Source organism: Carex rostrata, chromosome 6 (assembly GCF_964058835.1).
Source record: "Carex rostrata chromosome 6, lpCarRost1.2, whole genome shotgun sequence".
NCBI classification, from domain to species: domain Eukaryota; kingdom Viridiplantae; phylum Streptophyta; class Magnoliopsida; order Poales; family Cyperaceae; genus Carex; species Carex rostrata.
Window position 1 is genome coordinate 769,020 of NC_135923.1, and position 70,796 is coordinate 839,815.

The 70,796-nt window shown below is 33.8% G+C and overlaps 8 protein-coding genes and 2 non-coding genes across 11 annotated transcripts; 8 read left to right on the forward strand and 2 right to left on the reverse strand.

The window, feature by feature from the left end:
- The first annotated feature begins 13,900 nt into the window (after positions 1-13,900).
- LOC144555580 (myb-related protein 306-like) lies at positions 13,901-15,626 on the forward strand. The gene is made up of 3 exons (XM_078303968.1): positions 13,901-14,191; positions 14,630-14,759; positions 14,858-15,626. The coding sequence occupies exons 1-3, from the start codon at positions 14,059-14,061 to the stop codon at positions 15,441-15,443; spliced, it is 849 nt and encodes a 282-aa protein (XP_078160094.1). The 5' UTR covers positions 13,901-14,058; the 3' UTR covers positions 15,444-15,626.
- Positions 15,627-21,275: 5,649 nt separating this feature from the next.
- LOC144555074 (cytochrome P450 71A26-like) lies at positions 21,276-23,271 on the forward strand. The gene is made up of 2 exons (XM_078303285.1): positions 21,276-22,242; positions 22,423-23,271. Exons 1-2 carry the CDS (start codon positions 21,322-21,324, stop codon positions 23,023-23,025), a joined length of 1,524 nt encoding a protein of 507 aa, XP_078159411.1. The 5' UTR covers positions 21,276-21,321; the 3' UTR covers positions 23,026-23,271.
- Positions 23,272-23,795: 524 nt separating this feature from the next.
- Positions 23,796-27,733, forward strand: LOC144555677 (putative methyltransferase PMT2). Its single transcript, XM_078304080.1, has 7 exons — positions 23,796-23,949; positions 24,342-24,975; positions 25,290-25,500; positions 25,729-26,023; positions 26,285-26,656; positions 26,977-27,054; positions 27,346-27,733. The coding sequence occupies exons 2-7, from the start codon at positions 24,349-24,351 to the stop codon at positions 27,572-27,574; spliced, it is 1,812 nt and encodes a 603-aa protein (XP_078160206.1). The 5' UTR covers positions 23,796-23,949; positions 24,342-24,348; the 3' UTR covers positions 27,575-27,733.
- Positions 27,734-29,829: 2,096 nt separating this feature from the next.
- Positions 29,830-33,467, forward strand: ORC6 (origin recognition complex protein 6). The gene is made up of 10 exons (XM_078304206.1): positions 29,830-30,014; positions 30,220-30,266; positions 30,450-30,554; positions 30,763-30,843; positions 31,071-31,182; positions 31,402-31,464; positions 31,554-31,641; positions 31,792-31,886; positions 32,392-32,485; positions 33,144-33,467. The coding sequence occupies exons 1-10, from the start codon at positions 29,895-29,897 to the stop codon at positions 33,218-33,220; spliced, it is 882 nt and encodes a 293-aa protein (XP_078160332.1). The 5' UTR covers positions 29,830-29,894; the 3' UTR covers positions 33,221-33,467.
- Positions 33,468-35,203: 1,736 nt separating this feature from the next.
- Positions 35,204-37,274, forward strand: PYE (basic helix-loop-helix (bHLH) DNA-binding superfamily protein). The gene is made up of 4 exons (XM_078304285.1): positions 35,204-35,634; positions 35,845-35,963; positions 36,293-36,420; positions 36,667-37,274. Exons 1-4 carry the CDS (start codon positions 35,567-35,569, stop codon positions 37,141-37,143), a joined length of 792 nt encoding a protein of 263 aa, XP_078160411.1. The 5' UTR covers positions 35,204-35,566; the 3' UTR covers positions 37,144-37,274.
- A 3,243-nt stretch (positions 37,275-40,517) lies between these two features.
- On the reverse strand, positions 40,518-44,061 carry LOC144556017 (mucin-like protein). 2 transcript variants are annotated; one of them, XM_078304488.1, is made up of 4 exons: positions 43,657-44,061; positions 42,883-43,107; positions 42,069-42,258; positions 40,518-41,099 (listed from the first exon to the last, which is right to left on the reverse strand). In XM_078304488.1, the coding sequence occupies exons 1-4, from the start codon at positions 43,977-43,979 to the stop codon at positions 40,893-40,895; spliced, it is 945 nt and encodes a 314-aa protein (XP_078160614.1). In that variant the 5' UTR covers positions 43,980-44,061; the 3' UTR covers positions 40,518-40,892. The 2 variants fall into 2 exon arrangements, with proteins under 2 accessions (XP_078160614.1, XP_078160615.1); XM_078304489.1 differs by having other exon boundaries at positions 42,883-43,117; positions 43,657-43,995.
- A 241-nt stretch (positions 44,062-44,302) lies between these two features.
- On the forward strand, positions 44,303-46,599 carry LOC144555795 (small ribosomal subunit protein uS4y-like). The gene is made up of 3 exons (XM_078304224.1): positions 44,303-44,481; positions 44,567-44,948; positions 46,197-46,599. The coding sequence occupies exons 1-3, from the start codon at positions 44,454-44,456 to the stop codon at positions 46,381-46,383; spliced, it is 597 nt and encodes a 198-aa protein (XP_078160350.1). The 5' UTR covers positions 44,303-44,453; the 3' UTR covers positions 46,384-46,599.
- On the forward strand, positions 45,259-45,354 carry LOC144556206 (small nucleolar RNA Z161/Z228). Its single transcript, XR_013512230.1, has one exon. It is a non-coding gene; the product is annotated as a small nucleolar RNA Z161/Z228 (small nucleolar RNA).
- Positions 45,759-45,850, forward strand: LOC144556207 (small nucleolar RNA Z162). The gene has a single exon (XR_013512231.1). It is a non-coding gene; the product is annotated as a small nucleolar RNA Z162 (small nucleolar RNA).
- Positions 46,600-55,444: 8,845 nt separating the features above from the next.
- Positions 55,445-57,995, reverse strand: LOC144555214 (uncharacterized). Its single transcript, XM_078303461.1, has 2 exons — positions 57,054-57,995; positions 55,445-56,635 (listed from the first exon to the last, which is right to left on the reverse strand). Exons 1-2 carry the CDS (start codon positions 57,993-57,995, stop codon positions 55,445-55,447), a joined length of 2,133 nt encoding a protein of 710 aa, XP_078159587.1.
- Between the last annotated feature and the right edge of the window lie 12,801 nt (positions 57,996-70,796).

The following is a 70,796-nucleotide window of genomic DNA, read 5'->3' on the forward strand; positions in this document are numbered from 1 at the left end:
GCAATGATGATCAAATTTGCGTCCACATGATATATATACACCCCTATGCATTTTTAGTTTTAATTAGCTGTATATTTTTACAGGCACTTGTTGTCTAAATTTATATAGCAACTACTTTGTAATTTTTTCTATAAATGTAATTGTCTACGGATTTTCAACAAAAAAAAAAAAAAAAAAAAAGCTAAAAACTCCTATCGATATTAGCAAACTCATATAATTTTGTGCTTCAAAACATAAGATAAAAGTGAATAATTTTTTTTTTTAACTAATAATGGCAGAGAGAACGTGTGAGAATGGTATAGGTTGCATGGTTCCTACAAAAAAAAAGAGAAAATTAATTGGATAGCAATGTCTCTTTCACTTTCCTTTGTTTTTGGGTGAACGAACGATTTCTTTCCACTTGTGCGGTGAGGGATAAAGCATGGTTTAATAAAATTTAAATGCTCCTTTATTACAGAAATGATCAGCAAAATTTGCACGCAACTTAAGATTTGAAACATTTATTGTTTGACGTGTTGCCTATACGTATGTGTGTGTATTCTTTTTAAATTTCTGTTTGACTTTTTTTTTTTAGATTTCTATACATAGAGGTGCTACTTTTATTCTATTACCCGGATCCGATCCGATCCAGAACCGACTCGGAACTGATCCGGATCCGATTAATTTGGATTATGGTTTAAAAAATATAACCGGTTAAATTATGAGTACGGTTACAAAATTAATAATTTAATATCCGATCTGGATCCGAACCAGAACCGATACTCTAATGAGGATATGGATTTCATTTAATTATCTGACCCATAACCGAATCCGATCCGATACTCGTATAAATACCCGATGTAACATATATTAATTACTATTAATATATAAAAATACAACTTTGCATATTAATTTTTGCATAAGCCGTGGTGAGCCCAGTACTTTTTTGAATATGAGAAAATATATTACAATCACATATTCGCTATATTTATATACACAGATAAATGTCAAATTTATTCCTTCCATAATAGCCACATTAATTTTTTAAATAAATTTTATTGCTATGAATACATCCTTCAATATATGCCTTGATATCATCTGCATAATAATGAAAATTTATTGCTCTTATTGATATGTCATTTCTACAAATTATTAATATTCTATTCATAGATTTTTTAAACCATAGAAAAGAAAATCGTCATCTCCAATATTTTACTTTCAAAAAATTATATCTCTTCTTCAATATTTTTATTTTCAAAAGTTATTTTATCTCCATCCTCCTAATTTTTTTTTTGTGACATATACCCGCTCCCAATCCAGAACCGCCCCGTATTAGAACCGGACTCAATAATCTACAAATAAGTTATGGGTATCTATATACTCGGAATCGAAACACTGGACCCGAAATATCTACGGGTAGATAGGTATCTGGATCCGAACCCGACCCGATTTGAAACAAATAAATATATGGATCGAAATTCAGACCCGAACACTTTTAGGGTACCGGTCCAAATATAATAATATCCGGACCAACCCGACCCGACCCGATAGCACCTATATCTATACATAGTCGGCAACATGCATGAAGAAAATAAGTCTATTATTTTCATATAAATGGACAAAAAGAGAATCATAAATAGGCTGGAAAAAATAACTTCGTCACTTTGTAGTTATTTATGTCTTTATTTATCAACTCTTTATGATAAAAATTTAGAATTCAAATAACAAATATAACTACTGAATTTGAATATGTGATATATATCATCCTCTATGTATATGTATATGTGTGATATTACAATAATTCGGTTTTATTTTGGTTTGATTTTACAAGCAATAAGAATCAATGCTCAAATTGTTCACGTTCATTCAATATTTATAAATATGTTAATGTCCATTGAGATAAAGTTAAGATGTTCATAAAACAATTCACATCTAATTTTAACTTTATTACTTAAGTTATAAAATATATTATAATATTTGAAAGTAAATAATATAATGGAAGGATGAGAAATAAAAAAAATAAAATAAACAACTTTTTGAATAGCAAAATAAATATGAAGCCTCTCAATAAATGTACAGAGCATTGCTATGCAAATCATTAAGCAATGGTTTTCTTTTGCATATGGTAACCTGATGAAGTTGACAGTTAATTGCTAGATACTAAGAACCAAATCCAAGCAAATGATATTAAATAGTGACTAGTATGACTAATGTCATTTCAGTTCATACACCACAAACTTTAAGATATAGCTAATCAGTTTCAAATAACGAATCTAAACTTTTCAAATTGATTTCATTCATTAGTTGTGCGTTTCCATGTAAAATTTATAATTTTTCGAATTTATTTTGCATCAAGTCAAATGGTTAAATATGAGAGTTTTTTAAGTTAATTTTAAGAGTAGAACTAGGGTATTCCTAAATTCACTAAGCCTCTTTGTGAACTCAACTCTAAAATCTATTGAATTGACTTCAAATAATGAATCCGAACCGTTGAAACTCATCTACCTTACGAGTGATAGATCTACATGCAAAAAAGTTAAACTTTCAAATTAATTTAGTATAAAATCAAGCGGCCAAAATCAATTTTTTGAACTTTCAAATTATTTTTGAACTTTTTTTTTACCACCTGATTATTATACAAAATCAATTTGAAAATTTAAAAAATTTGGATGCAGACACATCACTTGTAAGGTAGGTGAGTTTCAACCGTTCGGATTTATCATTTGAAGTGAATTCAATAGATTTTAGAGTTATGTTCATAGAGAGACTTGGTGAACATAGGAACACCCTAGTTCTACTCTAATTTTAGTACATTCATTTTCATCATTTATTTTACCGTTTGACTTGGTACTAAAATAAATCCAAAAATTATAAATTTTTGCATGTGTTTGCATCACTGATAAAGTAAATCGATTTGAACAGTTTGAATTTGTCGTTTGAAGTTTATTCAATAAATTTTGAAGTTGGTAGCATATGACACCGATATCATACTAGTCGGATTTAATATTAAATACTAAAGTGAAGAGGGTCCAATTTGGCAAAATTCCATGTTGAGTTACGACGAAGCCGGGAGTAACATGGCCCACGTAAGAAATGCCACGTGGATGGCCCAGTTTTTGTGGGGCCGCTGGATTATCAGTTGACTATGGTTGAATTAATGGGTGGAGTCCAAGTGCAAGCAAACCAACTACTGAATACACTCGGTCGGCTAGATTGCCCCAAATTACCCCTAATTTGGCATATTTGGATTATTTTTTTTAAATAGATCTAATTCAAAATTATTTAATGGAACAAGCACCACACGAGAAAATTACAAAAATAGACTCTGTCTTTGATGGAGAGAAGAATTGTGTGCGCTTTTACATATAATTTTTTTACACTGTTCAATCCTCCACCGAGGCAGTGCCTCAGTGGAGTCTATTTTTTGTAACTTTCAATGGTACTTGTTTTATAAAATGATTTTGTATCATGTCTATTTTAAAAAAAAAATCTTATATTTGCCCTCCAAAAAAATTAACAGTGAATATCTTACAATTTCTTCAAAATATGCCTAAAATACCCCTCTTAGGTTTTGCACTTTTGCTACATCATAACTTGGGTTCAACTAGGAACAATAAGAAAAACTTAGCAATAGTTTGGATATATTTTGAAAAAACAAGAAGAGTAAGAAACACACTTTTCTCAATTGAGCAATCCTCATTACTTACCTAAAAAATGATAAAAAAAAATTAACCAGAATTAAAAAAAAAGTTTTATATAATATCAAGTATTAACTAAAAAAATCAACACAAGTTATTTAAGCATGGATCCATAAACAAATTTTATATTAAAATATGCAAATTCTTAATCTGTAAAGTGTAAATTATATATCATGCATCCACAACCAACGATCAAACTTGTACAAAATACAAACATGTAAAATATTCGAAAATTTTGCTCATCTAGTTTCAATTGAGCCATATATTGAAATAAGAAAAATATTTTGAAATTAAAAGTATAATAATAAAGAGTAAAGCTAGGGTGTGATGCGCTCACCAAGAGTATTTGGTGAGCACAACTCCAAAAATATGTTGGATCGACTTCAAATGTCAAATCCAAACCGTTGAAATCCATGTACTTCATGGGTGATGCATGTGCAAGCAAAATTTTCAATGTTTCAAGTTTATTTGCTACATGGTCAAGTGATCAAAAAAATGATAAAAATTAAATTTATAAAACAACTTATAAATTAACTTATAAAAAAATTAATTTCTTTGACCACTTAATCTTGTAGCAAATAAACTCGAAAATTTCAAAATTTTGCATGTACATGCATCACTAATATTAATGAAGTACATGGATTTTAATGGTTTGAATTCGGCGTTTGAAGTCGATCCAATATACTTTTGAAGTTGTGCTCATCAAACCCTCTCAGTGAATACATCAGAGCATAGCTTTGATATATTTTATTGGGTATTTTTGTTCCCTCGTGGAAAGGGACTTGGTATAAAGAAAACAAAAACAAAGAAAAGGACTTGTACGTAACTTGCTTATTTAGTCAACAAAGAATGATTAATGGACTCGTTGATATTTTTGCCACGCAACAAGTTATCAATATCAGTGTTTCCTCTGAGCAATGACCAATGATACATCAAATAATTATATGTATTTTTTATATATTTATTTTTCTAACTCTATTATTTGTCTCATTACTCTTTCTTTTGTTCAAAGCGTGAACAATAAGTTTTGGACTATATATTTTTAAAAATTAATCGATCTAAAAACAAATTAAGCAAGTTTAGATTTAGAAGAGAATGAAAACAACTAATTTAATATTTTTGACATATATTTCTTATATAATACTTAGTTCTCTTTTTTTGTTAAATATATATGTAAAAAGTTTTGTTAATTCATACACTTTTCTGTTAAATGTCTCTCGTAGAAATTAAATATGTGCTTATTTGTAAAGAAACGGAATTTATATTTACCACCAACTGTGCTAAATCTATAATTCAGTACAACTAATTCCATGTATCTCTGAAAATCTCTATATATGTTTACACTGAATTTGATTCGGAATCATTAGCTACAGAGACGGAGTGAGGAAGGAGAAAAATAGCACGGTACTGCATAAATAATTCTCATTCTCTGCAGAATTTTTTTTTTGTATAATTAATTCTTATATGTATTTGATCCTCATAATTCGAAAGTTTGACTCCGCCCCTAATTAATTAACTATGTGAGTTATCTCAATTGCAACTCCTTGTTTTTTGGATTAGATATCTTTAATAAGATGTTTCAATGCTTTTTTTCTCTTTTGTGCTCTTCTTTTACCATTTTTGACAATTTTAAAATTAGTAGATATTATTTGCAACTGGCCTTGTAGCTCACATGTATTATTTGTGCAATTTGAAGTTGGTAGATGAAAAAGTTAAACATTTGGTTTTCCCAAAACCAACAAGTAGGTTATAATATAAAGAGAAATGAATGAATGATGCATCTAGAAGGTGGGCTGAAGAGGCCCAAAATAGAGAAACAGTGATTAGGAAAAAGAAGTGGGCCCATGTTGTCTTAAGAGCAATTAAGGAACCCATCACTGAATCCACATGGGCAGCCAGCTCTTTGCTAGCCCCACAATGTCCCCACCTTTGACACATTACTTACAACTATGAGGTATTTTGCACCAATACGCAATAACATCATGTCTACCTCTATCACTTTTTTGTACATGAAAAAATTTCAGGATAATTTGGTACATTTATTTATATATTTTAAATAGCAGATGGTGGGTAACTTTCATTTCTCTATGCAGTGACGTTATAGGTTTAATTTCTTGCAAAAGATATTTAAAGAAATATAAATCAAGTTGGGGGACTTTATTTGTGAAAAAAAGGATGTATATATTCTACAACTGCAAAATAATTAATGAGATTGAAAAGCCCTTCCATTTTAAGATTTTTTTTTATTTAGATTATTATTACCACGAACGTTTATAATCCATCTAAATTTTATTTAAAATTAAAATTATATTTACAATATTTTTTTATTAAATTATATTATCAATATTTTGTTTTATAATCTAAAATGACTAGCACGTTATTATTTTTTCTAGTAAACCACAATCAAAATTCAGGAATGAATATAATTTGCAAATATTGACATACTTAAGGACTTATTTAATTTTATACCTCGATAAATACAATAACTATTATTTTTTTCATCAATTCTGATTTTATTATGTATATAATAATTTGAATTTATAATTGAACTTAATTATCTTTTTATCATAATTTTTTTTTCAATATTGCTTATATATATATTATTGCATATTGAAAGCTAAGATATAAAATATTGTTAATATGCTTCTTCTTCTATATGAATTTGTCGATCTAATATATATAATATAATTAAGCTGAAGTTTAAAAGCATACTTTAACCAAAATCTCCCTTGCGCATAAGAATAAGAGCACTATTGATAGAATACAGTACATAATAATTTTAATTATATATAAAATGAATGTTGGATTAATGATCCAACATTCCAAGTGTGTACACCTGGAAGACGGCCTAGCATGCATGAGAAATGAGAATGCTTATTCCATGAAAAATTAAAATAATTTGTTTTAATTGAAAAATCCCCAGCGCAAGAAGGGGTTGATAACGATATTTCTATATTTCTATTTCTAGTGATTGTGATTATGGCTAATTAATTAGCGCTAACCACTCTCTTGTCTGTAGTCTGTAGGAGAACGCATGATTCAATGCATCATGCACAATCAATCAATAATAAACTAGCTAGCTCTATACATGGATATATCGTTTATAAATTAAAACACATAACATAAGGAATTTAAAAATATTGCCTAATTATTTACAAGTAACGCATATTAATTTAATATGACATTTTTTTATTATTATTATTTTTTTTTTTGATGAAAGATGCCGGAGCTTTCATTTTCCTGTCAAATCCACTTCTGACAAGTCAGTTGGACTTGGACCAGATAAAATTCAACGTGAAGATCTTTTCCATTTGATTCGTTCAAAAGATTGTATAATTAAATAACTAAGTTGGTAAAAACCAAACTAAATGAACAACTTTTTTTAAACTAAACTTCACAGACCTACTACACAAAAAACTTCGATTTTTTTAGGTCATTTTACTTAATTTTTGTATTATATATGTAAATTATTTGTTATTATAACAAAGATATTAAATAGTATGATAACTTGATCAGTTGACCTCCAGCTTTACTCAAAAATAAATATATTATATATTAATTTGGCAGAAAAAAATATTTTAATGATGGTATTAAAATTAATTTGCTTCTCACACTACATTTTCAAAGTCCAAATAGTTGATCCAAACCATTCAACATGATGGATATATTAAAATGTAATTGCAGATCAAATTTTATATTTTTTTGAATTTTTTTACTATTTATTAAGATGAATATAAAAATTCAAAATGGGGTCATCATTTACTATATTTATAAGATGAGTTTGTTAAATGAAATTATAGAAAATAAGATGTGAAGAGAAAATTACAGTGTGAAGTGGTTGAGTTCCAATGCAAAAGTTGACTTAGTGAGGTGAATATATATAATTATGGAGCAAGATTTTGACTTGGAGCAGTGTGGGCATTAAAAGGTATAACTGTTGTGGCTGACTTGTTCAACATGCATATCTATTTCAGTATACTGTTCTCTTTATTACGCCTCTTTTCTAGTTTCTAGGAAAGGAAAATAATTTTAGAATACAATATTAATCATCATTGCATTTCTCGAATTCTATGCCTAGCTACACAATTATATTATTATGAGCAAATTAAATTCTAGCTAGTAAATGAAAACTTCGCATTTTTTTTTTTTTAATTTCAAATGCAGATTTGATGGTTTCCTTCAAAGTTTCGGTTTAAATATGGAGTGATTCAAACTTTGGTTTCTCTCTCCACACAGCAATATATATATATTTAGAACACCAAAAATCTCACTCTGGGGACTGAATCAAAGAACAAAGTTAGGGTGTGATGTGCTTATCAAGAGAGTTTGGTTTGGTGAGCACAATTTCAAAAGCATATCATATCGATTTCAAACGTCGAATTCAAACTGTTCAAATCCATGTGCTTCATGAGTGATACATGTACATGCAAAATTATAAAAGTTTCGAGTTTATTTGCTACAAAGTCAATTAAACAGTAAAAAAAAATGAACATTTTATAAGTTAATTTATAAATTGTTTTATATATTCAATTTTTATCATTCTTTAACCGCTTGACCTTGTAGTAAATAAACTCGAAATTTTTAAAATTTTGCATGTGTATGCATCACTCATGAAGCGCATGGATTTGAACGGTTTGGATTCGACGTTTGAAGTCGATCTGATATGCTTTTGAAATTGTGCTCACCAAACCAAACTCTCTTGATAAGCACATCACACCCTAACTTTGTTCCTGAATCAAATATTTGGTCCAAATTAATCCCAGCTGAGCCAAACTCAATCTTGTGCCTATGGAAACCATGGGGGCATTTTGAGATTCGTGCAAGATTAAAAGAACGGTCCAAATCTAATTTTTATCAGTCATGTATGTACCATTGTACCTAGGGTGATCCGAATCCGGAGGAGGGGGAGGGAGGCGAATATTTGTTAGGGTCATGGTGGGTGCATATTTTTTCTGCACGGCTCATAAAAGGGGATCAAATCAAAGTTTGGGTTGATTGAACCAATTTTTTTTTTATTCAACTATATATATAGATAGAGAGAGATGGGCTATGGTGCATTGCAATGCATGAACCCTCTTATGCATTGCACTATTAATTATGGATTTAAAGACCAAACGACCAATCTGAACCGTTCATCTTGTTCTTCATATTAAGATGTGCTTGGGGACCAAATTTTACATTTTTTGAAATTTTTTTACTATTTATTAAGCAATTTTGAATGTCGCTGATCTGATGGTCCAGAAAATTTTACTGTTTTTTACTGTTCACAGCAAAACAGCAATTTTCAAAAATGCTTAATAAATAGTAAAAAAATTCCAAAAAATGTAAAATTTGGTCTCCAAGCACATTTCAATATGGATTAAACATTTAACGGTTCGGATCGGTTGTTTGGACTTTAAATCCGTGATTATAGTGCAATGCATAAGGGGGTTCATGCATTGCAATGCACCATAGCCCATCTCTCTCTCTCTCTCTCTCTATATATATATATATATATATATATGAGCTAGGCTACGGTGAGTTGCGAAGTAAAGCGACTATTTTACTTCACGCTTATATTTTGCGATTTTAAAGTTCAAAACGTCGATCCGAACCGTTCATCTTGTTCTTCATATTGAAATGTGCTTGGAGACCAAATTTTACATTTTTTTTAAAATTTTTACTATTTATTAAGCAATTTTGAAAGTCGCTGATCTGATGGTCCAGAAAATTTTACTGTTTTTTACTGTTTACAGCAAAACAACAATTTTAAAAAATGTTTAATAAATAGTAAAAAAATTCCAAAAAATATAAAATTTGGTCTCCAAGCACATTTCAATATGGATTAAATATCTAACAGTTCGGATCGGTAATTTGGACTTTCAAAATAAAAATACGGCGTGAAGTAGAAACGCGTTTTACTTCGCAACTCACCGTAGCCCATCTCTCTCTCTCTCTCTCTCTCTCTATATATATATATATATATATATATATATATATATATTATTTAACTATTTAGTATCCACGAGGAATTACTCGATCTGAGTTTCAAACTTGTGTCCTTTTACATAAATATCATTGTCTTTGCCACTAAATTAAAGACTGATTCTCGTCCAAACCAAGATTTTTATTTCAATTCTTGCTATTTGTAGAGGGAAAAAATAATCAACATGTTTACAAATCGATTTTTAATTTTTCTAAAAAAAAATTGTCTCATTTGTGCTCTCTGGAAAAAAAAAATAGTAATGTTCTTGCATTTGGAAACAACCATTTCACTGCTTGATGCATGATTCAAATACAAAACCATATTCAATATATAGGAATCTAACATAAATTCAGCAAACTATATATATTTTTTTCAATCTAAATGCATTATTTTTACTGTTGATCTGAAGAACAAATCTCCTCACGTTGTCACCAGCTACTAGACTCCAAAATTTTCCTTTTATCAACAGGAAATACTGCAATTTTGCACATGCCATGCTTCTTTTTTTTTTTTTTAAATTTGAATTGTCATCAAGTTATCTTCAATTTTACTGTGATATTGACAGGGATACGTTCAAAAAATTGCAATAAATGTGCAAACTTTATCGTTCCATGTGCTTCTTCGTTCCCATCTACCTCAAATAACACCTATTCGATCGATCGGTGTATATATATGAACCCACAGCAAATTTTATTTTAATATATTTATATAAAGAAAAAGAAAGAATAGAGAAAATCCACAGAAAATTAGCACCCATTGGTATATAACTATATATGGGATTGGTATTGACCTCTTACGATGTGGTGACACCTTATGTGTAGTGTAGACATGTAGTGTAGTGTGTGCACCTGCCAGGCTGCCACGGGAAATCTCTATATTGCAATTAAGTCACCTTCATTTTACAAATTGCATCAGTACATGGTACAATTCCATCAGTACATGTTATGTTTTCAACTTCATTTTACAAGTTGCATCAGTACATGGTACAATTCCAGAGAAAAAGAATTGTAGAATAGTGGGAACCAAATAAAAGTGAGCAGGACTTACGTAGAAGAGCATGCAGCTGCACTTTCCACAGAACATCACGGGTGCAATAAATAAAGCAATTGCATCTTGTGATTTGTGAAGTAGGCTGTGAAGAATTAACTGTACTGTGCTGTGTTTGCAACTTGATGGATTTTTTTATTTCTTGTACTTTACATGTGCAATTCAAAGATAATGTCTTGTTCCTGTCAGTTATAAAAAAAAAAAAAAAAAAGTCTCTGTGGTTCAGACCAAATATTCTATAACAAAATTTTATTGAAAAAACAAACATGCTCAATTAGCTATATAGCTTCTAGCTAGAGAGATATTTTTGACTAGTAGACTTATGCAAGTCAATGCACCCTTTTAATTTGGCTCATAGTTTATCAATTTTTAGCTTTTTAGTATAGTTATCACTATGACCGACTATATATATATACACTTTTGTTCAAACTAGTCAATAACATTTGGATAAAGTATGTTTGATTCGTGTCAAAATTCAAACAAACGAGTTAGATTCAGAACACTGTTTAAATTATTAAATTTTAAACTTGTTCGCGTGAATATCAATACAATGAGGCGATTAGACGTGACTTTGAATACATATAATTGGTACAAATTTTTTGAACAAAACCTAATTCATATATTTGTAAAAATACTGCCAGAAACACCTTTTCTTAATTAGCTCTACAAAAAAAAAAAAAAAAAAAACAGTTGTAGCTATTTTTTTTTTTTTCAAATTGAGCATGCTATATATCGGTACAAATGAAAAAAATTGAAAAGAAAAAACAATGTATATATATTAAATCATTTTTTAAAGTAATAATATATACTAGAACAAAAATACTCAAATATATATAGCATATTAGCATTTTCATATATATATAGAGGAGGGTTCAAATGCCTCCATTTTTGGTGCCTCCATTTTTTAAAATGCAAATAACTCAAAATTTAAAACTTAAAAATCAAAATAAAACCGTTGGATATGATCTACATCATTTTATCTATGCACTTGTAAAATATTATGACACAACTTTGTTTTGGTTGTCATCAAGAGCTTGTAAAAACGTACTAATGTGGATAATTTCTAGACGTTGATTTTTCAACTAATTGATTCACATAAAAAGAATACCAAAATGTGATAAAAAAATTTGAGCACATAGATATAATAATATAGATCACATCTAACAGTTTTATTTTGAAGTTTATGATTTAAGTTTTGAGTTATTAACGTTTTAAAAAATGGAGGCATTTGAACCCTCCTCATATATATATATATAGAGTTAGGCTGGGGTGCTATGGATAGCATAGTGGCCTCTATGCTACGGCTCAATATTCGAGTTTTCAAAATCCAAACGGTCGATCCGAACCGTTCATCTTATTCTCCATATTAATATCTGCTTGGAGACCAAATTTTATAATTTTCTGAATTTTTTTACTATTTATTAAGCCACTTTGAAAATCGCTAATCCAACAGTTTTACTGTTTTGTGCAGCCACCGTTGGATCAACAATTTTGTAAAATACTTAATAAATAGTAAAAAAATTCAGAAAAATATAAAATTTGGTCTCCAAGCAGATATTAATATGGAGAATAAGATGAACGGTTCGGATCGACCGTTTGGATTTTGAAAACTCGAATATTGAGCCATAGCATAGAGGCCACTATGCTATCCATAGCACCCCAGCCTAACTCTATATATATATATGAGGTTGGCTACTTTACTTCCATAAGCATATGTGGACATATTCTTATAAGTCATTTTTTCGTTTTCAAAATCCAAAAAGTAGATCTGAACCGTTAGATGTGATCTCTATATTGAAATGTGCTTGGAGACCAAATTTTATATTTTTCTGATTTTTTTTTACTATTTATTAAGCCACTTTGAAAATCGCTGATCCAATGATGGCTTTTGATTTTACTGTTTTGTTAAGCCACCGTTGAATCAGCGATTTTCAAAGTGGCTTAATAAATAGTAAAAAAAATAAAAAAAATGTAAAATTTGGTCTCCAAGCACATTTCAATGTAGAGATCACATCTAACGATTCATATCGACTTTTTGGATTTTGAAAATGAAAAAATGACTTATAAGCATATACCCTCATATATTTATGTAAGTAGAGTAGCCAACCTCTATATATATATATATAGGGTAAGGCTACGGTGCTATGGGTTGCATAGAGGGCTACGGTGCTACGGCTCAATATTTGAGTTTTTAAAATTCTAACGGTCGATCCGAACCGTTCATCTTGTTCTCCATATTAATATGTGTTTGGAGACCAAATTTTACATTTTTTGGAAATTTATTACTATTTTTTTAGATAAGTAGAAAATCACTTGATCTAAAAAATTCTGCACCATTCAGATATTTGATTTTCTAGCTATCTAAAAAAATAGTAAAATATTTTCAAAAAATGTAAAATTTGATCTCCAAACACATATTAATATGGAGAACAAGATGAACGGTTCGGATCGATCGTTAGAATTTTGAAAACTCGAATATTGAGGCGTAGCACCGTAGCCCTCTATGTAACCATAGCATCGTAGCCTTACTCATATATATATATATATATATATATATATATATATGAGTAAGGCTACGCTACTTCGCGAATTAAACGGGTTGTTTTAATTCGCACTCATATCTCTAGTTTCGAAGTCTATATAGCCGATCCAAACCGTTAGATATTTAATCTATATTAAAATGTGCTTGGAGACCAAATTTTACATTTTTTGGAATTTTTTACTATTTATTAAGATGGTTTGAAAATCGTTGTTTTTATTAAAATTCTGCACCATTAAAAAATAACAATTTTCAAACCATCTTAATAAATAGTAAAAAAATTTCAAAAAAATGTAAAATTTGGTCTCCAAGCACATTTTAATATATATTAAACATTTAACGGTTTGGATCGGCTATTTGGACTTCGAAAATAGAAATATGAGTACGATTAAAATAGACCGTTTAATTTACGAAGTAGCGTAGCTTTATATATATATATACAACTGTGGTTACCGGTGTACCTTAATTGAATGCACGCGCATTTGTAAGCAGAGAAAAGAGAAAGAGAGAGAGAGAGAACACCACACCATTACTGGTCTGACTTTTTTGAGAGAGAGAGAGAAGAGAGAGAAGAGAGAGAAGAGAGAGAAGAGAGGGAATTAAATGAGCCTTGCTGTCTCGCTTTGACTCTTCTCGCGTTGTCAGTATACCCTTTAGGCTTTGGAGGTCAAATGGGTCTTTAATCCCTCTCCTCTATTTATACACCTCACTATTGAGTCTCTTTTGATCAAACAAGGTTCAACATATCTTTGTCTTTGTTTGCTTGTTTGTTAGAGTCTTAGATAGAAGAGATATATATATAGATAAAAATAGAAGAGAAGAGAAGAGAAATGGTGAGGCCACCATGCTGTGACAAAGAAGGGGTGAAGAAAGGGCCATGGACACCTGAAGAAGATATCACTTTGGTCTCTTACATACAAGAGCATGGTCCTGGCAACTGGAGAGCTGTTCCTGCTCTAACTGGTACCTTCCTACTCTTCATTTCTCTCTCTCTCTCTCTCTATATATATATATATAGTTCCTCTGGTTGTTGGTTTTTTAGGATAGTGTTGAACTTTATTAAAAAAAAGGGGGGAAATATTGTTTTTGCTGGTCATGCAAGTGTTAATTAATTATATACAATGCATGTTTGACATTGTTGATTTCATCATTTCAAGATATATACTATGATGGTGTTTATTTTGTTGAATTACAAGAGAAAAATGGATTGTTTAAATGATTGAGATCATGATTGGTTTTTTTGTTTTGTTTTACTGTGTCTATTCTTAATTAATCATTAGGTCTTCACCCAATCTATGAATAGGTATAACTAGTCATCTCTTATTCTCATTTTTTCTACTTTTTGATTTGACCCCTTGATGAAAAATATTTACAATTTTTTTTTATTTTTTTATTACTCAGGACTACAGAGATGCAGTAAGAGTTGTAGGCTTAGATGGACAAATTACCTGAGGCCTGGTATAAAAAGGGGAAATTTTACTCATCAAGAGGAGAAACTCATAATTCATCTCCAAGAACTTCTTGGTAATAGGTGCGTTAATTAAATATACAATTTCCTAACTACATAATGCATTAATTAAATTTATATTGTGCTAATTAATTAAGCAATGGGTTGTTATAAAATTTCAGATGGGCAGCCATTGCTTCTTACCTCCCAGAGAGAACCGACAACGACATAAAGAACTACTGGAACACACACCTCAAGAAGAAGCTCAGGAAAGATGGACCATTAGACTGCCAAGTGGGGCCCACTGGACAGAGATCTGCTTGCAAGGGCCAATGGGAGAAGAGGCTTCAAACAGATATTAACCTTGCCAAGCAAGCACTCAGTGAAGCTTTGTCTTTTGATCCCAAACCAAACAACAAACTGGTACCAACTAGTAATGGAGAGAATGGCAGCACAACTCAATCCTCTCCATTCTATGCTTTAACCACAGACAACATATCCAAGCTTCTAGAACAATGGAACAACAAGGGTTCAACTAGTAATTCCGGTTCGGGTTCGGGTTCGAGTTCAACTGAGACCGAGACCGAGACGTCAGCGTCGGGTTCGAATGGTGTCATGTCTCCACAACCTATTGATTCGGTCGACGGGTTAGGGTTAAATTTCTGTGGACCCGAGTTGTCAATGTTTGAATCATGGTTACTTGATGAGAGCACAGATCAGGAGCAAGGACAATTGTTGTATGACATGTCTTTAGATTTTGATCTGTAGTAGTTTTGATTGGTATGTTTTTAATTTTTTGGGTCTTGACTTAAAATTAGGGTTTCCACTTTCCAAGTGATGACTAAAGAAAGAAAGGTCTGATCTGTAGTTTATTTTCCTGGATGGATTAAGACATGTAAATTATTGCTTGAGTAATACTTCAAGGACTGTATTCACATATCCATTTCAATATTTCTAATCACTGTTTTTTTAATATCTAGTTTAGGATCCTCGTACAACATTGCCACCTTATTTTTCATATATAATTATATATGCATGCATGTGCTTGAAAATTGCAATAATTGTTATATAAGTATGGCAAAAAGTTTGTCATTTTTATTTGTGTAATATGCTTCTATATATGTTGTAACTTGTATGTTATAATTATTGTAACTTCTATATATTTTGTACCAAATTATTTTTGGTGTTTGTATATATTAATATATTTTACTGAATGTAGTTGTTTGTGATTTCCCAGATAATTAATTGCCAGTTAATTTGGTAGCTTCTCATTTTTCGGTGCAACTTGAATTAATTACATCATCTAATCACATTGTGCCGCGCGTGCATTGAAAAATGATAATACATTTAAGTGCTTCTCAAGTATAGTTAATTAATTGTTTAATTCTTAAGCGTCTTCTCCAATAAATTCTAGTTGGTGCATTAATTTTCTGGACATTAATTAAATAAAGATATAAAAATAAATCTAACTACTGCATGCAATTTAGATTTTTCTATTTTAAATTACTTATCAAAATTCAAACGGCTCATTAATTTTAGGTGTAAAAGTTGACGTATTCATTTATTTGTAATACACAGCTAGCAATCCTTAGGTTGTCTTTTTCTGTTTGTTTTTTTGTTTCCAATTCTTGCCTTGATCAACAAGTGTACGTATAGAATAGATTGCTACAAATCCTTAATTAATTAACCTCGCTTCGCTATTAGCTTTTTCCTTCCCAATTATTTGCATGCCAATTCATTATGAGCTGGCAAATATATATCTCTATCAATCTATATATGTATGAAATTTTACTCATTAATATTACAACATCAAAAGTCAACAACTTATCCAGTTAAGGTCCCAAAATAAGGGAAGAATTAAATAATTAAGTTTGAATCCTCTAATTAAATAGATTGAGTGACTAGTGCGGCGGGTCGTTACCATATATCGTGACCCGGCACACGGTGTGCCATTCCATACTAGATGCAGGAAGTGGCTTTAGATAAGATCAGGGATTCAGGGGTACATACTGATATATGTTGGAAACCAGTTTCCACATGTGAAGAATTTTTGAGCAATTGGATGTAGAATATCTTCTTCTTCTTCATCAAAGATTTTATTCTCAAACAACTTGGGGTAGGCTAGAAATGAAATTCAATCGAAATTAGCAACACGTGAACTTTTCAAGAGATCACCCATCTTAGTACTACTACTACTCCAATTCGCGAGGGTTTCATTTCCATAAAGAGAATTCTACCGCTAGCTAGTCAAGTCTGTCACAAACCCTTCTTTTTTCTAACTTGAGACAAGCTGTGTAGAAACTACACAGGCGGAGATGTAGAATATAAAAAACTTAAAAAAAAAAATTCATTAGGTTGATTAAGTGTGATTAACTTAAATTATCTATTTGATCTACGGTGATATATATATGTTTGTGTTTGGATAGAAATAGTTGACCTAGCTAATGGCCAGATTGTTCCCAACACAGATGAGTTGACATGACAAATTTAGTGTTAGCTGTAAAAGAAAAGGACTGAAAGAAGAGTCATGCATGGCCATGGGTACTTAATTTGCCTTTGCCCTCTTGGCAAAGCTTATTTCATTTAATTTCATATTTTCACGTGGTTGGTTTTAAATATGCCCCTTCTCAAATTTCTTATACCTTTGTAAATATGCAATAATTGTCCACAACATTAATTTAATTAGGCACAATTACTTACTGATATTAATCTCACTTATACTAATGTTATACTAGCCAGACTCAGTATGAATGCTAAGAACAACCTGATCTGGTTTTAGATCTATGTAAACCATCCAATTAAAAATCTTAGATCAAACCTGTGTAAAAATAAATAAAGTAATACTAATAAATGCATATGTCCTGAAGCACATGTGGTGAGTCTCTATGGTACTTATAACAAGACATGCTATAATTCATGGGTCTGTTTTCCTTTGAATTGAAAAGGCATCAGAAAGGAAGCATATGGGTATATATGCATGTTGCCTCCTCCATAGAGATAATAATGAGGTTCACTTGTAAATGGTAGGCCATGCATGGATACAAAGTGAATGCTGTGTCTAGGCTGTCTCATATGATTTATTAATGTTTCATTATTTACATTAAATTACTACCCCCCCCCCCCCCCCCCCCCCCCCCGCTCTTTTTATATTATTGACTCTTTTTTTTTTTTTTAGAAAAATATGTTAATTTTGATTGTGCAAGCAAAAGAAGATAAATAAAGTTACATTGTAATTGTAGAGTGATTGAGTAATGAGTTGATATTTCTAAAGAGCTCAGAAATTATATATAGTAAGCTACTTGGAGTAAATTTTAATAATAAGTTCCAAAAAAGGAGATAACAAAAATATAGCTAATAAATTATGTCAGCAGTGATGTCAAGAATTAAGTCAAAGTTGATAGTAAAGATGGATTTATGTCATTAAATGCAGAGAGCAATTGCCCAATGTCGATACATAACATGACTAATTGAATATTGACAGATATTTTTATTTTAAAAATTTATATAAAAATAATATAATGTATGGGCAGTGGCAGTGCTGCAAAAAAGCCTATAACAAAAGAAACTGAATCTGGTGTGGTTTACAGTATGATTCTGAGTTTTGTTGTGGCAGCTATTGGGCCCCAATATAGTCCATTATATTTCTATGACTGGAAGAGTCCATGCAAAAACAAATTATTAGTGGGCCGGGCCTTTCTAATACAGGCTTGTTAACGGTTATCTGATCCGAATGGACAAGCAGCTTGATGAAGGCACACACCATATAGCTGCCATTGATTAAGCTATTAGTAGGTAACTTAGTTATAATTTTAAAACTACAATTGATTAAGCTAACAAGTCTATAATTGATAATAGACAAGGCATCATCTTTCTTAGGAATAAGACATACCCAAGCTAAATTTAATTTGGCTACATATAGCTGTCCATTTCTAAAGGCATTAAAAATTAGAACTAAATCATCCTTTACTACCTCCCAAAAATTAGCTTCATGATTATGCATAAATCTTTATCTTAAGATAAAAGTTCAATCTTCAACTTTTCTTGAAAATAAATATTTTTCATAACTTATACTATTGATGGGAGAAACCAAGCAAAAGACGACCTAAGAGCTAATTTCAGGCAACACGGAAGACAGCCATAAAGGATTACGAAAACAGCTAAGATCTCATTAATGGAAAGTAGGAGCGGAACTAGAAATTTTTTATAAGGAGAGCTAAAATAAAAATATACAATATGGTGAGTGAAATTTGAACTCATGTATTCTCAACTACACAAAATAGAGTTTTAACCACTAAACTACAAGGTAGTTATTTTGAGCAACTATACTTTGTTCTAGTGTAAATTAAAAGATTAGCAAATTCATTAGGAATAGTATAATATTTACGATTTTGACATTATATACTTTGTTCCAGGGTAGATTAAGATTCCATCTAATGTTCTTGCCCTTATTACATTTCATTAGCCATCTTCTCTGACTACTTTACAAGTCTTGATGAAAAGAGAGAATGGAGAAGGAAGGGGAGGAAAATGAGAGCCTCATATTAAAACTATATGGACCACACGTGAAAAATGTATGAAGCATGTAATTATATGATGTGACAAGCAAATTTTCTTGCGTTGCTCCCATATTATTTTTCGAATCATATAATTCACTACTACAAAATAATATTTTTATATCGGTTAGAATCGCGTACCGCCATCGAAATCCGATCCGATGCATATAATGGAAAAATATAGATCTTAATAATATTTTAAATATGAGTTAATAACTCTATGGATAAATAGAAAGAGTTAAGGGATATATTAAAGATAACAAAGAGTGTACGAGTAAATAAGAAATTGAAAAAGTCTTGAGAAATAAATAGAAAATTAACCCTTTTACCTTAATACCATAGAGAAAAAAAATAGAAAGAGTTAAGAAATATATTAAAGATAACAAAGAGTGTAGGTCTTGAGAAATAAATAAAAAATTAACCCTTTTACCTTAATTACATTATTATATACCTACTAGAAATTGAAATTGAAAAGACATTATTTCTGCCGTGGACAGCAACTATTTTGGAATGTTGGACTTTCTTCCCTTCCTCCTCTGTTGCTTGCGCAAAAGAAAAAGAGAAAGAAAACAGAGAAATTGAAAAAAGAAGTGTCGTGCACGAAAATAAATCTCCTTGTACGTGATGCATCTATCTGTCGCTCTCTCGCTGGGAAGCAAAATAAGGGGATTTTTGGTGATCTAGGGTCTCACACAGCTGCCACACCTCAATTCTCTTCTCTCCTTCTTTTTATTCAACTTCACCACTTCGTGTAGTTTTCATTCTTGACACAAATCTCTCCTTTCTCTCAGTTCTACCTTCTCGAACGGAGAGGAGAATGAGAGAGGGGAGGAACCGGAGTCGAGCGGAGCCGATCGGAGCCAGGAGTGCAGTATCATCGGAACTCGGAGCGTAGAGTTCATATCTTCATAAGAATGCGGCAGTGAGTAGATTCAATTGTCATCGGAGCGCGGCAGTGGTCGAAGAAGCGGATCCGGTTGTGGAGCGAGATAGCATTAGGGTGATCAACATCTCGATTGGAGCGCGACGGTAAGTAAATCCGATCGTTGTCGGAATGTGACGGCGGTTGAAGAAGCGGATCTGGTCGTAGAGCGAGATGACGATTAAAGTATTATGGTGATCAACATCTCGGTTGGAGCGCGATGGTAAGTAGATCCAGTTGCCGTCGGAGTGCAGCGACGGTCAAAGAAGCGGATCCGATCGCGGAGCGAGATGAGGATTAGAATACTATATTATATTTTATGAGAATAAAGAAGCAAATTTAGAAATTGCGGTCATTTAACCCATTGTAAATATATTTTTTATCAATAAAATTGTTCGTTGGTATAAAAATCACTTATCCACCTTAAAAAAAAAAAACTATTTTGGAATGTTTGGATGCATTCAAAACATAATGATTGTTGGAAAAACGTGGCTCTATGCATAGCCTAACTTCTCTCTATTTCTCACTAAGCTCTCTTTCACACAAGAAAAATAGTTGATTTTCTGAACTGCTCAAAATCAGAAATTTTCTTATTCACTTTCTATATTTCCTGCTCTTACAATCTCCATCTACTGCATACAAATTTATATAGCTAATACAAAAATCTATCTTTAGATCTCCACTACCTCCACAGCATCCTAAATTTAACACATATTCCTTAATTACCTATGCTAAATAGAGACTTTCAATTACAGCTTCTAACTACTAATCTAAATAGAGAAATATGCTAAATATAGCTTCAGACAAGTGTAATAATTGGATTTTGAAGTTATTGGTAGCATCTACCAAGGATTTAAAAAAACAAAAGTGAAGTTGTATACTCATAGTGAGCAGGTATTGTAATAGATATATATTGTGGTAAGGGATATATTACACAGAGCAAGCAGGTATTGTAACAGGTATTGTGGTAAGGGATACATTACACAGAGTAAGCAGGTACATCATACATAACGCAAGCAAAACTGTTCCAAGCAGTTGAGAGGAAAAGATCAATTTCTTCACTTCAAGTGTTGTCATCCCCTCAATTTGTCCTATAAATGCAACACACTCGTAAAAATAAAACACTTTCGAGGAAAAAAAAAAAAAAGAAGACACTTTCAAATAAAGAAAAATGTTGCCTCTTCAAGAGGTGATCTTTACTTTAAAGCAGAATATGTCACTACTCTGTATCTTTCTGTTGTCTATCTTCATACTTTGCTTCAGTGTGAAGAGAAGAAACTTCTCGAAACGCCCTGAAAAGTTGCCACCTTCGCCTCCAAAGCTTCCATTCATAGGAAACATCCACCAACTAAGCTCTCGTTTGCATCAATCTCTCTATTCACTCTCTCTGAAATATGGGCCCCTCATGCTACTTCATTTTGGTGAAGTACCATGCCTTATTGTTTCGTCGTCCGATATGGCATGTGCTGTATTGCGGACCCACGGCCTCAACTTTGCCAGTCGGCCTTCTTCTGTTGTCACGGACATCATTCGTTTTCGTGACATGGCCTTTGAACCCTACGGTGAGGATTGGAGGCAACTGAAAAAGATCTTCACAATCCATTTAATGAGTACCAAAAAGGTTGCCTCCTATAAAACAATTCGAGAGGAGCAAGTTGGTAATTTGATTGCAAAGATTAGCAACCATACCTCCAAGTCAAGAGGTGAACCTATAGAATTAAGAAAGTTTTTGTTCTCATTCATGATTGATGTAATTTCTGGGGTTGTTTCTGGAAATTTCATTATGGAAGAACAAAGGTATGTCAAGTTTAAAGAGGTGATAGAAGAGAGTTTTAGTTTAATGGGACAATTTAGTGTTGGCGATTTGTTTCCTTCTTTGTCATTGTTAGAAGGCCTTATAGGATTGAGCCGGAGGGCTCGTAGAATTAGAAATAAGGTGGATATGTTGTTTGAAGAGATAATTCAAGCACATATTCAAAGCGGAGAGAGCAACGAGGGACAAGATAATTTAGTTGATATTTTACTTTGTTTAAAGAATGATCCAGGCATCAACTTTGAGATCACCATGGATAATATCAAGGGGCTACTTATGGTAAGTTAATTTTATTTTTTTAAAAATTCAAATTAGTCAACTTACATATCAAACGAAAGTCTGGTATCTTGAATTGCAAACATGATCTTAATTATATGTGATAACTGTATCACAATATTCTCAGGGATATGAAGAAATATATATACACACATATGACAATCAAATTAATTATTCATTCAGGACGCATTTGCTGCTGGAGTTGATTCAACATACATCACCCTAGATTGGGCAATGTCAGAGCTGATTAAAAATCCTAAACATATGAAGATGCTGCAAGAAGAGGTTAGAGGAATAGTAAAGCATGGTGACATGGTGAGATCAGAAGATTTAGACCAAATGAGTTACTTAAAAGCAGTGATCAAAGAAACCCTACGGCTACATCCTCCTGGCCCTTTGTTGCTTCCAAGGGAATCGATGGAAGAATGCGAAATAAATGGTTTCACAATTCCTAAAGGAACCAAAGTCCTAATCAATGGGTGGGCCATTGGGAGGGAGGCAAAATCATGGGAGGTGCCAGAGAAGTTCATGCCAGAAAGATTCATTGGTAGCCAAGTAGACTACAAGGGCAATGACTTTCAGTTCATCCCGTTTGGATCAGGACGCCGGATTTGCCCTAGTATATTGTTTGCTACAGCCGTGGCAGAGCTTGCATTAGCAAATCTGGTACATCACTTCAATTGGGAGTTGCCAGATGGAATGACAAGGGACGACTTCAACATGACTGAATCACCGGGATTTGCCGTTCATAGGAAGGATGATCTTCGGCTTCTTGTTAAGAAATAATAATGTTTACACTGTTCAAAATATAAACTTAATTATGTTGTTAAAGTTAATTAGGATCCCCTTGAATTCTGCAGTGTGATTGAGTTATGAGTTCATATTTCTAAAGAGCTCACTAATTATATATAGTAAGCTACTTGGAGTCAATTTTAATAGTAAGTTCTAAAAAAGGAGACAAAAAATATAGCTAATTAATTATGTCAGCAGTGATGTCAAGAATTAAGTCAAAGTTAATAGTAAAGACTAAAGATGGATTTATGTCATTAAATGCAGAGAGCAATTGCCCAATGTCGATACATAACATGACTAATTGAATATTGACAGATTTTTTTATTTTCAGTATTTATATAAAAATAATATAAGGTATGGGCAGTGCTGCAAAAAAAGCCTATAACAAAAGAAACTGAATCTGGTGTGGTATACAGTATGATTCTGAGTTTTGTTATGGCAGCTATTAGCCCAATATAGTCCATTATATTTCTATGCAAAAACAAATTATTAGTGGGCCGGGCCTTTCTAATACAGGCTTGTTAACGGTTATCCGATCCGAAATTATTAGTGGACAAGCAAGCCTCCCTTTATTCTTCTTGAATAAATAAAATAATGAGAAATAAGGACAAAGTAACCGGTCAACCGAAAAACCAAACCGTGCTTGGCGCGGCACAATGGAGTGGGTGGATAAAACGATCATGACCATTGATTGGGATGATCGGACGGTTCGTACACTGGTCCTGATATTTGTACTACCACTTTATGAGTTATGACGTTTAGAAAGAAAGAGACAACGAGATATCGAAGAATTTACCTGTTCTAGTATTTTCTTTCCAAGATATCAACACCTATTTTCTTATTTCTTTCAAGACTACATGAGATGAGGATATGATCTTTCAAGAATCGATCAACGTCCCTAATCCCTATACCAGATTAGTAAGTTCCTGTGGTTCAATTTTTCTTTATTTCCCTCTTTCAGTTCAGACTATTCATTTTCACCAAAGATTTTCATTTTTCCCAAATTTGTTCTTCATCTAGTTTTGATTTCTAGTTAATAGAAAGATTCCAATTTCACGAATTTCTGTCAATTTTAAAGAACAAAACGCAAAAAAGAAACTTCCTTTAAATTTTCTTGGCATCAAGTTTGTTATCTTTAGCAAGGTACCCATGTAGTAGTAGCTGATACTTCACTTCCAAATATTTTTTGGAAACAATATTTCCATAATTTTTGGAAATGTTACCTCTTTTGAATGATTTTGTGGTTCCATGTTATTATGGTTACTTTACCAGAATTTATATTAAGATATAGTTTACACATTTTAATGTAGGTATTAAATGGCCCAGAGTCTTACCAGAAGCGCCGTATACCTACTTGTGGCAATTGGCTTGAGCATCTTTTGCTACATCCTCGGTTCATGGCAGAGAAGGCCTATTGGCCGAGGCGATTTGATAGCCCAAGAAATTACCAAGCAAACTGAAGATGCCTTCCCCACAACCCTAACTTTCGAAACCCACCATACAAAACCCATCTCCTCAAACAAATTTATAAACTCAACGTCTAGATTTTTTAAACCATGCGATGAGAATTATACCGACTATACCCCTTGTCATGACCAGAAACGGGCTATGTCCTTTCCGAGAGAAAACATGGTTTATAGAGAGCGGCACTGCCCAAGTGAAAAGGAAAATATGTATTGCCTCGTACCAGCACCGAAGGGGTACGTACCACTGTTTCACTGGCCGTATAGTCGGGTTTATGTCCCATTTGCAAATGTTCCTTATAAGTCTCTGACAGTTGAGAAGGCAATGCAAAATGGGATCCAGTTTGAGGGTAAGGTGTTTAGGTTTACTGGAGGTGGGACCCAATTCCCACAAGGAGCTGATCGGTACATTGACCAGCTTGCTTCGGTTGTACCAATTGAAAACGGTACTGTCAGGACTGTGCTTGACACTGGCTGTGGGGTACGTAGTTGCTTTTCTTTAGGTTGATTATTTCATTTTGTTTTTGTCTATATATAGTGCTATGTGCAAATTGCCATGTGCTTGTTATATATTGCAAATAAAATCTGACCATTATGGGGGTTGAATTAAGTGAAAATGTTCTCATTAGATAGAACTATATGATGTCTTTGTCAGGATTTTACATTTTGCACTAATAATTAAATATTCTGCTTGGATAACTTTTTTTACATTGGCAACACCTAGTAAGGGCTAAATGGTAAATTCTGCAGGCTTATATTTTTGGGGACTTCTAATTTTGTTGTAAAAAAACATAGGTTGCAAGTTTTGGCGCGTATTTGTTAAGCAGGAATGTATTGACCATGTCATTTGCACCTCGAAATTCACATCAGCCACAGGTACAGTTTGCGCTGGAGAGAGGCGTACCAGCTGTGATTGGTGTGCTTGGTTCAATAAAGCTACCGTATCCTTCTAATAGCTTTGACATGGCGCATTGTTCTTGGTGCCTCATACCATGGACCTCTAATGGTGAGACATCTTGTATTGTTGTATTTTTCCCAAGCCTAAATTAAGTCCACAACTATATATGTAAGCAAATCTGCTTCAATTTAGTCTCAATTGTGCAATCACTGCATCAATTATGTAATTATGTGCCTTGCTGTGTTAACTTGTTCTCAATTTTGTGCAATTGTATCAGAATTAAGAACCCAATTAACTGTAATACACTTTTCATTTTAATCTCGCTATCCTCTTTAGATGGAATGTACATGATGGAGATAGATAGAGTACTCCGGCCAGGGGGGTACTGGGTGTTGTCGGGCCCACCAGTAAATTGGGAAAACAACTACATGTCGTGGAAGCGTACCAAGGAAGATCTTGAGGCAGAACAGCGAAAAATTGAAGAGTTTGCCGAGCTGCTCTGCTGGGAGAAAATCTCTGACATGACCGACATGGCCATCTGGCAGAAGCCGATTGATCTACGGTCATGCTCTACTAGAAAAGGCGGCTCTCATGTGAAGATCTGTGATTCGGCAAACCCGGATGATGTGTGGTAAGAAATCTTGCTACCAATTTGTTTGTACACACTTTTTTTACTATTTTATGTGTGTTTTTACTGAAAATAAAGTATATTGCATGCAAGGAATATAGGTAAAGCATAGAACTTAAAGTTCACAGATCAACCCGGCACACAACTAGTTCTAACAGACAATACATTAATGCGTTGGCTTGACAGCTTGATATCAAAAGTATTTGAAATCCCTGGTTGTTTTTGGGATAAGTTCTACTGAATTTAATTCTTCTTTTTTTCCAGGTACAAAAAAATGGAAGTTTGCATAACCCAATACCCGACAATGAAGCCTGTACAATTGGAGCTGTTTCCAAAGAGACTCTATGCCATACCACCCAGGATATCTACTAGGGAAGTACCTAAATTATTGTCAGATGTGTACCGCCAAGATAGTAAACTATGGAGAAGGCGTGTTGAGGCTTATAAGAGAGTGAACAAATTTCTTGGTACCAACCAGTATCGTAATGTGATGGACATGAATGCGGGTCTAGGTGGTTTTGGTGCTGCCATGGAGTCAAATAAATTATGGGTCATGAATGTCGTGCCTACTATTACCGATTTGGGCACTCTGGGGGTTATTTATGAGAGGGGCATGATTGGCATTTACCATGACTGGTAAATACTTGGGTTTTTTTTTTTTTTTTTTTCAAATTATGTTACTTAGTGATGAATGGTAACTATAGGTATCTACCATTAGTTTTACAAAATTTATAATAATTTACCGTGAACTTATTTTTGTCTCCATAACTCATTTTTAGTATGCTGGTAAATTATTTCTTGTAGAATGTTTTATTCTGAGAAAAGTTTAGTTAGCCTCGGAAAAAAGTTATATTGATTTTCAATTTTCAATTTTTTTGGGTACAGTCCAATTTTATGCTTTATGTATTGGCCTGTTATAATTAATACTCACCATAGTTTTCTTTTTCTTCTTTCAGGTGTGAAGCCTTCTCTACTTTTCCTAGAACATATGATCTCATACATGCGAACGGTGTCTTTTCGCTGTACCAGGACAGGTAAACAAAACCTCTTTCATCCCACATTTTTCTTACCATATCTCGGATATTTAAAATTCTCTTTTTGTTAAAGCATGAGATTATAATTTTCTCTATGCATTGGCCTGTTATACTGTACTAGGCATTCTTATTTAGGGGTTCTGAATGTAATATGCATAATTTATAACAAGTTCGGGTTTTTCTCAAGTAGAGTTGGCAGTCTGGCCTAATATTGAGCTGTGGAGCTCTCTCTCTGTCTCTCCAACCCAAATTTCTCTCTCTAAAATCCTAGTTTTGTACACTGGTAAACAGGTGTAAGATAGAGGATATACTATTGGAAATGGATCGGATCTTGCGCCCTGAAGGTGCTGTTATAATCCGTGAAAATATTGATATGCTGTCTGAGGTGGGAAGAATTGCAAGTGGCATGAAATGGGACATTAAGTTGATTGATCATGAAGAAGGACCCCACTTGTCAGAGAAGGTATTATATGGCATTAAGAAGTACTGGGTTGCCGGGAGCCAAAACACCAAAAAATGAGATAAAAAAGGTTTTGATAGATTAGTTGATGTTCTTTTAAACTGATTTTAAGTTTTGATAGGTTAAGTCTGCTGTAAGTTGTAGGCAGTATCAGTATGTATGTAAAATGTGCATTGCTCCTTTCTAGCTGAATTTGTATAGAGGTACATATTTATTGGAGATCTTGATTTTTTTTATACTTTTATTATGTACATAAAACAGAGATAAGACCTTACATAGTTATAACCAATTTGTTAAAAAGTAATGCCTACGGGCTTTTGAAATGTAAAAAAAATGTTAAAAAATAGAGTGAACCTATGGTACTATGCATAGCGAATTCGCATCCTCTGAGACATCTCAAATTTTGCGTGACTTTTTGGAATATCTCAACCGTTCAAATACTTCTGCACGAATCTCAAACTTCAAAATTTCTGTTTTGCTATGAATGGTAAAATTTTCTGAATCATCGTATTAGTAATTTTCAAAAATATTTAATAAATAGTAAAAAAATTCCAAAAAATGTAAAATTTGGTCTCCAAGCACATTTCAATATAGAGATCACATCTAACGGTTTGGATCGGTCGTTTGGATTTTCAAAATAAAAATATGGCAGCGTGGAGTACCAACTCATTTTACTCCATGGAGTAGCGTAGTCCATCCCTTCTCTTTTATGAGCTAAAATGCAATTGAATTATATTTTGGATACAGATGATTGAATCCAACCCATATTAGAAATGATCACCTATTCCTCAGTTTTGTTGGGGGTGTCGACTGCAAGATATTCTCCCAAATAGGACAAGAAAATATCAAATCAGATTATTATTTAACTAATTGAGTTTAAACTCATTAGATAATTGGATTTAAATCCAATAAAATAAAATAAAATAATATTTAATTTGTACATACATAATGGATAATTCAAATAAACTAGGATTTAAATTCTATAGAATGTAAAAGAAAAAAAAAAAAAAAAAAAAAAGGATAAGGGACTAAGCGATAATCTGATTAAACCTTAAAATTATGTTAAAATTATAAATCAACAGTGGACAATTGACAATAATCCTAAAATCCTAGACACTAAAGTTGTTAATGTCAATAATCCTAATCTCTAAACCAATTAAAAGTGAACAATCAATAATCCAAAAAATTCGTCGATTTGATTTATAATTTATTTAACTCGTAATTAATATCATAGCGAAATTTTTATTTCCTAATTTATATGTTTAATAATTATTTCGAGTGAAACGTCTATATATATATATTTTTAAAGGTTTAAATTTTCTTATTTTCATTTAATTCGTTTTCATAAATCAGTTAATACTTGATCAGCATTTAATTAACTAAAATTTAAAATTAGACGTAATTTATAATGTGCCAGTTAACTTTTAGTTTAGAATTTTCAAAATATAACAATAATAACAGATTTTTGATATCGTGTAAAGTCACGGCCAGGACCTTCATAATTAATGCCAATATTTTAATTGGTCTTGTCGTCTTTGTCATCTCTAAATTCACTTGACTAAACTAATTAATAACTAATAACTATAAGAGGAAGGCACAAATAGGAGTGGTTAGTTATATACCAAATTATTATAAGTATTGATGCAGTCCCAGTCCCACACATAAGTCACAATTAGCCCACACATAAGACACATAATTCACATTCTCTTTCCCGGGCTAACATGCAATTATATAATCGAATTATATTTTGGATACAGATGATTGAATCCAACCCGTTAGAAAATGAACACCTATTAATTCGATCCTCATGTTTTAATAGGTAAAATTTAATGTTATAGTCTACTATATAATTCCTGGTTTGAAGTTTTTTGTTCCGTCCTAATCAATGCATCAAATAATAAAATATGTCTATTTGTTTTAAAAAAAAGTTAAAAAATCCGCTTCATAATCATGAAAATGATCCTAATCCGACGAAGCACAAACCCTTTAAATTTGGACGAAGCATAAACCCTTGGATAGGTCTGATCCAAATCCATCCGATAAGTTCCGCACCCCATCCGCTTTGAGATTCGTGCTAGCGCAGGGGAGTATTATTGGGCTTTGAGATCCGTGCCAGGCAAAAATAACGGTCCAGATACAGTAATTCTAAAAGGATCTGAATTCCAACTCCAAGTTCCGCACCCCTAATTTTTGCTCTCAGCGCCAAAAAAAGGTTTTCCCACGTCGAAATGAAATTGGTTCCCGCCCCTCCAATGCGCGCCAATTCTCACCTTCAGTTACAGATCCCCTTTTTTATTCCTTCCAATTATGTCTTCTGACTTCTCTATCTCTATCTCTATTAAATCAAATCAAAACAAAACCCAATTCGATCTGCTAAGCCATGGACATGCGAGGGATTGCCACCAAGTTGGGTTTGGTTGTATCCAAGCCATTGATCCGCAAGGCGGAGGAGCTCCGGCGACTCTGTGACGTCCAATTTAATTCCTCTATCATTGGTGTGGTATGCTTTCTCTCTCTCATTCTTTGCAACCTACACCATTTCTTACACTCAAATAGCCCAAACACCTCCTATCCGTAAAGGAAAATAATTTTCAAGTTTATCTTAATTAAAGGCGTCTCTTTTGGTTTTATTAATCAAGATTCAATCTTTAACATTTTTTAAAAAAGAAAAAAAAATGTTTAACTTTGAGCTTTTGCAATTGCAGGGAGAGGTGTGCAAAGCCATTATTTGCCTGGAGATTGCTGCCTCGAGGTTAGTATACAAAGCGCACTCCAACTGTTTGATGATATGATCTGAAAAATCTGAAAATGTGTCTCACATGTGCATCAAAACTATGAAAACTATCAATCAATCTTGATTTCAATTCTGCTCAAAATATGACCAAAAGACACTTATATTGTGATTGCTGAGAGCTTTAGAGGTTATCATTTGTAGGTTTCAAGTGATATTTGATAGGAAGAGGGCAATACAAATGAGTGGCATGTCAGAGAAGGCTTATATGAGATCATTCAATACAATGCAAAATAGCCTTGATGTCAAGTAAGAATTATTTAATTTCTTCACCTTTTTTTAATATATGACAATGTATACCTGTGCTTAGTTCAACTGCTTGCAATGTCCTATTACAAATGCTACTTACAGTAAATTTATATATACCGGAAGTAAACTTTGTGTTACAAAATAATGAAGGAATTTTCTGAACAGTGCAAGATTAATAGCCATTGACTCATAAATATTTATTTTGTAGGATAACACTTGATGTGCGGGAACTTGCAATTCGATTCGGTTGTGTTAGACTAATCCCTTTTGTTCAAAAGGGACTATCCTTGTAAGTTTCTGTATATTTTTTTCTTTAAATAAATGTCCTTTCAGTAATCTATACTTGTGTCTATAATCTTTGAAACATTTAATACAATCCTTTATCTCTTTAGGCTATGCAATTTTTCTTTAAAAAATTGCATTGCATCTTGGGCAGCTCTCATTGCCACATTCAATCTTCGTTTCTATATTTTAATCTGCACATATTAATTAATAACTTTATGGTTTATAATTAAGGTATAAAGAAAGGTTTCTGGCATCTTTGCCGTCTTCACGAAGAGCAAGTACGGACTTTAACCGACCGGTATTTACTGCTGTTGCATTTTACTTGTGCGCCAAAAGGCATAAGGTAATTTCAATTTAAATAAGTTAGTATTGGGGTTTTAAAATATAATTCTTGTTTACAAGGAAACAAAAAGGAATGATGAAATTGGGTAGTAAATGGCGACTATCTGGTATGGATCTGGTACACTTTCTTGCAATTTGGTATAATCTGACAGTGTCTCTGCAAACAACTCTAGAGACAATTTTGTTGAAGTTATTGTTCCTTTTTTACATTTTTTTTCAGCTTAAAGTAGATAAGTCGAAGCTGATAGAAGTATGCGGCACCTCAGAATCTGAATTTGGCACTGTAAGGGGTCTTCTATGCTATACTACATTTCACCTATAATATCCTTGCATATATATTATGGAATTAATTGTTCTTAAAATACACCATAGGTTTCAACGTCGATGAACGATCTCTGTTTTGATGTTTTTGGCATTACAAAGGAAAAGAAAGATCCAAAATCTGTCAAAGGAAATAGAGGTACTTCACCGGCTTTCATTCCATACAGTTTCATGCTTGTCCCTGTCATGAACCCCTGACAGTGGGCTCCTTAATTTTCTCTCTTTTTTTGGTTTGGGGATGTCTCTGTGCAACATATGAAATAATAAAACATGTAACTTACTGTGGCAGAGTTATTGGACGTGTTGCCTGGCAAAAGGAAGCACGAAGATGAAAGCGGTTTCTCATCTGATGATTCGTCAGTCGATGATGAGCCTGATCTTGATGTAAGCAGTTCATCTGGTACCTAATGGTACCATATTTGTAATGGATACACAAAACTCCCAACGTTATGCATTAAATTTAACCTAATTTGCCTCAAGTTACCTCAACAATGCAAATTGTGGTACTGAAAAACTTCAAATTGTATATCAAAACCCTTGTTAACCCAAGTCTTTGTGGCTTTTAATTGTGCAATCGTGAAAAACTGAAACCATATGTAAAATTGGAACTACATTTTGCATCTCTTTTACTGAAGGATTAACATACTGGATCAGTGGATCGTTTACTGGTAAGCAAGTTAGTTGGCCAATCTGAGCTCACTTTTAGTTTTCTTCTCTTAAAAGTTCTATGATATACAAAAGTGAGAATCTGGGTAGATTTTTCTTTTGAAGAACTGAAATATGACTGTTATGCAATCCGAAATAATACCAATGGAGATCCAAAAGATAGTGTATCACTCTAGAACTGTTCCTGTATTATGGGGTTTCTTACTCTTGTTGTAATTGGCAGTTACCGACATACAAGAGACAAAAACAAGGGGAGAAACATGCCTATGAAGAATGGAAATCAACTGTTATTTCCTCAAATAAGAAGACCAAGACAGGTTTATTTTATTTTATTTATTTATAATTGCACACGTTGCACTAATTTCTTGCTCCCCCTCCCACCTGAAAAAAAAAACAAAATTAATAGATACAGATTCAATAAGAATCAGAAGAATATAACAAAAAAAAAATTTCTAGGATAATTTGCTGAGTACATCGTCTGCTGAAATTTTGACTAATGTAGTAGTAACAGATAAGCATTTTGGAAAAGTTAAAAAAAAAAGGCAAGTTAGAAAAATTGCTACTCATCTGAAATCATTGGATAATTCTTAAGTGTTTAGCTTATATTATACCTTTGAATGTTCAAAGCAACAGTGTATTATAATAGTATGAGAAGAATGCCAACCTAGTGCAATCGGAATAGTACACATGGGGTTTGGGTTGGTATAACTTGGAATAGTGCCAATATGAAGAGACCTCGGTTCTCTATTTAACCAAAAGGCTGAATTAGCAGGAGAGCTTTCTAATCCTGCACCGTTTTCAAATTCGATTGAACGGTCAAATTGCAATCGAAACAAAACAGTAATGCTATTGTGGGAATATAACTATTCTTGACAGACCAAACATACCCATGCAACTATTTTCAAACTTCACAAGTGTTACTTGAAAGTTTACTGCTTTATATGTCATATTAATTTTTCCTTTTTCTCTTAACAGCTCCTACCAAGCGGAAAACGCAAGCTCGGCTTAATTTTGAAAAGAAGCCTACTGAATCTGATTTTGTTCAATCATAGAAATATCAATGTAAGATAAGTTGTGCAATTTTGCCATGGATAGTGGATCTCTTTACCTGGTTTCTTGACAGCTGAAAATGTAAGATCTAATTCTGTTGTGTCTTTCTCAGGAAATGTTAACTTTCCATCTATAATTGAAATCTGATAATTGAATATATAGATTACATTTTGCTTCTAATGAAGTTTCATAGTCTATAGTTTGTAAGGCTTGAAAATTCTCTATCTGATGTGCTTTAATATTATCTCAATTATTGAATAGGGGTTTTGGCAATGAAAATAGGAGCATTTCTTTGGTAAATTGTACTGTAATTATACTGTAGGCCCATTTTTAACCCTGGTGTACCTGACTCAAGCAAATTACAAACGAACGGTTCATATTACTTCTTTTAACTTAGCACAAATCAAAACTAGGGTTGCAAACGGATCAGATGGTGGTTAGGTGGTAAAATCATATATGTATCTGTTTTTAATTTTTAAATACGGATCAAATATCCATAAATATATATAAATATTTTCGTAATATATATATTAAACTATATGATATGATATATATCTATTATTCGGATAGAAATAATTAAAATTTAAAATTATCTCTATCTGTATCCGCATGGATAGTCCATATCTAAGTTTTGGGTTTTTTTTAGTTTTCATAAGCACCCGATTGATTTGATTTTAATCCCCGGCTTGAATTAATATTAATATTAATATGGACCGTCCGTTGTAATTTGGTGAGTCAGGTAGCTGGGGAGTGGGGCCTGGGAGGATACGGATTCGCCAGCAGCTGGACAATTATATATTTTGCTTTCCCGTGTTGTTAGCTTTAGACTTTAGTTGGGTGGCTGACACTAAGTTGTGTCTGAGACAGTTACTAGTCATTTAATTTAATTTAATTTTTATTTCGATGCCTAAGATTTATTCAAGGTATAAGTCGACAAACCGCTCTTTTTTTTTTCTTAGCACCGAAATATGCAATTTGATGATCAAGTTTTTCAATTTATTCTGATATTGTCAGTGTCTAGTAATTTAGATTCATGAAAAAAATGACTACAAAAACGGAAAAAAAAAAACCCGGTTAATAGGCAGAGAAAATTGAAGAACCTTTCATACAATCATACTAATCTAATACATTTTTTTTTTAGCCTTATATGCTCCTAATTACACGAATTGTTTACCCACATTAAAAAATTAATAAAAAGGAAGCCATATCAGAATGAGGAGGATTCAAATGTCTTCATTTTTTTTTGTCTATATCATACCTCTACTTTTTATTTTTTCAATAATAAAAAATATAAAATTTATATCAAAATAAAACTATTAAATATGAACTGTATATTATTTTCTCAGAATGCAAATAAAAAATAACTTTTTATTTTAGATTTATATAAATTAATAAGTTAAAAAATCAATGTATATTTGTGTTACAAATTAACAGTAATAAAAATAAAAATAAAATATTATAATTTTTTACGTGTATATAAAGAAAATAATATAAATTATATTTAACAGTTTTGTTTTAATATATAAATTATTGTAGCTATCTATAAATAGAAACGTTTCAACTTGGAACTCCCGGAACGAGTAGGTATCATTTTGAGGTTTATTCAGAAATTATTAATATCCAGTTTTCCCAATCACTGGAGAAATCCAGTACGGAGGGCAGCTAGTACTGGCGTTGGTTTTCCTGTTTGTGGGAAGGAAAACCAGGGAAGGGATCGATCGAATCCCACTTTATGTGGGAATTGGGATGGATGATTGGATTCTCGTGCTTCCATCCTCATGCGCTCGGTGCAAATAAAATCGAGACTGAGTTACAATTATATATACTCTCCTTCAGTCCTTCCTAATGAATGTATTATTTCTATTTCTAATTTGCATGGTTATAAAGAGATATAATACGTAGACCGGGTTTGCACCAGGCTCAGGTAGATGAAGAAATAAAATGGAACGGGAAAAGTAGAGGAGAAACACGTATAGACACGAGGTGAGAGAAACGGCGTGAAAAGCAGGGTGGGTGGTGGCCACACGCTGGAGCGTGCTACCTCCACACTCTTTGCCATCTTCTCTTTGGGACCCACCCAACCCTCTCATCTCTGATCTCTCTCCCTTCCTTGAAAACAAACAAACACGACCAACGAGGCAATGACTATGACTTGCTCAACAAATCCTCCATTTTATTATTTAACAAAATATATATTAAATACTTGCTCAAAACCCTAATCTATTCTTTTCTCTCTCTTTCCCCAATTTCTCTCTATTTTCCTTAACACTTTAGCGATCCATTTATTTTAGCTCAAGCTGTGCTCAGATCTGACTGGTGAAGTTCAATTTCAATTGGTTTGTTCATATATGGCGACGGATGATTCATCTCCAGCAGAGACTAGTGGTGAACTGATTGGTGATAAATCTATTGACGGGTTTGTGTTTCTTCTCTTCTTCTCTATCTGTAATATGCGATTCAATTTATCAGTCAAGTTCTTCTAGTTAAATCTGATATATATATATATATATATATTTTTTTTTTTTATCAGATTAAATGCATATTGAGTTTAGGCATCATGATCTACAGAAGCACCCCCTTTTAATTTTGGAAATTTGAAGTTGTTTAATTTTATCATTTTTTTCAGGTCTTCTCCTAGAAAGAAAGGCCATGGAAAAGTACCAAAGAAGATTCATAAAGCAGAGAGAGAGAAACTCAAACGCGACCAATTAAACGATCTTTTCTGTGATCTACATAATATGCTCGGTATGCATGTTTTTAATTTTAGTTACTTTCGTTTAATCAGTCCTGGTTGCCAGTAAATACCAGTACTGAACCTGACTGGTACATGCAAATGTCTGGTAGACATTTGGCTGATTAATATGCTAGAATTCTTTCATTGAAAAAAAATTGGAAGGTATTGAATAAAAGGAAAATTAGAAAATTTTGTTCTAGTGGAGTTTAACTTGTATTATTCAAGATACCAAAGTGGTGTATTGGAGGAACTATCTATTTTATCAATTCTGACACTTATTCCTATCAAATGCCTCAACCGAATTCTTCCAAATGAGCAATTTTTTTCTTCATTTTTGCAGAGACGGATAAACAAAATAATGGAAAGGCGACTATACTAGGTGATACTACTAGAATATTGCGTGAACTATTATCACAAGTAGATACATTGAGAAAGGAAAATGCTTCTTTAGTAAAAGAATCTCACTACGTAAGTATCTTCTTCTTTTTAAACTGAGTGTTCATTTTCATTTGCAAATAAGTAGTTATTTAGTTTTAGATTTGTTGATTGCATACCTGAACAGTACAATACCATTTTCAAAATTAACCCAATTTTAGCACTCAATTGTGTAATAAAGCATCATAATTACAAAAGAAGGGAATCATTTGTCAAAGCAAATTAGGCAACTTTGAAAGAGAAAAATGCGAATATTTTATGAGTTATTTTCTTTAATAGGTGACACAAGAGAACAATGAGTTAAGAGATGAAAAAGGAGTTCTCCAGTCCGAAATCATAGAGCTACAAAACGAGCTTAGCATGCGATCCATGCGCATGGGTGGTTTTGACCCGCATCACTGGCCGCACAACCCTGCTATCACTGTACCCATGCCAGCAGCGGGCCCTGTAGCTGTACCATCTCTCCCCATTGTTCCATTGCCACATCAAGCACCAGCTCGTCCCATTGTGGACCCGGTCTACCCTGCACCGTCTCCACCCAGAGAACTCCAACTCTTTCCAGGAACAGCTGCAAGACAGGAGAGAGAACTGTCCTCTCCAGTTTCTTCTCCAGCAGTGCCTTTGGTGCATGTTAGTAGACCTCATGCGAGGTATTCTGGTCTGGGGGACCCGTGGACAGGACAGTTGCTCGCGGGTCGGGTTAGACCCGAACAGGAAGAACGGTATAGCAGCAGTGTTGAGGATGGTACGGTTTAGATAGGGCTTGACTAATTAAGTGCCTGTTGTTGTGATATAGAGAATGTTGTTATAATCTGTGTAAGAGGGGGATTTGCCGATATGGGATGTGAATACAAGGCAATTTCGTTAGAGGATTTACTTTTAGTTAATCATTTTGTTTTCCTTTTCCTTGTGTTAATTTCCTCAATTAACATTTAGTTAATTAGGTGAACTGTTAGAGGTGCGCTTTCAAAGGTTTAATTTTAAGTAGCGTAATAATGGGTTGCTTAATTTTGTTAATAAGGTGGTACAAGTTGCAATCGCACTTTTCCACAGGTTAGAATCAAAATTAAACAATTGTGAAAATGCTGTCTGAATCTGCTTCCTATTGAAATATAGTGCGTGCTGTCAAGAGAGCAACGTTTTGTCTCCAGTAAAGTTAGATATTGAAATTTGTGTTGGTATCTTGCCAATATTTTGTCATATGTCGTCATCTGTCTGTCGTGTCAATTGTTTAATGTTTGTTATGTTTATGTTGAACTTTGAATGCTTATACAGTTATAATTGCATCATTTTTATGCAAACATAAATTGTTAAGATGAGAATATGAAATTTGTTTAAAAGTCTAATGTTTTGTGCGTAAAAGAATAATTATTTTTCATTATAAAATTTGCTAATAAAAATATTAAGGTGGTGGATGTATAAGTTTATTTTAGTTGCCACAAATAAGACAATTATGATTCACATTTCACAAGCAAATAATGAATCAATGATAAGAAAAAGTGTAAACCTCATTGGAGACACCGACAACCTTATATTCATATGATTCTCTTTGATGTGTAGTTGGCTAGTTGCGCACTTATATGAGATGTATATATATATATATATAAAAAAAAAAAGGAATTGGCATCATAAATGCAATGGAATTGATTATGGATCTCAACTACTCACACCTCATAAAATATTAATATAATAAGTTTTAGAGTCAATCTTGGAGGATTGATTTCCATATATAACCCGGATTTGTACCAAATTACAGACCAGGAAAACAAATTTGAACTGAGAATGTCAATTGTTCAGATAAATATATCTTGACATCAACAGGTTAATTTAAATATTCTCGAGAATCAAGTTTCTGCCAATCTTATAAATAAAAAATATAATTGTTACTGGACCATGGTTGTACTAAATAATTAGTAGAAATTGACCACTGCAAAGACACTACGTAGGACAAGAAAATGAGAAAATTATTTTAATTAAACATGCCTCCTAAAAGTTTGAACAGTCAAAGGGACGATGTTTTTTTTTAGTAAATTAAAAATGGATTTTTTGAAAAGGTTGATGTTTTTTTTTTTTTTTTTTTTTTTTTTTTTTTTTTTTTTTATAAATTTAACAAAAACCGGATCTATGTATGGTTTCCCCCTTCTCACCTTGCTCTACAGTCTACACAATAACACAAGGAACCAGAAGAGATCTCATAATTAGGAGGGACCGAATCTATGATTCGGTACACCTCCTCTGAATAGAATTTAAGGTTCTGTTCTCTCTGTTTTTTTAAAGGTACATGATATATTATTTTGAATAAGGTGTATGACATATTATTTTGAATAAATTTATTTGGAAATATTGCTTATATTGATTTTATGTTTTTTGTAGTAGTATTATTGGAAATTTATGATACGTGGATTGTTAATAATTTTGTCTACATCTTTTTTGCTTAATTCTGAATTTAGAATTGTCACAATATTTAAAAAGAGAAATATAATATTGCAAAAATTTTAAATTGGAATACAAAATGTTGCAAATTATAATTATTTTACAAATTAAAATATCTAAACTAACAAATTTCTAAATAAAATATCTCAAACACGGTAACCGAACACAAAACTCGGTCTAGGGTGAGAGAACCAAATCTATAGTTCGATACCCTCCAGCTCCATGTGAGAAGGAATCTAGATCCAGTAAAGTAATTTAATTTTTGGGTTTTAGATTGGGCCGCAACAATCCATATGAAGTGGAGTGCAGACATTCCATCAACGAATCTAAATCTTGAAGAGATCTCCAGCAATAAATTCAAATCGGACAATCCCGATCCAAAAAAGAAAAAATTGGGTTACTTTAGGGGATCCAGACCCGGTGGGAAGGGCCGAAGGGGGATGGAACTATAGTTCCGGTTCTCGCTAAATTTCTAAAAAAAAAAAAAAAACATCAACCCCTTTTCTGAGAAATCCATTTTTTATTTATTAAAAGTAAAAATAAAATCATTTTTATAGTATGGGAACTAAAGTTTATCTAAACATAATTCAATTGAATGCTATGATGCTCTCAAGCTTATTTTTAGGGATGTCAGTGATACTCTTTTATTCGTTTTTCCGACCTGTAATGTATTTTATAAGACGGATATTGGTAAGAATTTTTTTTGTAAACTTATCAGGTAGGAATAATTTTTTTTTCCCTATTATCTAAATGGATAAGGGTACGGATAAAGCCTATTATGTACCCAGTACCCAATTGGGTACTTATAAAAAAAATTATATATATTATATATTATTAATGAACAATGAATATTAATTTTTCAACTATTCTTGATAATTGTGTTACACTTAATTAACCATTAAAACACGTAAATAAATTTCAGCAAATTTCAGTAAAGTTTATTTTTGTTAATTGAATTTCAATAAAATTTAGACCTTTAAAATAAGTATGTTTTATATATGTTTTTTCTTCATACTTTGAAATTGATTAATTATTCTGTTATTTATATACCATATATTTTTCAATTAGTACGACATGTTTATTTATGAAACTAAATTGTTATTGTTAACTAATAGTGATTTTATGTTGGAATATTTCATTTCTTTCAAATAATATGTTATTAGTATTTGAAAAAAATATTTGAACTTATTTTTTCATTAAATAAATGTGTTACTTACACCTATAAAGTTCTTATGCGTTTAAAAAAACAAATATAGTGTCATGTTATAATAATGGAACTAAGTTAAATTAAGTGTATTTGATAACTTTAATGAGTTAAATAAATTAATTTTTAAAAAATATGATATATACATAAATTTAATAAAAACGTTAAATTGTCCGTATAATTTCAATTAATCAACCACATACCGATTAATCACTTGACGGTACAGATATCCCATTCGTACGACAACTGCATACTGTTATTTACAACACTGCCAACAATTACTTTCACAAAGTTTAATACTTTAATATGTTCGAAAACTGTCATGTTTTCCTCATCAGATGATTGCATTAAAAATTTGAAAAAACAGAACTCGAAGCTAATTTAGATTTCAAATTATAAAATTTGGGCATATTTTTAACCAGAGTAATAGCACTAATATTAGTAGAATAGATATTTGCTACCATTCATTGCCAAAATCTTACGCAAGCAACTGGATATTTGCTGATTTACAAATCCATCAAAATATTAATTCTGCCATTTACATTATTGTCTATTATAGTATGTATATATATTAGTATATAAGCCATTACAATCGTAGCATTCATAATTTGCGAAGCAGTACCTGAACATCTCAATATCGCTAAATGCCAGAAAAAGTTCGAAAAAATGACAACCGATCCATAAGACAATCTTTGACATGCTCATTAGCCCCTGAATAACTTGAGAATTTTGAAGAATCATACAATGATACAATCTAGCATGTTTCCCACCTCTACTCGCACTGGTGTTAAGGTGGCGTCCCCGCAAACAAATCACAACTTGATTGAATGGTTAACAATAAAAAAGGTATTTGATATCACTTGAGAAGTTATCGCCCTTTGAAAGAGGAAGTGTTTGGAGCAATGGACATTTTCTCTTCTTGATACGGCTGTGTGGCCGGATCGCTCATGCTCGGCATCCTGTTTACGCTTCCTTTGCCTTTTCTTGCATTTGGGCCGATTTCTTCTATCATGTATTTCCACCCGTCAATCGGCCGCCTCCTACTAAAGATATGGGTCTTGATAAAGCTTGCAATCTGCATCCAAAATTATTGTAATTGTTAGAATTTCGCAAGGAATTGAATTTTAAAAAATGCGATCTAGTTTAACTCAGATAAGCTTTTCCTGTATATTAAAAAAAAAAGAAAAAAAAAAGATCTCAGTTAAACCAATTATGCTCCCTTTTGTGCAATAATTCCAAACTTTACGAAACTTAAAAGAGTTAATTTAACCCAATGAAGGTCTAATCTGTGCAATTGAGAGGCTATGTTGACTCAATGACCTCAAATTAACATGGCTCTACCAATTAATACATACTAGAATCACACCCATAGCAGTCGGATTTCTGTAATATGAGATAGTACATAAGTAACCATCAAAATTATATCCTACAAAGACGGATAGTGTATATATTTAAAGAAATACCACCGTGCGTTTACTCACTTCTGAATAAAATTGGGAAAATGCTAAAAATAAAATAGAAATGAAATTCATCAATCCTCCACAGAACCCCAAAAATAAAATGAATAACCCAACTCATAAACCCTAAGCAAAGGAAATATTGATATGTTGCCTATGGAACAGCAGAGATTTGGTATTGTATTGTAAGCAGACTTCTCAATGTACAATTTTATTATCACTCAAAATGTTGTCACAAATTGTTACATGCAACACAAACCATGAACCATAACACATATTTGTACATGCTAATGTCAGTTCCACGATGTTCTTTACACCATTCTTTCATCTGTTTTATTTACTAATGCAAACTTGTTTTTATGAGCAATGTGTAGATGCCTCTACAAGCATGAAACCTACAATGATTAAGTCAGTTATATATGGGTCTTAGTTAAACAAATTGGAGAAGGGTCAACGTTGATCTTCTTATAAATTAAATTGACATTTCTTTTAATAGTTTCAGAATATTATCTTCTTTTGTTTTGCAAGGGCATAACTGTAATAACTGATAGATGCCAACATTGAAAATGATAAAAAAAAAATGGTACCTGATATTTGCTGAAAGCAATGCGCCGTTCAAATTCTTGGAGAAGGATGTCTTCTTCCCTCTGAGAAATGTCCCAAATATTCCCATCATGCACCTTTGATGTGGTCTCCCACCCGTCAGGCTTTGTCTTAAGTTCTGTTGTGCTTGGTACTTTTGTTTCACATGATTCGTTGTCACCGGAGTCAAAAATTCTACACACAAAAAAAAGTGTTTCGAGTGAAATATCAGATCGATTCCTTAACCAAATGTTTATGCTAAATCATCAAAAAAACTTATCAATCAAACAAAAAAAAAATATAAAAAAAGGCGAAGATTTGAGTTTTTTCAACTGGGGAAAAAAAGAAAAAAGTCCTGTTTTATTTCTTCTCTTTTTATGCTTCCTTTGTTGGTCCATTCTTGTAAGGAAGAATCAAGTTAAACTAAGAAATTTACAACTTTGAATTGCCCATTGTCACTTTTCTGTTGCCTCCTATTTCAAACCAGTATTTAACTAGCATTGCTTGTATGATTTTAAAAGGCACAAATGAAGGCAATTTCGGGCTACTTTTGGATCAAATGAGTCTAAATTACACAATGTAACTGAATACTTACTATACAGTATACATGTAATATTCACTACCAGTTCGAGCTTGATTGCAAAGCAGGATTTGCTTGAGCTTAATTCCTTCTAAATCCAAATTAAGCTCAAGTTTTGTTGGTCCTGAAGTGTGTCTTTTAATATAGCCAAAATGGTACAATGATTATCGGCCTAATGACGCAAAAGTTCATTCCATTGCTATTATATAAACATAATAATATAGATAGTTATGTCTTACTCTGCACAGGAATCAAGAAGGCGGTCGATATCATCCCCTCGGGTGCCACCACCAAGCCTGGATTCGTCCAGCTTTTCTAATTCCTTGACCCACAATGCAGCATGTATCCTCTGCTTCTTGATCCTATACTCGTCCCCTTTTCTCTTCAATTTTCCCTTCTTCTCCCCCTCATTGACTCTCTCTAGTGCCCCGGCTTGCAACTTTGCTGCTCTTCTCTCTTCCCACCTGCCATAGCCTAACATAAGTATCTTATTGAATAATATCATTTTTTTTCTGGACATTTTGTTATATTTTAGAACAGAGCCCAAATAAAAAACTCAGCATTTCTTAGATAAGAAGTTATTATTTCTTTTGCCATGTTAACATTATGCAGTTGTCACAGACTAAACCATGTAAAGTTACCTGAGGTTTCCATACATTTGAAGGTCTAAATCCAATATAGTAAATGACCTTGAAGCGTTCTTGTATTTCACTCAGGTTGAGCGAAAACACTACCAAATTACTTATTTATTTCTGGCGTTCTCTCACTGGCTTGGACTTTCAATTTATCATCGGCTGGCTTATTAATACACTATCCAATAGTACAGTCTCAACCAGTATCTGACAAACAGTTACATGTAAATCAGCATGGTATGAAGTTAAGTGTCAGTGCAAGCACTCTATATATTGAAACTACTTAATATAATTGCACATGTCGTACTACTTGTTCAGGTTTTTAACAGAGTAGTTTGTATTAGGGAAGGTGTAAAAGCAACAACATGTTCACATAGTTACCTCTCATCCATCTCAGCCACGAACGCCTTCGTATCTTCATCCAAATCAGCTGAGAGGTGAGAATCACCATTGACAGATTCGGAGGTGTCAGCCGATTCCCACGGCGCGCGATCGGTGGGGGTGATGCTGGTCGAGGTAGGGGTGGGGTCATCGTCGTTGGGCAGCCACGCTGTCTCCCATGCGTCGTTCCATTCGTCTAACCCGGTGGAGGAAGCCGCGGCGGAGGCGCGAGAGGGAGGTCGGCGGGTGGACAGGTGGCGAGCAAAGTGTGTTGGAGAGCCTCCACCTGGGAAGTAAGAGACAAGGCGCTTCAGGGAATGCATCAGTGCCTCAGTGGTGTTCGACGAAATGCTGGAGGATTTTCCCTTTTAAAAGTCGTTACAATGGCGAACTCCAAAACAACACACTTCGGCAGGCCCAAATTTCTTCTGGCCCAATAGGGTCCTGAACCCTAAAGTAACCCAAATTTTGAGTTTCGGATCAATAGGTGTTGTCGAAACAATTAAACCAACTAGTAAGCTGTCAGTTATTACATTGGCGAACTTCACAAAATCACACTTGGGCTGGACCAAATTTATTCTGGCCCAATAGGCGTTCTCGAAACAACCAAACCAATGATGAAGAAAGCCCAGCCCATGACACTCCACATATGCCCTACTAGGTTTAGGGTTTACCCTCGCAATATATAGAACCTCTTTCTCGCTCCGCCTCCACTCCTCCACCCTCCGATTACACCGTCCCAGACCGAGAGAGAGAGAGGGAGAGAGAGGCGCCATTGACGATCACCCTCTGGAGCCATGGTGCACGTCAGTTTCTACCGCAACTGTAAGCATTCTTTCCAAACCCTATCACTAGCCACCACTCAGATCTTAATTCTAACTAATAATCCCTTCTCTCTCTCTTTTCTCAGATGGGAAAACCTTCAAGAAGCCGCGCCGTCCTTACGAGAAAGAGCGTCTCGACGCGGAGCTTAAGCTGGTCGGAGAGTACGGTCTACGGTGCAAACGCGAGCTCTGGCGCGTGCAGTTTGCTCTGAGCCGGATCCGAAACGCTGCAAGGGAGCTCCTTACGCTTGACGAGAAGAACCCGAGGCGTATCTTCGAAGGAGAGGCGTTGCTTCGTCGGATGAAGAGGTACGGGCTTCTGGAAGAGAGTCAAGACAAGCTTGATTACGTGCTTGCTCTTACTGTTGAGAACTTCCTTGCTCGGAGGCTTCAAACAATAATCTTCAAAACTGGCATGGCGAAGTCGATCCACCATGCCAGGGTTCTCATCAGACAGCGCCACATTAGGTACATTTTTTCACCATCCTTCTTTAGTATTTATTTAAGGGTCGGTATGTATAGTTGTGTAAATGTTTTCTGATTTCTTTAGAAGAATAGATTCAATCCGTATAACTAATTGGAATTACCTGGAATAGTAGTCATGTTTTTCATATTTTATTGAAATGTAGCTTACTGTTGACAAGTTTTATGACTTTTTGATATTAGTAATGTTAGTTTTTAAGAAGTGATCACTTCATTTTGTTGAACTGTGCTTGAAATTCTGATTATGTTTTGTAATTTATATTTTATTTCGTTTTGCTTATTGAGCTTTTATAATGGGCAAGATGATGAATAAATACGTCAATTACTCACGATGGTCATCTGAAGCACATTTGTTGTGCCTTACTGATGCATAAACTATTTTCTGATGCCCAAACTTTATTTATGTTTGCTTGTTCAAGTAATTCTCCCAGTATTTCGTTTTTAAATACAATTTATTTGGGATACACGATTTTGTGATCAACTTTATTATTTTGGTAATACTTTAAACAACCATCCTTGTTAATTTGAACAAGGATTTCAATTGTGGGATTTAGAATTTAATTGTGGGTTTTTTTGTTTAAAATTATTATCAATAGCGTTGCTGCATTATAGATTGTTCTGAACTTTTAGTTGCTGTATCACGAGGGGCGTGAGGAGAAAACCTAAATACTCACGGCTGAGAAGTACTTTATGATGTCTTTATCATTATTCTCTGATACTAGGTTTCTCTGACATCATTTGAATCCATCATCATTGTTTAATCATGCGAGTTTTACATATATTTTTGCTTATTTTGGGGTCACAATGAGGAAATAAATATATCAAAGATATCTGAGGGAGCAATTCCCATGATTTTATTTAATAGTCCTTTTCATTCTGAGTGTCCCAAAATCTGTTATTTTTTACCCTTTGTACCTGTTGGTGCAGCTGTGTGATTGATTTTTCTTCTTTGCACATTTGTTTATGATTTTGTACTGTTTGCTTTTAATTTTTATCATGTGCATGTTAAAAATGATCCTGTTTGTTTGGGCGGCATGATTTTTCTAGTTTATGAAATCCAAAGGCACAATGATGTTTGACATTGCTAATGTATGTCTGAGGTTGCAAAATCTGTGACTGCATCTATTATTCCTGAGTGCCTTTTTGAAATGATATTTTGGATAAAGTAGTATGTTATATTTCAAAACATATACTGAAATCTGATATTTAGCTAATGAAATATTCATGAAACAGGGTTGGACGACAGGTGGTCAACATCCCTTCATTCATGGTGAGAACTGATTCACAGAAGCACATAGAGTTCTCTCTGACAAGCCCCTTCGGCCAGGGTCCACCAGGCAGAGTCAAGAGAAAGAACATGAAGGCTGCTGCAAAGAAAGCAGCTGGTGGCGATGACGGTGAAGAGGAAGATGATGAGTGAGCCATTATGTGCTCCCATTAATCAAACCCATGCATTGAAAGCATGTGTATTGATCATTTTTGAATTTGTTCTTTAGTGGAGATTTTTTTTTTCCCTTTGGGTAAATGCATACTGTTGTTTGGCCTCAGCTTGAGATTTCTTTTAGATTTAGTGAGAATATGCTGATAATATTTAGTTTCATTGTATGATTCAATTGTCTTTTGGATGTTGGAATCTATCTGATGCAATTTTGCTGTCTAGTAGCGTGCTTCAGTTGAGTTCTAATATTCTGACTTCGCTTTCTCATCAATGGAGTTACACACGGCTTATTCAAAATTAATATATTTAGTTTATAACTTAAAAAAGTAACAAAATTGGTATTTTATAGCTCTTGGTTTATAATAGAAAAGTAACAAAATTAATATATTTAGTTTATAACAAAAAAGTAACAAAATGCGGATAATTGGGCTTTAGATGTTTGTTATCTTCTTGTAAGAAGCTAAATTTTCAGTCTCTGACGTCCAAAATATTATAAATCTAACTTTTAGGACTTGGTTTACTGTTCAAATTTTTATTTTAGATTTGGAATGCCGACGAATCTGCCTTACTGTTTAAGTTTTACACCGTGCGATCTGAATTTGGGCCAATCTGGTCCTCGTCTATAACGTATGTGGCCCTTTAATAGTCATGCGATATTAAATCGGATAGCAACTGATGTGCCAATGGTGTGGTCACTAAAGCCACCTCCAAGATTTTTGGTTTTTGCTTGGCTAATGTTGTTAAACCGAATTCTGACGATTGATAACCTCAGAATAAAGGGATGGAGTATGGTGAACAGATGTGTCGTGTGTAACAAGGAGAGTGCAACGGTTAAACATTTGATCCTAAAATGCCAAGTAGCAAAGCGGATACACGGAAGGGTGGCTGCACGATACCGTATCAGTATCAGGAACATGATCAACACAACAACAGTACATCCTTTGCTCAACAGATCGTTAGATAAGAAAGCAAGGTCTATATTTCTCATTACCTCCTTTGTCATATGGAGGGAGCGCTGCCTCAGGATATTCACAGACAAGGTGTGAAATAAATGAACTGGTAACTAGTAAGACAGGTTCAAGAGCAGTGGAGGAGGTTCAATAAATGAACTGGTAACTGGTAAGACAGTAACATAGGAGGGAACCTGTACCAGTGGCAATTTCCTTTTATTTATTTTTTCTGTATTTTGTTTCCTTTATTAGGACAGATTGCAGAAATGCTCTCCTTGAGCCTTTATGTAATTTTCCTATTTTATTTTGTTTCGTAACATGCCCATAGGTTTAAACCTCGGGTTTGTACCTAAGATATATGAAATATGAGGCTAGACCTCCTTTTTCTTCAGCAAATTTTCCCGAGTACCAGAGCTTCTTTACAATGCATTTTTAAGTTTTCTTCAGAATTTGATCGGAATTGTTCAGCTGATTTGATGAATGACGAACAAGCTGTACTTGATGATACTTTTGCACAAAGGTTACCAGTAGTGCTTCGTAAGCTAAATTGGTTTCTTAGAGAATATCGTTATGATGTGTGGTAAAGGATTTATGGTTGAAGTAATTGGCTGTTGGATCGGTATGGTTGGTGCTGGTATAGCAAGACAGACGTATACTGGCCTCTATGGTATATATGCTAGCTTAACTAAAGTATGAATTTTCTAAATTTATGCACAAAAAATGTATATGTATGGTACCAGCAAAGCAAACAAGTGCATGCTTGCTGGTATCATACCAAGCCGATACTTGACTCAAACTTTTACTGAAATAAAAAAAAAAAAAGCCCGAAGCGGAAGATCAATATTTTGATGCTTCTTTAATCCATTTTTGCATTAGACTTACCAAGTTAGTTAATTATACAGTACCAATATGGCTTAAATATGTCAGTTCTAGCTTGGAGTATAGTGAAACTTGTGTTTTGATTATTATTACTGATTTGTAAATTTATTTCAGAAACAGTATTATGAACTTGTAAATAATTTTTTTTCTAAAAAATAACATTTCAAAACGGACAACTTGTAATAAAACCTGTGTAATTCAATATGCTGATGCATCTCGCATCATCGATCATAAAAAGTTTGTACATTTGTTGATCTCAACTTAATCAGTAATAGAAGTTGAACTCATAGACTTTGCACCTCAAAGAAAAATATTTACTGTTTAGAAAATAATAACATTTGCCACAGAATTTTCAAAATTTAACAAATAGATTCATTAAAAATTAAAATAAATTAATAAATATTAGTTGAAGTTGGATGAAAGAAAAAGTAATAGCCTGCTTTTCTCTGAGAAAAACAAAGAGATTCATGAGGCCACATAAGTTGATATGTGGAACTGTGGATACGGATTCATAGAGCCTGCAGAGATATGGCCGAAGGCCGAAGCATTTAGGAAATTTAATCTTCAAATTTGTAAAAAAATTTATGTGTTTAAATATGTCAAAATTTTCAGGGGTGTAAATGGATACGGATAACTGCTCCGTATCCGGAGATTATCTGAATTTGAATTAAATGGATGCAGATAATTGCGATATGGATACGGATAATTTTTGTATATGGTAAAAAGTTGGCGGATATGGATAATTTTTGTATATGGTGAAAAAATGGCAGATACGGATACATATAATTTTATGAAAGTGAATATCCGTATCCGTAATTATCCAGATCCGAAATTACTCCAACCACCAGCTTTGACTTTACTGCTTCAGATAGAAGTTGTTATATATTATCCCACATTTCAGTCTTGGTTGTGGTATAAATGATAATACAATATGATTTTCAATTTAATATCTTTTTCATTGGTAATGGTGCTACAATAATACAATTTTCTTTTCTTTTTATCTTTATTTCTTCACTCTCTATTATTTTTCATTAAAGACTTTTGCCTGTAAATGTAGTATGCTTTTAGTCTCTACTAAATTGATTTTAGTTATTGTTTCAAGATAACAATTAGTCACTCTTTTGTATCTTAAAGTGCATAACTCAATTATCCGACAATTATTCGTTCCGTATCCGTAGATTATCCGCTCCGTATCTGTTTCCATTTAAGACGAATATAGTTTTAAATTTTGATATCCGTTTACTATCCGCATCCGTATTTGTATCGGCTCATTGAAAGACAGATAGGGATATAGTATTAGCATTATCCGCTCCGAATCCGCTACGTTTACACCCCTAGTGGCATGACATTTTAGGTGTATATTTTTATCGATGTAATTTTTCTATAATATGTTGGAAAATATAATATAATGGGCAATGAATTTTTGTGCATAAAAAACATACATGTTGGCCATTTCCCCTTTTTTGTAGAGTTTTCATAAAATTTCCCAATCATTATGTTTTCTCTTTTACGAATTGTTTTCCCAATTAATTCCAATCAGAGACAAAAATTACAGTTACCCAACGATCCTTTTTAAGTTATTACGATTTGATAATATGAAGACAAAAAATGAACGTTAAATATTAGCTAGGGTAGATTGGAGATTTAAAAGCCTGTTTTACTAAAACTAATAAACATTTTCCATTAATTTTTAGAAATCCTCATATAATTACTATTCTATTGATAATGACATGATTTTAACTATAATTTTCGTATGTTTGCATATATATATATGCAAGTACAACGCAGAATAACTTTTTTTTTTTGGTTGAAAGGTTGTACGCGATTGCATTGATCTAACAATATACAAGATAACTATTACATATATTTTTTTTTATTAAAATAAATATATGAAAACCTATACATTGAGCTACCTGTAAAATCATCTAATTTGTTATGTCAGAAAATAACAGATATATGAAGTCAGAGAATGTGAATTGATCTATTCACGTCCGATTAGCAAGTGGGTGGACCTTTCGATTTTCTTATCTAGAAATGTAGATATAGCCGTAATTTTTCGAGTTGCATAGCTGGCGGAGTATGCCGTATCGAGCCCTTTCTTAACAACGAAAGGTCTTCTTCTTTCCAAAATCAAAGCCGTCCAGAGGAATTCGCAGTCGAGAGGCACTGAATCAAACCAGACCGAGACAATCACCACTTAGAGAGGAGGAAGAAGAGGACACTGAATCAAATCGGACTGGGACAGTCACCACTTAGCCGAGAAGACACTGAATCAATCCGAACCGACAACTAATCAACCAGCCTATTGGACAATTACCACTGAAAGAGGTGGAAGGAGGGAAAGAAGAAGAAGAAAGAGAGGAGGAAAGAGGCAACTTTTTACAATTTCGTCATCATCAACAACTATAAAAATACGTACCTTATTCACATATATAGATATAATAGATACTACAAGAATAAAAACAGATACGCAACACTCTCAGTCGAACTTAGAAAGTAGAGATGGTCAACGAGGTGAAGAGCGGTAAAACTCTTAAACAGAATCATCTACTCGAATAAAGTGAAACAAGATGGATTGAACAGACCAGAAGAAATGAAGGTGAGGCGAAATGGAGCAGCTGAACTGATGTTGCGTCTCTCAAAATAGCAGACTTTGAATCACCTTCAATATATTTCCGTGAAAACCTGCGGAGTTTACAAGAACAGTGTAAGTACTAGAATTTTTTTTTTTAACCTTCTAGGTGTATAACTTGATTTTTATTAGTATATATTTTGTGGCCCTCTTAGTCAACATGTTGAACTTTAGTTTCTTAATTACCTGCGACAAATTAAGTACTCACAAAACCCAAGATTGTGAACACCAAAGATCTCTAGATTTGGTGCTGTTTTGGGGATAAATCCAAGAAATCTCTCCTTCTCTTTCTTTCTTTGAGTTCCCCATACTTCACTGCCCCTGGTTTCAGGAGGCAGTTGGCTCAGAATTAATATTATATTTCTTGTGTTGATTTAACTACCATAGTACCATCCATTATACATTATTACACATTACACATTACACATTGCATATTTATGATAATGTATTTTTCTTCCTCTGATTTCCATCCAAACAAAGTATTAAGAAATGATAATTTTATACTTAATATTTTGTAATTATATTTTACTCAATTGCTGAATGTTGCATGTCACATAAAAATTAGTTCAAATTCTCTAACTGCAATTGTTATTTTAATCCTGAAGTGTTATACAGTGATTGGCAAACGAAATGGCTTCACATGAGTAGTGTCAATTTTCTTCTTTAAAAGAAATAAGTGTACATATGTCATTCATTGTATATTTCATTTCATATCTTCAAATTTATTCGAATTGAAAAATTTAAATCATATACGATTTTTTATTTAAATTTTTAGATTTCGTTTAATCATTCATGAAACACCTGAAGTTTTCAGATATTTGATTTTTTTCAGATCAGTTGGTGAACGATCAAACGGTATTTAAATTATCCAATTTTTGATATATCTCCTATAGAAATGATGCGGATCAAGTAGAAAAAAAGAGTATGCGATTTCAGGTTTTCGGATTAGTCGTTTTTGGATGAAGTGAGAATAATTAAAATAGAAGCTATTCGAAATATTAACGTGCATCTAAACAATATTTTTATTATTTGAATAATTAGAATATTTTTTTATTTTTTTAAACTTTCACAGAGACAGCAAAGTTGTAAGAGAGAATTAAATTCTCAATCTTTGGATAACCAACAATCTTAGGACTTTTTCCTAACCAACTGTGCTACCCTTTTTTCTAACTAGAACAACTGTTATTTCTAATTCTTTGTAAATATTAGAATAGTTACTATTTGTAAGTGTGAAGAGAGGAAAAAAAAAAAATCATTTTTGGAGTTTCGCCAACACAATCCCTAAATGACAAAGTTGATGCCACTTCTGCCATTTTCACATCGTGACAATTTATTTGAGACCCTTCCATTTTAATTAGCACATTGTTAACACTATCATTTCTCGGTTACAGCTATTTACTATTTCAAATGTACAATCCAAACAATATTTTTACTAATCCAAATAGCACAATTTTCACACTAATATGAAAATCACTATTGTTTCTCTATTCTCATCAACTAATCTCAGATTTCTAGCTATTCTCGCATCAAAACATACCCTATAGCGGTTGGCACAACCAATCTGCAGACCCACCTTTTTCTGTGCCAATAAAGATGGATTTTTGTGCCAATAAAATTTTAGCTAAAAAACAAAAGGTGGATTTCTGTGCCAATAAATTACGTTAGGTTATAAAACAAAAGGTTCAAAAAAATCGATTGGTATTCTTTTCTGTAAAGAAAAAAAAAAGTGGGGCCGCAGATTGGCTCTGCGGACTCAAGTCAAGGACCGCAAAATGACTCTGCAGACATCTGTATTTGAGTCCGCACAACTAATCTGCGGCATGGGTAAATCTCGAATTCTGACCAAACAGGAGTGTTTTTTTTTATGCTACAAATAAAAATTTCGGATCAAATAATCCCCTCTTTTATGAATTGTTCTATGTGTCTAATGGATATAAAGAAAGATAGAATAAAGAAGAGAGAAAGATAGAATGAATTGAATCTTGTTTTGATTGAATCATCTCTGTTACAGTACAACGGAATTGAATCTTGTTCTATGTGTCTAGGGGATTACAGTAGTTGCTCACTGTTTACCACGGCCATTTTTATTAATATCCCTAAAAAACCAATTAATTTAAAAAAGGCCCCTGTGTACTATTTTTTTTTTTATTTCTGTCCTGACCGCCTGGGCTTCGGGCAGCCCAAAATAACAAATGAGGCGCCAGCCCCTGGGGCACCCCATAAGCCCAGTGAGGCGCCAGCCCCCCGGGCGCCCCATGGTTTTTTTTTTTTTTTAGAGATCTTAGTATTTTGATTTAAATAATTTTGTGAAGAAAAAAATTTCTTGTTTAGAGTGTATGCCAAAAAATAAAACATTTGATATATTTATGAAGTGATTTCATAACTCTTTATAACTATGATTTTTATTTTTTATTTTTTTGGTGAACTTTGATTTTATTTGTCAGTTGGATGTCACAAGTCTAAATATAATACTAATTAAGGACTTAACTTTTATTCAAAAAATTTTAAATTTTAACAGCTTGTTGATCTCTTTTTTTTTATTTTTATAATACATGTATAATACACACACACACACACACACACACACACACACACACACACACACACATACACACACACATACACATACACATATACACATACACATACACATATACACATACACATATACATATACACATATACATATATACAATTTTTTTTATAATATATGTATATATGTATAAATATGTATATATACATATATACATATACATATATATACATGTAGAGTAAGGCTATGCTACTTCATGAATTAAACGGGGCATTTTAATTCGTGCTCATATCTCTAGTTTCGAAGTCCAAATATCCGATCTAAACCGTTAGATGTTTAATCTATATTAAAATATGCTTGGAGACCAAATTTTATATATTTTTTAATTTTTTTACTATTTATTAAGATGGTTTGAAAATCGCTGTTTTTTAATGCCTACCGTAGAACGAAAACTTAAACTGGATTTTTGAGGCACTAAACGACATTTTTTTGAAATTTTGATGTTTCCGATATGACGATGCCTGGTGTACCACCTTGGAAAAATCGGATCCGTCTCGTCCTCCCCTTTCTGAAAAGTGCTCATTCGCATAAATCCGACTTTCCTAGCCAAAGTTATGGCTGTTTAAAGTTTTTTCGAAAATTAAACTTTGAAAATTCATAACTAATTGTAGAAAAATCCAAATAAGTTGAAATTTATATCAATTATGTGTATTTTTGAATGCTCTACATGCTGGTGCAATCACTTTTGCAGTTTAGTCCCTGTATCAATCCCCACTACTTCATTAGAGGAATGTTGACGAGGAGACTATTGGAGGACTGAAAAGAGAGGATCATCATATCAAGTTACGCACGAAAATATTAATATCTTTCTTTGCAAGTATTAATCTCTTATTTCTCAAGTATTTACACATATGAAAGTTGACGCATAAACTAATGCAGTGACTGAAAAAGAAGGCCATAAAATTAGTGGAGACCATAATATAACCTTCTTCTATTGTAGTTACGAGGACAAAAGAAAAACCGGAGTGCAAAAATGACTATAACCAAAATCTATGGTAAAATTTTTTTATTATAGAAATGTATTAAATATTTTGTAAATAATCTGAAAGATGGATTTTTTTTAATGGCATGAAAAAATTTTGAATTTTGAATTTGATTTCTTTAGACACTTTCTAATTGATTCGATCTTTTTGAGTTTGTATTGCATATCAACTATTGTCTATGGTTAATGATTTTGGTATGCATATAAATTTTAAGGAATCAAATCAATAATTTAGTTCTTTAAAATATACTTCAAATCAACTATTGTCTTATTTTTTGGCATACACTCTAAACAAGAAAAAATTTTCTTTACAAAATTATTTAAATCAAATTACTAAGATTTCTCTATATAAAAAAAAAAAACCAACTTGGGGCGCCCGGGGGGGCGGCGCCTCATTTGGTATTTTGGGCCGCCCGAAGCCCAGGTGATCAGGGCAGAAATAAAAAAAAAGGTACATAGGGGCCTTTTTAAAATTAATTAGTTTTTTAGGGATATTAATAAAAATGGCCGCTGTTTAGCAACTGTCTAACTAATTCAATTGTAAAACTGTAACTACTTCTGTGTAACAGTAAGTACAATAGTTACATCAATTCTGTTATTAGTGTCTCCTTTTTTTTGAGGGAAAAACCAGGCAGAGGCTTCCGGTATGCATTAAACAGGTAAACCAATTACATGAGTCAAAAAAACTTGACTGGTATCCAAATACCAGTCTAGCCAATCCACATCTCTTAAACAACAAACTAAAGCATAATACCTGGGAGAAAAAATAAAAAGTAAAATTAATCCAGAGAAGGCTATAGGCTAGCAGCCATCTTAATATTACAAAACTTCTCCCAAAGGGTAGCCTCTTGGACTATCTAGTGAGTCACTAAATCCAATGGTGGCAATTTTCCATCAAAAATGAGTGTGTTGCGCTGCTTCCATATGAACCAGATCGCTGCTGCAAATAGGATCCGCCATCTTCTTCTAGCTGTTGCATTACCACGAACTCTCTGTGATGATTTAGATCAGATGTCCTGTACCGTTTCAGCCATCACCACCAAGTCTGTACCGGTGTCGGATGCCAATTTATCCCAAATCGCAGATGCATAATTGCATTTGAAAAAGAGATGCACGGCCGTTTCCAATTGGCAGTCCTGACATAAGACACATTCGAGAGTACAACCAAAGTTCCGCCTTTGCATCACATCCTTGGTTAGGAGTTTACCTTGCAGTAGCAGGAATATGAAAACCTTGATTGTTGGTGGAATTGAGAAATTCCAGATCTTCCTGAAATGCCACTTTACACGGCCCACCCCCACCAAAACGGAGTACACTGATTTAGCCGTGTACGTGCCCTGAGCCGTCCACCTCCATTTGAGCTCATCCTCAACTACATCCACAAAGGTGGGAATCTGTCTGATAGGTATCAGTGAGTCCCAAAGTGGTGTAGTGGATGCATCCCTTAGTGAAATTCGGTGGTGTTGTTGCCTTGAACCAGTAACAACCAACACCGATTTGCCCCAACAATCATACCAGAATGAGATGGTATGGCCATTACCAATAACCCAAATAATTGATAAATCAAATAAATATCTTACTGAGTGTAATTGTATCCAGAAAAAGGAACCCTGCTTTGACCACATCAAAGGACCATCACAGTATGCACCATGCCACCTGATTTGCCTCATCAGTTGAGTCCAGATTGAATGAGGTTCCTTGTAGAGTTTCCACCACCAACGTAAAATAAGCGAGAAGTTCCTCATGTATAAATCCGAGAGACCAAGACCACCCCAGTCCTTTGGCAAGCACGCAATGCTCCAATTGCATAAAGACAAAGTTCGATTGGTTGAACCGCCTCTGCCCCATAAGAAAGATCTACGGGCTCTGTCAATTCGGGCAACCACCCATTTAGGCAAGATGAAACAAATCATGTGATAGATTGGCACCGTAGAGAGGACCGATTGCACCAATTGTAAACGACCTCCACGGCTTAGAAGCTTGGATTGCCAACCTTGTAGTCTTCTCTCTACTTTTTCAATTAGAGGCAAGAACAGATCCTTTGTTGGTTTTTTCAGCGTCAACGACATACCCAAATAAACCGTTGGAAAGGAGGTTTGAGAGCAATTCATGACAGCCCTTACCCAATCCTTATCTTCTTCTGCGATATTAATAGGAATGAAGGTACGTTTTGCAAAATTGACTTGCAATCCAGAAATCTGAGTGAACAGCCTTAGAACAATCTTGAAAGAGATTAGGGAAGAGACATTCGCATGGGCCACCACCGCCGTGTCGTCCGCGTATTGCAAGGCAATAATCAAATCTTTAATTTTGCAAGAGAGGGGCTTTGGATGATTGAATTGATCGCTTGAATCATTTTTTGGAAGACATCCACGGCAAGGTTGAATAACATTGGGGATAGAGGGTCTCCTTGGCGAAGACCCCTCTTATGCGCAAATGGCTCTGACAAAACTCCGTTGATAGAGATTCTTGAGGAGGAGGTGGTCCAGATGTGAAACATCCACTCGATCCAACGTGTGGGGAACCCTCTGGCTACCATGATTGATCTGAGAAATTCCCATTCGACCGAGTCGAAAGCTTTTTTGAAGTCAATTTTGGAGAAGATGGCCGGCCTACCCCCCGTGCCACATGGTGGAGCAATTCTCTTGTTGTCACAAAATTCTCCGAAATCTGACGGCCTTGGACGAAAGCCGTTTGATTTACTGAAATCAACTCTAGTAGCTTCAATCTTAGCCTATTGGAGAGGATTTTAGAAATCAACTTGGGGATGAGGTTTAGCACACTGATTGGCCTGTAGTCACTGGTGGTACGTGGTGAGTCCATTTTTGGAATCAGAACAATCTTAGCTTCGTTGAAAGCCTCAAGCTCCAATCTGTTTTCATAAAAATCCTTAATGATCTCACAAATTTCATCTTTGACCTCATGCCAATAGTTCTTTATGAACTCATTGGGCAACCCGTCTGGTCCGGAGGCTTTATGATTGGCCAATTGCATCACTGCCCGTTCAATTTCTAGGGTTGAGAAAGGCAGTTGAAGCTGTGATAGGTCTGGGCTAGTAGGGTAAAGGGCTCTAGCATCAAATGGTAGAACTGGGTTGCTCACACCCAGGACCCCTTGCATAGAGTTGAGGAAGATATGCCTTATTTCGGTCTGATCTGCAATGGTACGACCATTATCATCTACCTCCGAGATGAAGTTCCTGGATAGCCGTGAAGATGCAAAGGAGTGGAAAAATCGCGTGTTACGGTCACCTTCAGCCACCCATCGACACCTTGACCGCTGCCTCCATTTCAATTCAATGTTGTTTGCAAGAAGAAAAGCCCTTTCTCGAATAAGTATTCTCAACTTGAACTCTTGAGTCGAAAGGGAGCGTTGTTCTTCAATTCTATCAAAGAAAAGGATAGAATCCTTGCAGTATTGCAGCTGCTTTTCCATGGGCCCAAAGGAGTCAGCTTGCCAGATTTTTAGAGCTCGGTGCAGTATTTTGGTTTTATGGTGAAAGCTGCGGATTGGGCTGTGAAGGTTAGCAGAGGTATCAGCCCACAAATGTTGAACCATTTTTTTGGGTTTGTTGAACTTGAACCAGAAGGATACGAATTAGAATTTGCGCGGTTGTTGATGGAGGCCCTTGTAGGTGAGTAAGAGAGGGGTGTGGTCAGATACAAGTACCTCCAAAGCTTCAAGCAGAATTATCGGATAACCTTGCACCCAATCATCTGAGATGAAGACCCGATCAAGTTTGGAAAAAGATGGGTCCGGACGCTTGCTCGACCAAGTGTATGATCGATTTCTTAGAGGCACCTCAGCAATCCCAGTCTGTGAGATGAAAAGGTTAAATTGCTCCATCAGGTTGAAATTCCCAGAAATGATTGACCGATCCGTTAGCCATCTAGTTAGGTTGAAATCGCCCGCTAACAACCATGGCAAAGACACAAGTGAAGAAACAGATCGCAGTTCTTCAATAAACCGCAATTTGAAAGCATCATCCGACGGTCCATACACGACAGTGACCAAGAATTGTGCCCCTGTACTGATCTGTTTGAGCCGAACCGAACAAGTATGTCGGGTTGACCAAGAGGAGAGCATCTCAAATGACTTCTTCCAGATAATAAATGTGCCCCCAGCTGAGTTAATTGCAAGGTTAAAAGCCATCTCCAAACTGAAAAAAGAAGGGAGAAAACGCCTTACATAAGAAATTTCAAAATTGTTGCATTTTGTCTCTTGTAAAACACAAACGTCACATCTCTAACTCATTATAATATTTCGAACAACACGACATTTTTCATCATCCCCTAAGCCTCTAACATTCCACGATAGAAATTTAAATCTTTTTGATAACATTTAAAACAAGAAGAACAACTTTCAAGCGAAAACCAAATAAACCAATCTAGACTAAATCTAGATCCTCATCCGATTGCATGTCTTCTTCTGAGTCAATGCCCAGGTCCGGACCCAGGCTGTCCTCAGGTGTGACATGTACTTGCTGAATCGGTTCCAACTGCCTATGCAAATTATCCTCTGCTAGAGCTTGAGCCACCTTGTCAATCTTGATGCCACAACCATCTCCTATAGCAGCCAGGTGTGAGTATTGGACATCCACTTGAAAGAAACCATCTGGAGAAAGGTTTATATTAGCCCGGTCAGCTATCTATTTCTCCTTCCCTTTAGCCGATGTAGGCTTTAGAGTCGGCCCAGATGTGGTGTTGAGATGCACAGCTTTCTTGTTCTTGACTTGGGCTGCAGAGTGTTGTACCATCTTTTTAAAACTGGGCTTGATAGGTATTTGAGACAAGATACCTTTTTTGGGCTTTGAATGGGTTTGTCTGTCACGGCCCATATCCCATTCACCTCCTAATTTGTTTGTAGCAGCCCCAGTCTTAATACGTGTCCTCTGGGTGTTTGACAGAGAGTTGTCGCTTTGCCTCTTTTGTCCACTGGCAGCACTGACGAGAGTCAGCGGATCAGAACCTTCCTGTACGGCAGCATCATTCTTGGGGGCTGTTCCACTCGTGGAAGGATCCTTTTTGGGAGGCACCCGTTTGAGAATTTGAATCTGTGGCAGGATCGGGAGTGGCGTGATTCTTGTAGGTTTCCTGTTGCGAGAGAGGTTGCCATTGGAACGACCCGCTACGCCATGAAGAATCGGGCCAAATTCAGTCTCCAAGGTGACAGGATCCTGAGGGATTGGTTGTGGACTTTCCTCAGATACAAGTCGTGGTGCCTTTGAAGTATTGGTCTGAGGAGGATCCATCAAGGGAGGAACTGGGTCGGGGCCCCTCGAACGAAGCTCCGGCAGGTTAGCCACCAAGTCCACCTGGTCAAAGGTTATCTTCGTTGAGTTGGTAGTGCCATTAATGAAATCCTTGATCTCAGCCGGAATGGAATTCAGGTCCCTGCCCTGACAAAGAGAAAGGAGAACGTTGCGTGATACGTGTAGCAGGTCCTCCACCGGCTTTGGCTTATAGCCCGGCACTGATGTTCTCGTCGGCTTGGTGAATTTTGGCACCGGCTTGGGAAGGTCTGAGGCTTTGTATAGCGGCGAGCGAATCCAATTTCTCGTGTGAACCTTCAAGAAGAACTTGATGCCTGCATCGTGGTACTCTATTTCATCAGGGATTCGTTCTAGTCGATCAACCGCCACCATCAAGGTCCAGCACTTAAGGTCGGTCGGGTTGTTTAGTGGCACAGAACCCAAGTAAGTAGCAAACGATGCAATGGCCCGGGCGGCCTCTCTTTCTTTGTAGAGGTGAGGAGGTAGGCCGTGAAGTTCCAGGAGGGCCTTGTATTCAGGCAAAGCTAAGGTGGCACCGTCGAGAGACGACCACGGCTGAAACGAAAAACTGGCGTCCCAAAGCTCCGGAGTGGTGGCGTTGATAAATGTCTCTAGAGCTAGCCCTTGAGGAAGGACAATCAGGAACTTATCTCTAGCAAGGATTCCAATGGTAATCTCATCCTTGTCAACTGTTCGAGTTCGTTTGGCAAAACCCGCAACATCTTCAATGGAGAAATTTAACTCCATGCCGTGAGTGTCAAACACCACCCCTGAGCGCAGCCTAGCAAGTTCGGCCACCACTACCTGGTCTCTGACTCCAAAGGAGGATACCACCTTTGGACGATTGTTTGGGAGAGAGGGGGCAGCCATCGGACAGGGCTTGAGCAACTCCTGCAAGGAGACATCTATGGCAGAGGAGGCTGATGACTGTTCCTTCTTGCGCTGGTTGGACCAATATGGTAATGCAGCAGGGTTTAGGGCTTTGGTAGTGCAGCGGTTTTCGACGTGACCTTCGCCCCAGCATTTCCCACATCGCATTGGGTTGCGACAAGTCGCCGTGTTGTGCCCTGTACGGCAGCAGCGGAAGCACCGGCCGCGCCACTCGGTGAACTGGGATGATGGGGGAAACCTCAGTTGAGTCGGGCTATGCGGCGAGAAGTAGTAGGTTACTTGACTAGGAGGAGGAGAGCTAGGAGGAGAAGGGGTGTTCATGGCTTTTGGGTTGGGGAAGAAGGCTGATTTGGTTGTTGTAGGGTTACGAACTGTGGGGGGTCTTGATGTCTTGTTAAATAGGATATCTGTGAGGAAGGAGCGGTAGGGTTTAACCTTGGAGTGGGGGATGGCTGCGAGCCCCTGCTGATCTCCCTTTTGCCTAGAGACCTCCTTCCAAGCGCTCTCCATCCCTTCTTCGAGTCAATCCTTTTTTCCTCTCATAAAGCGCCCGCATGAAAAAAAAAAAAAAAAAAACTGTTATTAGTGTCTCATTGTGTGGTTTATTAACTTTTTTTGTAACTTCAAAACATCTAATGGATACGTTTGTATTGTGCAAGAAAAAATATATGAATAATGTTATTTGAGTTAGTGGATGGGAACAATGGAAAAATGATATTAATCTTAAATATTATTATGAATATAGTGTTCATTTTATGCTATTTAGGTCAGTAAATTTGTTGTTTGGATCGTATAGTTGGAATAATAATAGAGAAAATTATTCAATTAGTATTTGTATTTCAATCCAAACACTGTTTGAAATAATAATGATATAAAATGTGATTTATATTCAAGTAGTTGACTAGAATCACTCAATATGATGGTCATTTAAAATCTGATAAGATAATATATATAATATATTTCGATTTTTTTTTTCAAAATTTTGAAATATGGTCCTATTTGAATTTTTTTTTTTTTTTTGCTATTTTAGGATCATTTTTAAATTGAAAAATAGTAAAATGTTTTGGGAAATATCAAAATGTGATATACTACATGACTTTATGTAGATAATATTAAGCAATTTAAACAATTTATTGTAAATTCATAAAAAAAAATTCCTTAATAAAATATTTTCACTTGTACTGAAGAAATTAACACACATATATATAGTGGGTATGAATAAGTTGCAATTATATATTGTGAATTAATTATTAATTAAATGTCCTACAATGTCAGATGCAAACGTACCCATAATTTCTTCCAAGAAAAAGTAGTCATTTATTTCAGATAGAGTTGTAATTGGGGCCCTCTTTTATTGTTTTTCCAGCCTAAATTTTTGACCTTCCCTCTTCCTGTAGAGATATATGACTTGCTTTCTTACAGTACTGTTTCCCCAATCCCCTCCAGTACAAACAGAGCTTCACAGAAGTGTTGCTTTAAATATTGTTGGACTGGAGAGAAGCGGTTATTTATCTACTGGAGAAGTTCTGAAACACAGCAGGGTGCCCCCAAGAAACGGACCACTTTTTAATGCCTGAATTTAGTTGGTCATGTTGGATGTTTGTTGCTATCCGATAAAGCCAGGTAGTTGCCCTTTTAATGTCTCCTTGTGTTCTTTTCTTTTCTTTTCTCATATTATATTTTTATATTCGTATATATTTATCAATAATTTGAAGCACGGCAGATTTTAAAGATTAACATGTATGTCATAGATCCGATATAATGCTCAAAATATGTGCTTCCGAGTATGTTACCTAACCAATTTGAGGAGGATCTAATTACACTTTTTTTTTATCACATCAAAATACACTTTTTATTTTCAAAGTTTTCAAAGTTTAAATAGTTAATCCAAACCGTTCAATATAATTGATATATTAAAATTTGCTTGCAGATCAAATTATACATTTTTTTGAATTTTTTACTATTTATTAAGTATTTAACAAAATCTCTATATTTAGACTATTGAATATTTTTACCCATTTTAATAAATAATAAAAAATTAAAAAAAAATGTAAAATTTGATATGCAAGCACATTTTAACATATTCATCATGTTGAACGGTTTGAATCGAGTGTTTGAACTTTGCAAATATAGAGTGTAATTCGGTGTCACCAAGAAAGAGTGTAAGTGGATCCCTCCTCAACCAATTTTAAAGATGCTGTGAAATTGAACAATTAACAAACAAATATAATATATAATTAAGTTCTCAAGCATTAAATAACACGTATAGTACAATCCAACTATCTTTTTTTAGCAAAATTATCCTTGTAGCTGCTTTGCTACGAAATCGAACGTTCAGCTAAATAATTTAAATATAATTTGAAGTGAACAACCGTCAGATAACGGAAAATACACTCGGTCTTATTTATTTTAGCTTATGGATAATCGGTTCGTGTCTTAATTATGAATTTAGAAGGTGTTACATCACACTCATTTGGAAAAATTGTTCTCTACTGATTCCGGCTATAAAAAAATAATAATATTTCAACAAATTACAAATTAAAAAATAAGCTAAACAAAAAAGAGGAGTAAAAATCAATTGAAAATTTTCAAGTCGCGTAGATCTTTATTTTCATTATTAACATTATAACGGTCTTTTGAATGACTTAAATGACTGGTTTTTAAAACTAGAGAACTCGATCGGTTAACGGGAAATTATATTCGGCTTGTCTCTCATTTTTTTCTCCTCAAAATTCACTACATTAATTTTTCATTGAAATGTTAATGGAAATTGGTTTACCTCACTCTCTCTCTCTTTGCACATTGAATGCACTAACCAGCTATGTAAAAGGAGATAAGTGGTAGATGGTATTTAACTATTTATAGGATATAAGTAGGGGTGTTTAAACAATTGGTTCGGTTGAAATCGAACTAAAATAATCAAACTAAATATTTTTTCGGTTCTTAAAAATAGAACTGAACTAAATTAAACTTATAAACCGATTAAGAACCGAACTGAACAAACTGAAGTAAATTTCAGTTTGTTCGGTGCAAACTGAAGTAAATTGGTGCCATTATTAACAAAAATTACACATGTTCATATACAAGTTGTTCAATTCCATACAAAATGTGTAGATGTTCTAAAATTTTTTGGTTCCAAAATATTTAAACTAAAATGAAAGAAAGAAAACAATGATTGAACCAAACAAAATGTAAATCATACTTGAATCAAAATAATTCGGTCGGTTCAGTTTAGTCGGTTTTGAAAAATCTAAAACCGAACCGATCCATTTAAACTAAAATAATTCAAAAATTCAACTGAACCGATCCATTTAAATCGGAAAACCAAACCATTTAAATCGAAATTTTTCAATTCGGTCGGTTCAGTTGAAGCCTCTTGGAGCCAAAATACATGGTAATTAAACATGGAAATCATAGCCTGCTCCATACTTGAATCTATTTTGAACATGTTTAAACAACATCTGACTGGTTTTACATAAAATATGTAAAAAATAATATATTATATTAATTCTAAGAACGAAATAAAAGCAACATTATTTCTCTCTGTGTTTAGAGAATTATACTTAATTTTATTTTACCATTTTTAAATGTTATCACCATGTTTATTATGAAAAAATAAGTGAAAATATAGCAACAAGAATCCAGCTATCTATTTTTTTTTTTTTTACTTTTATTTAGATTTTTTACAACAACTTTTTAATCAATTACTGGATGACAGATGCTGAAATTTAGCAACAAAAATGTGACTAGACTAAATATACCTAAATGCGCTAGATAAATTGATTTAATATAGTAAATGCTCTTATTATGCCGAGTTTTTTAAAAATACCCAAATTTATTAATATTTTATTATAAATAACCAGATGTTTGGCAAAATTATATTTTGACCCAAACCGTAAGGAAATCTTACGGTTTGGATTAAAAATTCAAACCGTAAGATTTCCTTACGGTTTGGAATTTTTTTTTTTTTTTAGCCCAACTTTGCACCTGTGGTTAACATATCAAAACACCTTCAAAAATCATGAAAATTTACCGACATGCATTTTTAACTTCATAGAATAAGACTGTGAAGTTTCATATAAAATCTCAAGACAGATCGTGAGATATCAGCTCTCAAAAATTGCCCGAACTGCTGAAAGAGTGCTTCTGAGCCCAAATTTGCACCTCTGATTAACATATCAAAACATCTTCAAAATTTATGAAAATTTACTGACATGCATTCTTGACTTCATAGAACAAGACTGTGAAGTTTCATATAAAATCACAAAATAGATCGTGAGATATCGGCTCTCAAAAATTGCCTGAACTACTGAAGGAGTGCTTATGAGCCCAAATTTGCATCTCTGATTAATATATCAAAGCACCTTCAAAAGTCATGAAAATTTACTGACATGCATTCTTGACTTCATAGAATAAGACTGTGATATTTCATACAAAATCTCAAAACAGATAGTGAGATATCAGCTCTCAAAAATTGCCCGAACTGCTGAAAGAGTGTTTCTGAGCCCAAATTTGCACCTCTGATTAACATATCAAAGCACCTTCAAAAATCATGAAAATTTACTGACATGCATTCTCGACTTCATAGAACAAGACTATGAAGTTTCATACAAAATCACAAAACAGATCGTGAGATATCAGCTTTCAAAAATTGCCCGAACTGCCGAAGGAGTGCTTATAAGTCCAAATTTGCACCTTTGAACAAAACATAAAACATAATACTACGCTAGAGGAAAAAAAAAAACATAATAAAAGCACTCCTTCAGCAAGTTTGGGCTCAGAAGTGCAAATTTGAAGGTGTTTTGATATGTTAATCAGAGGTGCAAATTTGGGCTCAGAAGCAGTTCGGGCAAATTTTGAGAGCCGATATCTCACGATCTGTTTTGTGATTTTGTATGAAACTTCACAGTCTTGTTCTATGAAGTCAATAATGCATGTCAGTAAATTTTCATGATTTTGGAAGGTGTTTTGATATGTTAATCAGAGGTGCAAATTTGGGCTCAGAAGCACTATTTCAAAAGTTCGGGCAATTTTTGAGAGCTGATATCTCACGATTTGTCTTGAGATTTTGTATGAAACTTGACAGTCTTATTCTATGAAGTCAAAAATACATGTCGGTAAATTTTCATGATATTTGAAGGTGTTTTGATATGTTAATCGGAGGTGCAAAGTTGGGCTCAGAAGCACTCCTTCAACAGTTCGGGCAATTTTTGAGAGCCGATATCTCACGATCTGTTTTGAGATTTTGTATGAAACTTCACAGTATTATTCTATGAAGTCAAGAATGTATGTCGGTAAATTTTCATGATTTTTAAAGGTGCTTTGTTATGTTAAACAGAGGTGCAAATTTGGACTCATAAGAACTCCTTCAGCAGTTCAGGCAATTTTTGAGAGCCGATATCTCATGATCTGTTTTGTGATTTTGTATGAACCTTCACAGTCTTGTTCTATGAATTCAAAAATACATGTCGGTAAATTTTCATGATATTTGAAGGTGTTTTGATATGTTAATCGGAGGTGCAAAGTTGGGCTCAGAAGCACTCCTTCAACAGTTCGGGCAATTTTTGAGAGCCGATATCTCACGATCTGTTTTGAGATTTTGTATGAAACTTCACAGTATTATTCTATGAAGTCAAGAATGTATGTCGGTAAATTTTCATGATTTTTAAAGGTGCTTTGTTATGTTAAACAGAGGTGCAAATTTGGACTCATAAGCACTCCTTCAGCAGTTCAAGCAATTTTTGAAAGCCGATATCTCATGATCTGTTTTGTGATTTTGTATGAACCTTCACAGTCTTGTTCTATGAAGTCAAGAATGCATGTCAGTAAGTTTTCATGATTTTTTAAGGTGTTTTGATATGTTAATCAGAGGTGCAAAGTTGGGCTCAGAAGCACTCCTTCAACAGTTCGGGCAATTTTTGAGAGCCGATACCTCACGATCTGTTTTGAGATTTTGTATGAAACTTCACAGTCTTATTCTATGAAGTCAAGAATGCATGTCGGTAAATTTTCATGATTTTTGAAGGTGCTTTGATATGTTAATCAAAAGTGCAAATTTGGGCTCATAAGCACTCCTTCAGCAGTTCGGGCAATTTTTGAGAGCCAATATCTCACGATCTGTTTTGTGATTTTGTATGAACCTTCACAGTCTTGTTCTATGAAGTTAAGAATGCATGTCAGTAAGTTTTCATGATTTTTGAAGGTGTTTTGATATGTTAATCACAGGTGCAAATTTGGGCTCAGAAGCACTATTTCAGCAGTTCGGGCAATTTTTGAGAGCTGATATCTCACGATCTGTCTTGAGATTTTGTATGAAACTTCAGTCTTATTCTATGAAGTCAAAAATGCAAGTCAGTAAATTTTCATAATTTTTGAAGATGTTTTGATATGTTAACTAGAGGTGTAAATTTGGGCTAAACAAAAAAAAAAATTCCAAACCGTAAGATTTCCTTACGGTTTGGGTAAAAATATAATTTTGCCAAATATCTGGTTATTTATAATAAAATATTAATAAATTTGGGTATTTTTAAAAAACTCGGCTTATTATGTATGAATATAGATTAACAATTTAAAATTTGAGATTTCAAATATTATTTTATGATCATACCATACATATCTTAGATGTTTTGATTTTGCAATAGGAAGTTTGTTTCTACTTTATTATTTTAACAACAATGAATTTGTTAAGAATATTTGAACAAATTGCACTTAGCACCATCAGAAATGGACAAATTAAATATTCTAGCTAGAAACATAATCCTACTTATCATTTGTTTAGAAATGGAGACAGATGAAACTTTGTTTCTGCAATTATGCCCCGCTAAACAAGCCAATTGACACACAATTAATTTCTGCTCAAAATTATATAAACATATATATGATATATCCACCGGAAGTCTGGAAGTCTCTAGCTATCTCTAACTCTAGCTGTAAAGTAATACACATTGAGTCAATTTGTCGGAAATAACGGGAACCCACCTGTTATTACGATCCAGATTCACACATGCATGAAAAAGTTTATTTGTTGAGATTGGCATATTGAAAAATTTAAACGGTTGAGATCATAATTAATTAATAACAGGCCTGATTCTGTTATTTACTCATTTAAACTAGCTAGCGACCAAATTAAGTTTATAGAGAGAATAAAGAGTACAACTAGGGTGTTCTTAACACAACAAGAATGAGACACTTTTCGCGAGAATAAAAAAGTGACTTTTTGCGACAAACTACTTTTATTGTTCTTTTTTTTTTGCGACGGTACTTTTTTGCGACGGACGACCATCATAAAAGCGTTTTTTTCCTCGCAAAAAGTGTCTACTTTGTTGTAGTGTAAGTTCGCCAATTTTCTTCGTAAACTCAAGTCTACAACTAGAGCGTACATACGTAAAACTGGTAAAAGAGTTACAAGTCAATTTTTCATGCTGATAGAGTATATCACTGGTCACAAAAAACAAATTAAAATATAATTTTATCTTTTCATCGGCATATATATATAAAAAGGATCGAACACAAATTAAGCTCCCGTTAGATATATTTAATTATTACACTATAAATATATGTAATTAATAAGATAGAAACAAAACAGGAAAGGAAACAACTTAAATTAAAATTAGCCTCTCTTTTCATCTCAGCAGCAGAATTTTTTTTTTTTTTTCATTTTTGATCTCTCCATCTCTAACTAATTAAGACCTAATTAATTAAGGAGACTTCTTATGATCTCAACCTGAGGGTTATCGCCATCCATCGTCTCCATTAAATCCGATAGCTGATCGCTCAAGTCGGCTACTTCACGGTGTAAACTCCTTATGTAGCTGCATGTCTCCTTGAGTAGCTTAGATGCTGATGCCTGTTCAAATTAACCATGTCATATTATATTAATAAACATTCTGAAATTGAACTTCATAATGTTGAATTAATTATATGCATGATTGTTTTGTAACAGACCTTAAATAAATAAGCTGAAATGTAGCTTATTGGGGTTAATCAATATATATTCAAGTAAACATGCATTAACAAAATTGAAAGAAGAGAAAAGGCATACATTGATCAAATGACTATCATTTGTTTCTCCTTAAATAAGAAAAATTAAAATGGAATTAAGTAAAATATAAATGCCTAATTAGACATATATATATATATATATAGCTTTTGTAATCATATTAATTAATGTTCCTTACCCTATTTGCACCCCTCCTATGCGATTCAGGAAGGAGAGTTTGAAGCTTCGAGATGAGCTCGCGGATCTCCTCATCGGTGATCCTCCTTCGGTGGCTCGACATTAATATCAAGAAACTTATAAAAATTGCCAACTTACAACAACTTCTAATTAAACGTGTTATATATTATTGCTTTTTTTTGCTAGCTAGCTCCTATATAGGTTTTGTGGCAGAGAAGAAAAAAAGAATGGAGTAAACTAGTGAAGGTATCTAAATTAAGGTTTGGTTTGAAAGGGAGTATGTGCAAATCGTCTCTATATAATAAGAGATCAAAGACCCAAGAGGTCCTACATGTCCCCTCCAGCCTCCTCAGTCTTTATTTTTTATTATTATTTTATTTTTTGAATTGGGCCCCTTGGTTTTATCCAACTTGTTTTCATGGAGAGTAGAGAGAGGGAGGGAGGGAATGGAAAGAAAAGAAATTTTTTCGTCAAATTGTGTCTGATTGATGAAATTATATCGGAGGTGAAGGGTACAGGAGGTGAAATATTTAATTTTGTATTATTGTAATTAATAGAATCAATTTCTCTTCTAATTTGAGGTGTAACGGGTGAATTTTTTTTTTTTGTTGCAAATATTTTTAGAAAAAATAACACAAATATCAAACTCTATATCTTACATGTATAATTCTTATATAAGTTTTTGTCACAACCACCAAATTTCTTATTAACCTTCAAATTAAAATTTTAATTAACCAAACAAGAAATAAAACGGAAATAAAAGTTAAATTTATTTTCTCTCATTAATCACTCAAATACAAAAATGTTAAATATGTTAATCTTCCTTTCTATTCCATTCCATTCTTTTTTATTCTTCAGGTTCCCTTCCTTCCTCTACTCTCCATCCAAACATGCATGGTGTTAGAATGGCAAAGGTGAAATATGTAATATGGTTTTTACAGATAGAAATGATAAAATTGAAATGAGAAAGAGAGAGATGATTGTGAAAATGATAGAAAGGATTCCATGCATATAACGAATATTTAATGTATTTAGTCTATATCTTAAGATAGTTAAGCTTATATATTAATTAGAGGATTGACCCGTCTTTATCTTACAATTTTGTTAATTAGTCTCATTCATACATTATTATATTTGACTGGTCAAAGATGCAATTAATTAAACACTCTAATCAACTGCTTTAATCAAAACTATCATTAACAAAAGGACCTACATCCACGTGTCAAATGGAGAAGCTAACTAATTGTTTTGGGTTGATGTGTCACTGATATATATATATATATGGTCCGGCTAATTTGCTGCCGGCAGCATTTCTGCCGGCGGTGCTGCCACCTTTTATTTATTTTGTGATGTACAAACAAGAAATTCAAACCGTTAGATGTTTAATCTATACTATAATCTACTTGGAGACCAAATTTTACATTTTTTGGAATTTTTTTACTATTTATTAAGCTGGTTTGAAAACTGCTGTTTTCAGTAAATTTCTGCAGCATTGAAAACAACCGTTTTCAAACCAGCTTAATAAATAGTAAAAAAAAATTCCAAAAAATATAAAATTTGATCTTCAAGTAGATTATAGTATAAATTAAACATATATATACTTGTCGCTTAAAAAGTATGTACGTACCCTGGCCTTGATGCGTATATAATCGATTCGCTTACACCCTGTTTGACAGGAGAGGAGATCTAGTAGATCTAGAGGAAGGAAGAGAAGGTGAAGGTGAAGTTTTATATAGTACCACGTGTCATGCATTCAAACCTTTTTGAATATTAATTTATTATTCATCTGCATTGAAACCTTTTTGAATATTAATTAGACGTGATAAATAAAATCACGCGCCATATATAATTGTAGTATGATCAAGTAATTAATTGGAACTTTTACCTTAATTAGGACTATTTGATGAAGTAAGTAATTAAAGCTATAAGCATTGGCATTGGTGCATGATTGGTGGAAACAGGGACGGTGTCTCCGATTCCGCTAGTTGGAGAAAAAGGTGGAATGAATCTCGCATCCTTT

Coding starts and splice junctions, on each gene's coding strand:
- LOC144556017 (XM_078304488.1), bottom strand. CDS start 43,979: ATGCATTCCCTGAAGCGCCTTGTCTCTTACTTCCCAGGTGGAGGCTCT. Junction 43,108..43,656: donor GTGGCTGAGATGGATGAGAG/GTAACTATGTGA, acceptor AGGCTATGGCAG/GTGGGAAGAGAGAAGAGCAG. Junction 41,100..42,068: donor TTGCTTTCAGCAAATATCAG/GTACCATTTTTT, acceptor TTTTGGATGCAG/ATTGCAAGCTTTATCAAGAC.
- LOC144555677 (XM_078304080.1), top strand. CDS start 24,349: ATGGCCCAGAGTCTTACCAGAAGCGCCGTATACCTACTTGTGGCAATT. Junction 24,976..25,289: donor TGCTTGACACTGGCTGTGGG/GTACGTAGTTGC, acceptor AAAAAAACATAG/GTTGCAAGTTTTGGCGCGTA. Junction 26,024..26,284: donor GCAAACCCGGATGATGTGTG/GTAAGAAATCTT, acceptor CTTTTTTTCCAG/GTACAAAAAAATGGAAGTTT.
- LOC144555074 (XM_078303285.1), top strand. CDS start 21,322: ATGTTGCCTCTTCAAGAGGTGATCTTTACTTTAAAGCAGAATATGTCA. Junction 22,243..22,422: donor ATATCAAGGGGCTACTTATG/GTAAGTTAATTT, acceptor TTATTCATTCAG/GACGCATTTGCTGCTGGAGT.
- PYE (XM_078304285.1), top strand. CDS start 35,567: ATGGCGACGGATGATTCATCTCCAGCAGAGACTAGTGGTGAACTGATT. Junction 35,635..35,844: donor GGTGATAAATCTATTGACGG/GTTTGTGTTTCT, acceptor CATTTTTTTCAG/GTCTTCTCCTAGAAAGAAAG. Junction 35,964..36,292: donor TGATCTACATAATATGCTCG/GTATGCATGTTT, acceptor TCATTTTTGCAG/AGACGGATAAACAAAATAAT.
- LOC144555214 (XM_078303461.1), bottom strand. CDS start 57,995: ATGGTTCAACATTTGTGGGCTGATACCTCTGCTAACCTTCACAGCCCA. Junction 56,636..57,053: donor TCCACCATGTGGCACGGGGG/GTAGGCCGGCCA, acceptor CTGTTCACTCAG/ATTTCTGGATTGCAAGTCAA.
- ORC6 (XM_078304206.1), top strand. CDS start 29,895: ATGGACATGCGAGGGATTGCCACCAAGTTGGGTTTGGTTGTATCCAAG. Junction 30,267..30,449: donor CTGGAGATTGCTGCCTCGAG/GTTAGTATACAA, acceptor TATCATTTGTAG/GTTTCAAGTGATATTTGATA. Junction 31,183..31,401: donor TGTGCGCCAAAAGGCATAAG/GTAATTTCAATT, acceptor ATTTTTTTTCAG/CTTAAAGTAGATAAGTCGAA.
- LOC144555795 (XM_078304224.1), top strand. CDS start 44,454: ATGGTGCACGTCAGTTTCTACCGCAACT. Junction 44,482..44,566: donor CGTCAGTTTCTACCGCAACT/GTAAGCATTCTT, acceptor CTCTTTTCTCAG/ATGGGAAAACCTTCAAGAAG. Junction 44,949..46,196: donor ATCAGACAGCGCCACATTAG/GTACATTTTTTC, acceptor TTCATGAAACAG/GGTTGGACGACAGGTGGTCA.
- LOC144555580 (XM_078303968.1), top strand. CDS start 14,059: ATGGTGAGGCCACCATGCTGTGACAAAGAAGGGGTGAAGAAAGGGCCA. Junction 14,192..14,629: donor AGCTGTTCCTGCTCTAACTG/GTACCTTCCTAC, acceptor TTTATTACTCAG/GACTACAGAGATGCAGTAAG. Junction 14,760..14,857: donor CAAGAACTTCTTGGTAATAG/GTGCGTTAATTA, acceptor ATAAAATTTCAG/ATGGGCAGCCATTGCTTCTT.